The sequence below is a fragment of the Panthera pardus genome, unplaced genomic scaffold, assembly GCF_024362965.1.
Source record: "Panthera pardus isolate Hobbes unplaced genomic scaffold, ASM2436296v1 HiC_scaffold_11, whole genome shotgun sequence".
Taxonomy (NCBI): domain Eukaryota; kingdom Metazoa; phylum Chordata; class Mammalia; order Carnivora; family Felidae; genus Panthera; species Panthera pardus.
Window position 1 is genome coordinate 8727583 of NW_026526666.1, and position 60948 is coordinate 8788530.

General features: G+C 44.6%; 1 long non-coding RNA gene and 1 other non-coding gene across 2 annotated transcripts; both read right to left on the reverse strand.

The window, feature by feature from the left end:
• Positions 1-16330: 16330 nt before the first annotated feature.
• Positions 16331-55750, reverse strand: LOC109272113 (uncharacterized). Its single transcript, XR_002082291.2, has 3 exons — positions 55621-55750; positions 51568-51732; positions 16331-16984 (listed from the first exon to the last, which is right to left on the reverse strand). It is a non-coding gene; the product is annotated as an uncharacterized LOC109272113 (long non-coding RNA).
• On the reverse strand, positions 47124-47230 carry LOC128775953 (U6 spliceosomal RNA). The gene has a single exon (XR_008420931.1). It is a non-coding gene; the product is annotated as a U6 spliceosomal RNA (small nuclear RNA).
• Positions 55751-60948: the final 5198 nt, after the last annotated feature.

Genomic DNA, 60948 nt, shown 5'->3' on the forward strand with positions numbered 1-60948 from the left:
GCCCTCTCCCCATGCCCAACCCCGTCTGCTCAGCCACATAAGAAACTAAGCGACTCCAGGCTACACTTAGGAGAAGCAATTCCTTCAAAACCACACTCACCCTGATGACCTCTTAGATGAGCAAGTACAGCCTCTCGTTTTCTCTGTGAAGCTCTGAACTAATTCAAACCTGAGGTCCCAGCTTTACTGGAAGGAGCAAAGGACCAGAAGTCTGGGGAAACTCAGGATAACTGTCAATAGTTTATCGTCTGTGAACTTTCCACCAGAGTCCCAGACCTGGGCCTGGGAAATATAGCTAGGAGGTATTAGCTGGTCCAATGCTAAGAAGCTTAGGGGAAAGGGAAGACAAGGGGGACATTCACCCCAAGAATGCATTCCTAGGAAGACAGTGTGAACGTTTTAGGTGTACAGGGTGCTGCCCCATAGTGCAGAGGCTACAGGCACCTTCCTGAAGGGGCACAGTTCTGATTTGCATCCTGGCTCCTTCGCTTGCCAGCTGCGGGACCTCTGGAAAGTGATTCAATCCCTTCGTATCTCTTTGATCTTTTCTGATGTGTAAAATGGGGCTAATCACTTATCACATGAGGTCTTTGTAAGAAATGAAATAGTGCGAAGATCTCTTAGCACTATTAGATTATAACTATTATCATTTGGGCGACTCGTGGTGAGGTCTGCTGCAAAGCCAAGCTCTTTTGTTTGACAAATTCAGCCTATTGTATATAAACTTTTCTTAAATAAATCTTGAGACTCCAAGTCTCCCAGCAGAAGAAAGTTTGCTCTTTTAAAGGCATATTAGAGAGAAATTGTATCTCTATATAAAAGAAATGGGTGAAATAGAGTCCAACTGGTTCTCCCAAAGAGTTCGAAAGGGCTCGTCTCAGGAGAAGGATCTGGGGGGCAGAGACCCTGTGGGGAGAAGGGCTGAAGTTATGAGAGGGGGCGGGCACACAAGGACCGGAGATCCTTAACGGAAAGTATCTGCTCTAAGGTACCCTTCTGGCTAAAAAACATTCACTGTAACCACTCTCTGCCATTCTCACACACAGTGTCCCTTTGTCACCTGGTCCCTTTATGCTGCTCTACTCATTATGGAGGAACACTGGCCTGGACAGAGCTAGCCAGTCACTTCTCACAAGAGATAAGGGACAAAGGGACCCACACAAATTCCTCATCATACCGGAGCTGTGCTATCCCACCACCTCTGTGGTCCTCTAAGACCTTGAAGCATATTTAGGGGTGGAGAGGTGATGAACACATGGCAGTGTGGAAAGATGGGTGACAGTGGATGGTCATCACTGCCCTATAAGCTCGCCAGGAAGGTTTCCTCTTATTGCCTACCTCATCCAGAAAATATAAACTGGCAGGAAAACAGACCAAAGAAATATGCTGTGAGTCTCTGGGGAAGATGGGAACAAGGAATGATCAGGATCAAGTAAAACTTTATTCCTTCCCAAAAGAACCAATAAGAAACTAGCAGATAGAACATATTCAAAAGAAAGAGGCAATCCACCAATGAATGAATGGATTGGGATTATTCCGGCTGGTAGAGGCAGCAGTGGAGAAAAGCAGAAGGGAGCCAGTTTGAAGGTTCTAGGGATCCATATGGATTTGTCTTAGACACACACCAGCCCCAGAACAGAAGCCATAGTGTCTGAACATTTGAAAAGTCCCACAGTGGAAAACCCCCAAAGAAAAGACCCTGTGGAGCCATCTGGCTCCAGGGCAACATATACCAGAATTACTTCCTGCACGGCCCTGTGTCCAACAAACACAAAAATGTGTTTGTTCTGTGAGACTGGCTCGTATAAATGACATGAACTAATCTCACCACATCCAGAAATGTTTGGAACAAAATAAAAACCTTAATTGGCCCTAGACCAACTCCAAACACTCAGAATGTTTAATCTCAGGGTTTTCATCCACTCATGGGTAACACGGGCATTTACCAGCAAAACCCCCTCCCTGTGCTTGAACTCATCATCTTCCTTACCTCCCCTCCCCACATGGCCCTCCCTCCAGCCTCACAGACTGAAAGCTTTACGAGCATTGTTGACTCTTTTCCTTATTCCGATTCCAACATCATTAGATCCTGCTAATTTTTCTTCTGAAAAGTATTCTCATTTGCTCTTGGTTTTCTACCTATGAGACTACAACCCCCGCCCAGGCCCTCATCCCCTTTGCACCTGTTTTATGACCCTCTTGCCACCCATGTCTTCCCTCCAATACTGTCTGCAGAAGGGGTCTTTTCTCATTCCATGCCCCCATGACATGTCAGTGACTCCCATCCCCACCAAGTTTTGTCTCCCCTTAGTCACAGTCAACTCGTGAGCAGTGGGATCTGTTTGAATTCTGAAGCCCTCTGGCAGAGACTGCCCAGTCTTTATGCTTAGCTTGGGGGCCTTTCCTGACTCCCCCAAGGGCAAAAGTTCTATGTTACTTTGTTCATTCCTTTTACATAACACTTGTCATATTTTATCCTTTAAGTGGTAATTACAAAGCTAATCATTGAATACTTCTTTAGTCATCTCATTCAGCTCCCTTCCTGCCAGTTCCCTGCATAAAGCCTCACAACAGAAAACTCTGGATGAATGTGTGTTGAATTTATCTTCACTGCGGCAAGCCTGTCTACACATACCCACAGTCCATTATTTATGTTTACCCCAGTCCTCTCACCATCCCCTTCCTGATGTCCTATGCTTGTTTAAAATCTGCCCACTATTCAAGGCTCACCTGTTTCTAAACTTGTGCATGGAATCCCAAAGGACAAAGTACTTCCATCTCAATTTCCTCTCCTTCTAGGACAGTTTGATTCTAGACTGCATATCTAGAATACGGGTATATTAGGGAATCTGATTCGGTAGTGAATACGACTGCAGTAAATCATTTGACAAGCATTTCAAGATAGACTCCAAGCATGAAAACAAGGGCTGGATGCCAAGATATACTAGCTGGATAATACAATCAAGACAGTTAATAACTAATTGAATTACCATATTGGAAGGACGTGGTCCTCAGCCCTACACTTAAATTTTCCCAAAAATATTAGTTAAGTTCCATATTTTTATTAATGACTTAAATTAAGATACACAAGTTATGCTTCATACCAATTGCCCAGATACAGGAAAGAGGGTAGGAGGAGTTGGTCATGATTTATCAGCAACGGATTTGAAAAATATCTAAGTGTTTTGACTGGTATGAAACTCAATAAATCAGAATGATAGAAGAAGGAAGAAAAGAAGGAGGGGAGAAGGGAGGGAAAGAAGAGGGAAAGAGGAAGAGAGGAAGACAGATAGAGGAAAAATAAATTATTTTAGGTGGCAGGGGTGAAAATTGAGCAGTGCTCTCCAAGGCTTTGGACCAGTAGGGTGTCTACGTGTAGATAACAGCTCTGTGGTCAAATTAGTTTACGAAACAGTAGGTTAGGGAAGGATCAAGAGGACTACTCAGGTCCTTCAGTACTCTTAAGCACATTCTGAAATCTCCAAGACTTTATGGTACTCCACAGGATTTCCCAAACATATCTGACTGCAACAAACTGACCCCCCCCCCCCCCGAGCCCTGGCCCCAGGTCATGTCACAGAAGCTGGGATGAGTGGAATTCACTTCGAGAAGCAAAGGACTGCAGAGCCCATCTAGAGTATAGCATGTAGCTCCAGGCACCTCAAAGGAAGAGAAATAGAGATCAGTTGGACAAGATTAGGCAGAGCAATTAGGTTGGCAAAAATACTCAAAACCATAATATCCAAGGAATGTTGGAAAAACTGACATGCTTTGCCTGGAGAAGAGCTGACTTGGCAGGGGTGTGAGGTGATCACAGAAGGTTAAGGGCTTGATAATTGTAATGAAATATGTGAAGAGCTGGCATAGGAGGAAGGAATTAAACTTGTTCATGTGTGACCTCAAAAGATAAAACTGGGACCAATGGTTGGAATCTGAAATGAGTCATATTTTAGCTTATCTTCCACAGTTTCCTTTATACACATTACTTTTGGCTAAAATTCTGGTAAGGTGCTTACTTCCCAGCTAGGAGTATTACATTCAAGAGTTTCCAATTCCCTGGATTTTCATTCTTTTTTTTTTTTTTTTTTTTTTTTTTTTTTGCCTAGCAACAGGAGTTGAGTTATGGGGGATCAAATGGGGCACTCAAATCCTAACTGAGGCAGTGAAAAAGAGATGAGTCCACCCATGGGTCCCAGCCAAGACCTTGATGGCAAGCTAAGAGTCAAGCCAAGAAGAACAAAGAACAACCCTAAGTCCAGAGGACAGAAGACAGTGAAGAGGAGGTAGAGCCAAGAGTCGGGCCCAGGCAGAAAGAATATTGGGATGGTGCAGGTAAATAACCTGGTCTGGGATCGTTGCTGTGAACAGCAGCTTATCTGTAGGAAATAAGCATATAAGATGTCAGGCTGGCATGAAGACACAGGATGGCAAGGGGTCCCAGGCAGCCAAGTTGGGCAGGAGTGAGGAGTTTTTCTTAGGCTATTCCAGGTAGATACTCTACCATAGATCATAAGCAGTTAAGTGACACTCATACAAAACACCTATATTTGCAGAAATTCCACAAGTCTCCTTCAACGATCATCCAAAGATCAATACTTTAAGAATCTTTCCATTACTTTGAATTTCTTCTGGATTCGTGCTAATTGATCCAAACTTCTCATTTGTAAAGTGCAGAAACAGCAGCCCAGAGAAGGGCAATGATTTGTCACAGGGACAAAACTTGATAAATTACAGAAGGGCAGAGCATGAACCATCATCCTCTGGATTTCCCAGCCCATTGTTGTCCCTTTGTATTCATCATGGCACCCGATACAAGATCCACTCCCAGTCTTTGCCCCATAAACGTTGGTTGAGTTAAATTAAGTAGACAGTGGTGTGGCAATAACTAGTGTTATTGGTGTTCCATTAGTGTCAATGGAAGACTAAGGAGCAAATACAGCCTCTGCTCTGGATGTAGGTTGATGTCCCTATTTGGCACTGGCACTGACCTTGGGCATCTTCCCCATAAAAGTGCTGCCCTTCGCTCTAAGCGCTGACCCAAGGAAGGTCCTGTGAACCCAGATACACCACATCAGATTCTGAGGTGATGCTGAAGAAGAGCTCTGGGGAGCCTTTGGTCCCTGGCTGCCTATAAATAAAGTGCAATATTAAGTTGAAATATGGGCTATAAGTTTATCCCTGCCTGGCATTTGGGAACTCCCCCAGGCCCCCAGAGTCATGCTGCCAGAAGAAGCCATTAACTCCCACAGCTCAGGGGTAAATGCTGCTTCCCAGCCAAGGCTCATAAAATTTCAAACAGAAACCCTCCGAACCCAGGAAGATCAGCCTCGTTGACAAGAAACACATGGGCAGAGCCAACACATGGAATGCATTTTGCTCTGAACGGCTTCTTTTGATGATGTTTCCAAAGTCTGAGACCACAGCTCTCTGCACCTTCATGGCATGTGCTCAAGTCTTACTTCTCTAGGCCTTGGCATCTTGTTAGAGCTCCCAGTCTCTAGAGCTGTTGACTCTCAATGCGTTCATTGTGCCATAGGAGCAGCCCCTGGCCCTTTGGGCATGAACACATTGCACATTGTCAGTGTCTCAACCAGACCGTTTCCTCCGCCACAGACTCAGAGCTGTGAGCATGGGCTCTCAACCATAGGGCAGACGTCAGATATGGAATGCTCATCCTTGCTTGTACTGAGGACCATTTCCTTGCTTGTTCCACTTCCTTAAATGAGCCTCTAGGCCTATGATGCATGGCTTCTTTGTCGGATTCCCAACTACACCCTGACGGTTACCATGGTTCTTTTCTATTTTTCTAGCTTGCCCCCTGCTGTCATTACTGCCCTCATTACTGAGCACCCATTCCAGGCCCTAGGCCATGACCACCGGCCCCTTCACTCCACCTTCGAGCATTCTAGAGCCCTTCCTCCCAAACGGCATGCTTCGCCTCCTCTGCAGCCCTTCTCTTCTACCCCGAGCACTCCTCCAGAAAACCTGCTGTGTGGACCTCTCCTAGCCAGATCATTGTCCTTCCCCTTTCATTTGTAGCCCTCTGGTCTTCTAGTCACATTACAATGACTTATGTGCAAGTGGATGACAGTTTGGGAGCATGTTACCATGTTTTTCTTCTAAAATTATCTCTGTAGTTAAAATCTGTATGAGTGGATGGATGGAAAGATGGATGGATTAAAGAAATACATAATAGCTTCCACCAGGCCCTGGACCTTGTCTAACCCTAAATGACCTATATTTGGTATGAAATCTTCAGCATAGTACTCTGAAAAGTACTCAAGAGGTATTTTTCTCTGACAATGAGGCCAGTTTTTCTACCCCAGAAAACTTCCCGACCTCAAGGTCCAAATCACAAAGTCTTCTCTTTCTTTTTTTTAAGTCTTCTCTGTTCTGAGCAAAGCAATCAGTGGTCCTGGTCCTGGTCTGTGTTCAGGTCATCATTCTCAGTAAGGCTGAGGACTAATTTAAGTCTGCTCCCTGGCAATCACCAGCTGCACCAAACACCTGATAATGGCCACAAAAAGCCTCCTGTCTTAGTTAGTTCAAGCTGTTATAACAAAGTACCATACACTGGGTGGCTTATAAACAACAGAAATCTATTTCTTATAGTTCTGGAGGCTGGAAGCCCAAGATCAAGGCTTCAGCAGATTCAATGTCTGATCACAGCCTCCTTTCTGATTCATAGATGGTTACATTCTTGCTGTGTCCTCACATAGTGGAAGGGGTGAAGGAGCCCTCTTGGACCTCTTTCATAAGGACACAAATCTTATTCATGAGGACTCCACCCTCATGACCTCATAATCACCTCCCAAAGGCCCCATACCATCACGTTGGGGGCAGGATTTCTGCATACAAATTTCAGGGGGACATAGACATTCCAACCATAGCACCTCCCAAGTCTCATTTTACCCTTAAAAAAATTTTTTTATGTATATCTAACAGCAGTCAAACATGTTAAAGATTTTTCTGTTGGTTTTTTTTTTTTTTTTAAGAGTGAAGGGGAGTAGAGGTAGAACAATTCAACATCAGACATAAGCCATAACCATAAAGGAGAGCAGAGGAAAAAAAAAAAAAAAAAAAAAAAGCCCCTGCCCAGAGGGCTTGCCATGTAAATTAGACACACAGAGGGAGTGCAACAAGACAGGGCAGGCACCCATAGAGAGACAGGTGGCAGTCAAGGATAACTGTCTTTGTTCCTGGCCAGACCAGCCTGTCATCTGCCACCTTTGAGGCAGCTCAGGGGAAGGCTCAAGAGAGAGACTGAGAGAGTAGAGAATAGTGATAAATTACTTCCAGTAATAAGTGGAAATGAAGGCAGGGTTGAGAGGGGCCCAGACACGCAGCTCCTGGCTCCTGTCCTCCCTTATTGTCCTATGTGTGAGAGAGGGAGAAAGAAAGGACAGTATTAATGAAACTGTTTCCCAACCCCCACAAGACTAAGAGGACCAAATGGAGGGTGTCCAGGATTTGACACTGGGTTTGCTGTGTGTGTGTGTGTGTGTGTGTGTGTGTGTGTGTGTGTTTACTATTCCAGTGTTAGTTTATTCTTCTAACATGTGTTATTGTGCTGAACCCTGTGTGTGGGTGACATCTTCCAGTCTCGCCCATGCCATAACCCTGCAGTGTTCTCTCTTCATAAATTCCAGGGCTAGAGCCCAAAGGCATCTCAGTCGAACACATCTTGTCACACTGAAATAAAAGCAAAATTAAAGCCTAGATATCGTGGAATGCCTCATAAAGCTCCCCCAGCACACGATCCAGGCTCAGATTTCCCAACATCAAGCTGCTGCTACTGGGACGACCCTCTTAATATGCACGTGGAATATGTAGGTCAACAAGGATGGATTTTAATCCTTTTATTACAGGAAATCACATCAGGTCAAGGCACAGTATTGAAGGAGCGTGTCTTGAGCAAAGTTGACGAAAGGTGGCAAAGTCTGTTCCGTGTGGGACTCACCCTGGGTACACTGAGGACACACCAGGACTTTGCTGGAGACTCACAACATGCATGTGTGAACATCACATAAACTGCGACCCTCCCCCCACCTGGATCAACAACCTTGTAAAATAGAGAAGAAAAGTTGGAGGTCATGAGCACCCAAGTCCTGGTCCTTGAGTTCACCTGACTATTTAATTCCTTTGGAGACAGTCACCTCCATTTACGAAACGGCAACTCCCCCAATTACATAGCAGTAAATTACAACGTTGGTTGGAATTGAGTTCTTTGTATTTTTCACTGTCTTTGATGATTTCAAAACTTGTTGAAGATGAGTGTCTACAGTAAGCCAGCCAGAAGAAGGGAGGAAGAGATTCATAAGATTTGACAGTTCTGATGAATGAATAATTGGAATGTCAGAGGCTGATTCCTCAGGAACTGTGGAAATAGCTAGGAGCCAGAAAGATACAAAAGCCTTTCTTGGAGAGGAGAGACTCTCCCTGATTTGTAAGAGGGTGACAGCTTTCAGCCCCTTCCAAGGTCCCCTATGGCATCGGGGATGGGAAGTGCTAAGACTCAGGGAGAGAAAATGGCCTCCCTAGAAGTGCCTGGGCCCTGAGTGCTGGCTTCCACAGCTGAGGTGTGGCTGACCGTGACACCCAAATCCTCAGTTCCTGAACTGTTTGGGGGGAAAAGAAGATAGAGGCACCTTGAGCCTGAGGTTCATTTCTCTGCATGGAAGGTTTGGGGCAAGCCCTGATGTGTGCACTGAAAGCTGTCTTTCTGGATTTGCAAGTAGATTAATGAGGTTGAGTTTTACAGAAAACAGGTTTCCAAACACATCAGCCACAGGCCAAACATCTCGTCAGAGGAATTTTATTTTTAGAAGAGCCTTAAAAGTATTTCCTTTACAGTACCTGAGACTAAAATCAATCCCCGCCACTACCTGAAACTCCATTTACCATCGGCCTTTGGAGACAGTGGAGCCATTTGCACAATCTTGCCAGAATGGGGTTGAACACTCTGTGGGCATGAGAGGAAACCTCGCTCAGGAGAGCCGGGAGCAGACAGGGTGGGAAACCCTCCTTCAGTTATGCTCGTCCATCACCTGCTCTTAAAGTTGGTCTGACAGAAAATACCAGATGGGAAGACCAAGTTCCTCTTTGGCTTTGTCACAATTTGGGGCATGTCACACATGTCATAACTTCTCTCAGTCTCAATTTTCCTGTTTAAGTAAGAAAGACTTCAATAAGAAATCATTTCCTCCTGAACCCAGGAATTGCTTACAGACCCACAAAGAGACACCTGACTTTTCTCCAGCTTTGCTAAACGCACATATTTATCCGCACAAATTTGAGTCGAATCGTATCTGGAGGCTTTACATTTCAAGGGGAAAACGTTTTCATGATTACTGTTTCAATTCTTCCAACAAACCTATAAAGCATGTCTTATGGACGAGGAGGTTGGGACTTAGAGTATGTGTGTTCTCAGTCCCAGAGCTATTAAGTGATAAAATGGTACAATTCATTTGTTTCTACTGCCGAAATTCCTCAATAGTTTCCAGCTGAATTCTGTGACTGGTCTCAAAGACGTTATCTGTCTCGAGAGTTTAGGACTGAACCAAAGTTATAATAGCTGCTACCAACTGAGATTCTACAATGAGCCATTGTATTTGGGCAGTTAGTTACACGGGTTAACCTTCACAGCAACTCTGCACGTAGGTGATATCACCCTCATTTTATAGAAGACGAATATAAACAGAGTAAGGATTCAGATCTGTTCCATGCCACTTTCCCCTCCACCATGAGGCGACAAAGAATCCCATTGGTGACCCTTTGGAAAGTCTAACGACCTTCCCAGTGTAAGATCTTGGAGACTTACACTCGGGGTGCTGTTACCAAGGATAAATCTTTAAAACTCACCCAATTCTGTTTGCTGGTGACTGTGGAATAGCCAGAAGGTGTGATCGCTTCCTAAGTCTTCCCTGAAGGCTTTCTACCTGAGCGGGGAAGCTCACTCTTGCCTTGGAGAAATCCAGCCCTGGCTAACCTTCCCCCTCTGACCACAGCACATTATGGCATTTTTCAAAAGCCATTATTTGTATATCTGCTAAAGGTGTCACCCTGCTCATGAGATCACAACCTTTGGGGGGACACAGCCGGGAGGTTATACTTTGTGTCCTCCTTGCCCCACAGAGAAAGTAAAGCAGGTACTCCAGAAATATAACCAGCTGAGGTGGTGAATGGGCTGATGGGTCTATGGGAAAATTTAGGGGAGACTCCAGTTTACGTCTCCAGAAATTTTCAAAAGGCTGTGTCAAGTAGGGCATGGGACATGAAGCTACACTTGAAAAGAGCCCAAGTAAGCAAGGTGTAGACATTCTAATAGGCCAGGGAATTCAATGTTCTACCCAACCGGAAGGGGTAAAGGTAACATCAGAAACAAAGTCAGAACGAAAGGACTTCTCGCCTTCAGGTGTCTGGAAAATTGGAGCATGCCGTCTCAAGGGGTGTCAAAGCACGGCTCTCAAGTCAAGGCTCATAAAACATGTGCTGCTGTGAGGGAGGCGGGGGGACTTCTGCCAAAAGTCTCCCAAGTCCGCCTGTGCTTTTCCCCCTGGAAGGTTCCCCTCCCAGGAGCACATCCACAAATGAATCATTCTGATCGCCAGTCACCTCCGGGACAAGGCTCATCCTCAGGGGCTCGAGAACCGACTTCGAACATACAAGAAAGCCCGCTCAGCCCGCTCCACTCCTAGATCGCCGAGAGAGTTAAGAGGAACAGAAGCTTAACCGAGAGTTTACATCATGTGCAATTTAAAGAGAATACTCAAGGGCAGTAAACACCTCATTACACACATGTGACTTCATTATTTCACAAATGCTCCACCCCATTTGCCATTGCAGGGTGATGGCCCCCTGTGCCCACAAACGCTGCAGAGCGTTCCGACACCTGTCATTAGTCAGCGAGGACTAGGGCGTGCTTATGCATTGTAATATCAACGAAAGCAAGCACGATACAGTTAAATATGTTCTTCTTGCCCCCCCCCATACACACACACGCTCTCTCTCTCCCTCTCTCTTTCTCTCTCCAAAGCTAATTATATGTGATTTGGGGATTTTTCCAGAGCTAGGGATTATCTGCTTCACTGTTCCTCTAGAAGTCAACTGCACTGTGGCATATTCTATTATCCTGCTTAAAGAAGCAGGTCTGACATCTCACTCGGGGCTCTGTTCAAAAAGGAAAACCAGCAGGAATTTCACACAACTGGACCTGGCCTTCGGCAGCACAAATCTGGGACGTGTTAAGGATGTGAAAACAGCCCCACATTTGCATGGCGCCATCCGTTCTCCAAGCTCAGGATGCACCAGAGACTTCACGGGGGCCTCACTAGCAAAGTAGCATCCTCTCCCGCCCAGCAGCCCAGGCCTGACCACAAAAGGCCTCCCCGGGCCTCTGCAGGCAAGGTTGGACCTCGTCCCTTCAACGTTCCACTGTTCCAGGCCGAATTCCGAGCTGATAATCCAATCTCCATTTGTTTGCCTTCTGCAAAAAACTTTAAATGGGAGATAGGTTCCTCTTCACTTCCCGTCTCCCTCTGTGTTGACTTTTAAACCCTTTGCCACCTCCCACCCAGTGGGGGTGGATGCCCTCGGTGATCCCTGGTGCCACACCAAGCTGCAGTGCAAACTCCAGTCTGTGTGCCGAGAGACGGTGCGGGCGGGGACTGCAGGTGCTGTCTCCATTCAGAGTGAAGTGAGTCTAACCTGTCGAGATGGAATCTACTGGACCCAGAGGCTGACCCATTCTGACCTCGGGCTGGGGGCTCCTCTTGCCAGTGGCTCTGGTCCCCTCTCCACCCTGTACCGTCTCCCCTTCCCTGAAGACGCACAGCTTGGAGTCTCTGATGGTCTGTGCCAAGGAGGGGACAGGCATAATTTCCCTAATCGCACGTTTGCTGATCACATACTTGCGGGGGAGGTAGAGACACAGCCATCCACATTGTGCGAGATGAAGCGCACGCACGTAGTTCCATTCCCGGTTCCTGGAAGGCAGGCAGGCTTCTTTTTTGGTTTGAATTCCCAAGAGAAGCGGCTATTTTGAAACCAGCCTCGGGGATAGGAAGATAGCTGGCCATTCCCATTGTCCAAAAAGAGAGTGAGAATATCCAGAAGGTGAGAGGCCCTCTGTGGCTAGTTGGAACACATTCTTTAAGTTTTATGTTAAAGTTGATTCTTTTCCCATACTATTGCCATAATGTTCCGTTTCGTTATTTATTTTTCCATGAAAAGCTATCCTCCTATACTCTACTATGTGTGACTCTCAAGGCTTATTCAAAAATCTTGGGGAAAAAAACCAGAGAACTACCCCCTCCCCCCCGCCCCCGGACCCCGCCAAGCATGTTATGCGTGTCCAGTAACCTGAAACCCGATACAAAACTGTAGCTTTGCGTTAGTTAAGTTTGTCTCCAACACTCAACATCCCCTCCACCCACACAACAACACACACACACTTTGCCTGCCTCTCTCCCCACCTTGGTACTCCCTGAGCTTTCCTGGCAGCCTGGGAGCAGCACAACCTACGTGACCCCTTCCTGAGCAGCCCCAGTGCCCCAGTTGGCCTCTTGCCCCGTCACACAATTTCTCGAACAATTTCAGATGGATGCGTTAATGGCTGTTAACGGAAAATAACAATGACAAGGCTTTACATACGTACACAATGAAATAACTTTTCCAAGTGATGGACACTTTTCAAAACGTTTACGTTTGTTATTTCACCTGGTGATGTTTTTGATATTGGCTCCTCAGTTAGGTAGGGCTGAGATTTTCTTCTCCGTTTTGTGGATGAGGAAACTCGATGAGGTTCTTCGAGTTGAATTGTCCGGCCCAAAGTTACAGAGCTAGAAAGATGGGTGTTGGTACTTGATCAGAGTGTTCCGGAACCTAGTTCCCACACTGGCCGGACAATTGCTCTGTCAGCCTGTGTGTGCCCTTTTTGAAGAGAACAGCTGGCAATGCCTTAATTACTTCTCAAGGCAAAGACATGCTAGAACCATCGGGGTACTTCTTCATGGAGCACATTCTTAAAAAGCTCCACCCTAGACTTACTGAATCTGAATATTTGAGACTGGCCCAGAAACCTGTAATTTAACATCTTAATTTCTAGGACAATTCTTAAGCACACTAATGTCTCAGAACCTTTTCCTTGAGCCAAAGAACTAGATTTATTTTTTTAATGTTTATTATTTATTTTTGAGAGAGAGACACAGAGTGGGAGCAGGGGAGGGGCAGAGAGAGAGAGAGAGAGAGACACAGAATCCGAAGCAGGCTCCAGGCTCCGAGCTGTCAGCACAGAGCCCAACACGGAGCTCAAACTCACGAACCGTGAGATCATGACCTGAGCTGAAGTCAGAAGCTTAACCGATGGAGCCACCCAGGCACCCCAAAAGAACTAGATTTCTAATTCAGATTTCAGAGAAAGATCAAAGAACTATATGAGAAACAGAAACTCATGTTGAATGCCATTAACATTTCCTTTTTTAGAAAGAAAGTTTATCCATTTCGAGAGAGAGTGAGTGGGGGAGGCGCAGAGAGAGAGAGAGAGAGAGAGAGAATCCCAAGCAGACTTCCTGCTGTCAGCGCAGAGCCCAGCACCAGCTCGAACCCACGAGCCGTGACAACCACCAAAATCAAGAGTCAGACGCTTAACCGACAGTCACCAAGGCGCCCCACCATTAACACTTTGTGAGCACACACCTACTGTGTGGTAGTCTGCACACTACAGAATGGCAGACTCTGCTTAAGAGATGTTCTACCCCCCTACCCGCCACTTCAAGGCTGCTCTATTCCAACCAGAAGCACCCACTGCAGTCTGAAGGGAGGGGCATGTCTTAGGCTTCTTTCTGTCATGTCTCCTCTGTCTCCCTGTTCTGCTTGATATTGTTAAACTCACAAAGGAAAAGAAAATGCAAAAGAGTACTGGGAAAACACCCTTCTCCTTCCTTTCAAGAACATTCTTCTCCACCATTTTGCAAGAATAATCCATTGTTATCAAGGACCAAAGCCCCACTGTGGCTACATTCATGTAAAATGCAAAAACATCTGGATAATTGATTGACTTTTTCTCTTTTTTATTTGAATGTGCTGCATTGTGTACAACCAGCCTGTGTGTTCCCCCATGGGAACTGCTGAGGATATAAATCCATCCCTCAGCTCTTTAATTAAAGTTATGAAAACATCAAGAGGGTCTCACCCTTGTAAACACAAGGAGCCTTTCCAGGAAATAGCTCTGCCTCTTGTGTTAACAGATGTCATGGGGCAGTTGGGTGGGAGAGTGTTGTTTTAAAATTCTCAATCTGCCTCAGAAGAGTTTTTTCCTTAGATGGTTCCTGGATAGCATCACATGCTTTTCTCCTTTCTACTCTCACATCACTTCGTGGAGCTTTTCTCTTCTGTCTCACTGCCATGGTGTGAGTGTTTATGTCCCCCCGAAATTCATATGTTGATATCCTATGTTGAAACACCCAAGGCGATGGTGCTAGGAGCTGTGACCTCTGAGACATGACTAGGTCATGGGAGCTGTGAGGTCATGAATGGGATCCATGCCCTTGTAAAGGAGACTCCAGAGAGAGCCCTTGCACCTTCCACCATGTGAGGGCACAGCAAGAACTGGGCAACCTGCAGTCCGTAAGAGACATTCCCCAGAACCTGACCGTGCTGGCACCCTGATCTTGGACTTGCACCCTGCAGAACTGTGAGAAGTGGATTCCTGTGGTTTCTAAGCTTCCGAGCCTGTGGTATTTGTATTATAGCTACCAGAATGGACAGAGACAACCACCTTGAGTGTTTGTCAGGTGGACCAGAAAGAATCCAAAGGCCAGCTCCTTGGGCCCATGAAAATCATTATGGCTGATTTCCCTGGATTGAACCACATTGTTATTTGTGCCTTCTGATACTGAGATGGCGATCAGCTTTGTAGTTATACAGCATTGGATGTGTCTTCCTGACTTTAAACACCTGGATGAAAAGTCAAAAATCTTTTCAGAAAATCAGGATGCTTAGCATGATGGTGACAAGGTTCCAGATACCAGACAGATTTCATCCTTTATCCAGATCCTTTTTCAGTTATTGGTTTCAATGTCTTCTTGCAGGCTGCTTTGTCAACAGTAAGCAGCCTTCCAGTTGAGCATTCTTCTGTTCCAAGGAAGGGTGGCAAGCTCCTGGAAGGAAGTGCTGAGCACCTCCACCCTGGGGGGAAATCACCTCAGCACAGAGGAAACCTAAGAGAACATTTCACAGAAGCAGGCAAGTGAGAAGACTCGACATACAGGAGGCTGGACTCTTGAAGAAAAGCAATTCTGAGTTGAGCCATGGGGTAGCAACTATACCTAATATATGGCTGATGAGCAACTAAAGGGAACAGAGATAAAGGTCATTGGAACTGACTTCCTCAAAGAACTGACCTGGGAGGGCAGAGATGCCCCCATATGGATGCCAAAGTCCCTGGGATGAATACTTTCTAATACTGTGCTCAAGTCATCAAGAACCAGAGTATCCACAAGACATCAAATGATGAAAGCAAAAGCCAGTAAATAGAGTGGTATGAGAGGGCTGGCCTTCCAAAGAGGGGCTATGCCCAGAAGTTGAGAAATTGGGCCCTAGACCTGCCACCACTAATTTCCTGTTGACCCTAGGCAAGTCATTTAACATCTTTGAGCCTTGGCTTAACTCATTTGTAAGAGGAAGAGGGCTAGATTGGACGATCTCTATGGCTTCCTCTAGCTCTGACATCTAGTCCCATCTGGTTCAGGGAGGAGGGAGTTGAGGGAAGCACAGAGGCTCTAGATGATGGGTTATTGCTGCCAAAATCACCCTTTCCCCTCCCTCCTCCTGTTCTCTCATTGACATGCCCTTTATTATCTTGTTGTTGTTGATGTAGTGTTTTTTTCCCACAGAGCTCTGTGGGATAGGACAGCAGAGCACACACAGAGAAGATAGGAAAGGAGAACAGGAGTGGGAAAGGGGAGGAAGGGCCTCTCCAGGATTCCCAAAAGCCCTTGCTCTCCAGAGCTGCAGGCTGAGGAGGCGTGTCTTCCAGGCTGGGAATCTGAGAAGGTGAAGATCTCTCAACAGTCTCCAGCCCCTCCAAACTCTGCAACCTTTTCACTGATGTTCCCAGTTCCAGCACCAGATCACTGGTCATTGTTCTTCACAATGACCGCTTTCTTTCCAAGCTTCCTTGGGGGTCTGGCTCGTTCCCATAAAGGCCAAGATGCTGAATTGGGAAGATCTATAAAGTACAGTATACTTCTGGTAACAGGTCATTTTTGCTACATAACAGAACATGATAAAATTTAGTGATTTAAAGCAACAACAATTTTATTTGCTCCAATCCTGTTGGTCCTTCTGGTCTGGGATGGCTTGTCTGTGGCTAAACAGTCTAGAATAGAGCTATCCAATAGAAGTGTAATACAAACCACATCTGAAGTTTGAAATTTCTAGTAGCCACATTTAAAAAACCTAAAAGAAACAAGTGAAGTTAATTTTAAGTTAACACAATATGTCCAAAATACTATTATTTCAATGTCTAATTAACATAAAAATTCTTAGTGAAATATTTTACATTCTTTCATCATACAAGTGTTTAAAGTCCAGTATGTATTTTTACACTTACAATACATTTCAATTCAGGGACACCTGGGTGGCCCAGTCAGTTAAGCATCCAACTCTTGGTTTCAGTCCAGGTCATGATCTTGTAGTTCGTGGGTTCGAGCCCTGCATCGGGCTCTGTGCTGACAGTGTGGGGTCTGCTTGGGAGTCTCTCTCCCCCTCTCTCTGCTCCTCTCCGTCTTATACTCTCTCTCTCTCAAAATAAATAAATAAAAACTTAAAAAAACAACAATACATTTCAATTCATACTAGCCACATTTCACTAGTGGCTCAACAGCCACTGTCTAGAATCTCACTCATATGTCTATGGTGTCAGATGGGATGGCTGGAATGGCTAAGGGTTCTCTTCACATAGTATCTCATCCTCCAGATTTGTCTGCATGACAGAGGGAGAGTTCCTATTGGCAATAGAACGCCAATGCACAAGTGACTTTCAAACCCCCATCTGTTTCATGTTAGCTAAAGTCCCATTGGCCAGATTGAGACACATGAGCTAACCCCAGGGTCAGTGTGGGAGGGATTTATCTGAGGGTGTGGTCACCAGGAGGTAACTAAAGAGGAGGCCATTTCTCCCAAATCCCCAGGCTCAAGGGAAATATCCCACCACTGCTGCCAGCTTCTCCCTCCCTGCTTCTTAGAAAATTCAACACAGGGAAGGCACAAAAAAAAAATTAAAATAATCTGTAATCCTGCTTCTTACAAACAACCAGAGATAATCCCATCTCCCACAAACAACCAGAGATAATCCTATTTCCCACAAACAACCAGAGATAATCCTATCTCCCACAAACAACCAGAGATAATCCTATCTCCCACAGATACTGTTATTCCATTATTCCATTACTTTTTCAAAGCACATATACAGAGTCATTTTATAAATTGGCAATCAAATCAGGAAATACTAATGACTATCATTCTTAACATTTTCCCACATTATTAAAGATTCTTCTAAGAAGTGAATTTTAATGATTTCATAACATTCTGTTGTATGAATATACCACAATCTATATAATCACTTAATGCTAAAGGATTATGTTTTTTCCTATTTTTCACACTCATAAATAATGAGATGGTTCACACACTTTTCATTCATTCAAGCCAATTTGTGAAGAATGGATTCCTAGAAATAGAATTTCTAGGCCAAAAAAAATATTGTACATTTCAAAGTATCTGATTGACTAATAGATTCAACAAATAATTATTAAGCATGTATAATGTCCAGACACTCTTAAAGGCACTGGGGATAGGGAAGTATGAAAACCAGACAAAACCCCTACTGTCATAGAGGAGGCTACCTTTCACTGGAGTGGCCCTTTAATAAGGAAAGAAGTATATTACCTAGTATGTTAGAAAGTACTAAATGCTATGGAGAAAAGTAGATTGGAGATAGGGGCAGGAAGTGCCAGAGTGGGGACAAGGCTATAAATGTAAATAAGGAAGTCAACAAAGACCTCACTCATGTAATTTTGCTCCAAATATATTCTTTAGTTTCTTTCTTCAGGGTATATAAGATGAGGGGAGGGGAGGACACTGGGGGAAGTATTAAACTGGTGACCACGAAGGTCAGAGTCTAATTCATCTTCATCATAAGACTGGTCCAGACTATTCTATTTGCCTTCACCTGTGAGCAATTGTAGGATTACAACTAGACCCCAGCTAGGGGTCCATGGGGGAGAAGTCCTATGCGTCTAGTCCTGTGGGGATACATACACAGTAGTACCCACATAACTCCTGGAAACAAACACAGTGAGGGAGATATTATGGAGGCAGTGGGGTCTTGAGCTCCTGCCTCACCTCTTTGGTCAAGTGTTTCTTCTGATTGGCCAGAAACCTCCCAGAGGCTGTAATCAGTGCCTTTTTTCTCAGAAAGCTCAGATCGCAAATACATACCCTCTACCACTATCATAGCAAAGGCTTACAAATACTGAACGTTGAGTATATATATTTGATGAAAGCATGGCAAATTAAGTAATTGAGTGGATTTTTTGAGTTAAGAATAAAGAAACAGCTTTATTTGAGGATGGTGAAGAGAACTTCACTATTCACCCAGCAAGCCTGTGGCACTGAGGAGGCAGAGTGGGATTAGAAAAGTGAAAGAAGTTTTATGAAAAAAGAACTTTGGCCCAGTTGTTATTCTACCATCGGTGACTACATTCATGTCCTCGGATACAGTATTGGTTTCTAGAATTGCCATCTTTTTATCTGGACGTAGATAACACAAAGCAGTATACATCTCTGCCATTGAGGACTGGGTCATAGAGGGCATCCAGAAACTTTCCTTTGCCACTACTTACAAAAGCATTCATTCATTCAACGAACAAATGTTTATGATGTACATGTCATATCCCAGGCATTATTCTAGGTGTTGAGAACAACTGTTCTGGGTTTCAGAGATAAACAAGAAAGACCAGTTCAGATCTACATTTTTGGGGGAAGGTAAACACACAAGTATATGAATACAACCAGGTAGTAATAGGTACTACAAAGAGAAATTTCAAAAGGGTTATGTGGGGTGCCTGAAGTTGGTTGAGCAGCCGACTCGATTTTGGCTCAGGTCATGACCTCACAGTTTGTGGGACTGAGCTGTGCTGACATCATAGAGCCTGCTTGGGATTTTCTCACCCCCCTCTCTCTTCCCCTGCACACGCTCGCTCTCATGCTTTCTCTCTCTCAAAATAAATAAACATTAAAAAAAAAAAAAAAGAAAGGGTGATATACTAGATGATGGTTTCTTCAAGTTGGGTGTTCAGGAAAGAGCTCTCTGAGGAAGTGACATTTAAGTTGAGATCTGAATGACAAGCAGGAGCCAGACATGTGGAAATGAGGGGCCATGGGGAGGCTCAAGTGCCCTGACTCATGTTCAAGAAACAGAGAGGATGCCAGAGTAACTAGAGCATAGTAGGTGATGGGAAAACGGTGTGAGATGAGGGTCAGATAAGGAAGCCCTGTAGGAGTTTGGGTATTAATCTAAAAGCCATTGAAGAGCTTTAGGTAAGACACTGCATGTCTGATTTGCGTACGAGGAATGGAGAAGGAGGTTGGAAGCAAGAGACTTCCAGCAAACAGACTACTGCTATAATCTAGGTGAGAGACAGAAGAAGAATTTGGCCAGTGGCAGTGGAAAAGAAAGAAGTGGGGACTGATTTTGCTATATTTTTCAGCAAGCTTCTGACGGATAAGACGTTGGCTTGGATTAGTGGATGAATGCTGAGACCATTTACAGAAATGAACACAGCTACAGGCATAGCAGATTTTGAGGCAAAACTTAAAAGATCTCTTTTGTCCTGGTCAGGTTGGAGAGGCCTACTAGATGTCCAATGGCAATGTTGAGTCGGCAGTTGGAAATGAGCCCAGAATTTCAGGTAGAGATTGGGCTGGCAAGTCACAAGTGTAAACTGGCAGGACATGGATGTGGTTCAGGGTAATCTTTCATTAAACTCCTCTCATGAATTTATCAAGTGATAAAACGAATGAGTAGTCGTAAGGAGAGTAAAGAACACTCACTCAGCCGCACAGAACCAGAATCATCTGTCACTGACTGAGCAAGTCGCTTCTCCGTCTGTGAAGTGGAGTCACTGGTGGTGTCTACCAGGAAGGGTTGTTTTAGGACCAAAGGAACAAACATTTGCAAAAGTGCCTAGCAGAGTATCCAGTACAACATAGGCTTCTTTCAGCCAAGGGCTGTCTGCTCTACTCAACCTGAAAAGCCTTCTAGAAAAATGCAAGGGAAAATACAGGCACCACCTTCAGAAGGAGTCTGCCCTTGCCTCACAGGCCCTTTTGTTGACAGCTTTGGTGAAGGCAAAATCAACACTATGCAGAGCTCTCGCTTGAATCCGAAATCAGCTGCTTCTGGGGGAAAAAAAAAATGGTGATGAATCTCTTGACAGCCATGCTATTTGTCAGCTGATAACATATTTTTTCCCAGATTATTAGACTTGAGCCAAGGAAGCAACAGTTAAAAACGCATTCTACAAATATTATTATTGCTTCTGAGTGGAGTTTTGTTTTAGTTTTCTCTCTCTCTCTCTTTTTTTCTTTAAGAAAGTGCCTGCGCAGAGCCTATTTTGGGGGCTGACTTGAGTTGTTTTCCTGGCTGTGCTCCAGGGAGGTTCATAGCAAGGGTTGCTCAAGCTGCAGATAGTGGTTTTGTGGGCTATTTGTTGCTGCTTTTAAGTGCCCCAAAGACCTCTCATTCCCACGTCTTCCTAGTTCAAAAAGGAGGTGCAGGACTCCTGACCACTAACAACTCATCTGAAATCAAGGGGTTGGGGAAGGAAGGGGGAAGGGCTACTACTTAAGTCCCTGGTCATCGGCTCCCATCTCATGACAGTGGCAATTGTGCACTGGACCTGCTCCAGGATCCTGGTGGGAAAATCTGTAGATAAACTACCAGAGCAAACAGCACCCTTGGGGAATGTTCTTGTGGTGTTTCTGTCATAAAGGGGCCATTTGCGCTCAAGAGGTTTCCACAGAGGACACCATCCCAGTATGGTGTGTCACCAAGAGGGCACAGGGCACGGTCCTGCTGTGAACTGCCCAGGCTCTCCACACAGGAGGTGGAGGCAGGGCTGCTGCCGGAGCCACGGCAGGGCCTGGACAGCCTGTAAACAGAGACTGTTCCCTGGCCAGCTCAATGGGTGCCTACTTCTGGGTGAATAAATTAAGCCTTCACATGTCACAGATATGGCTTCTCCTAGAAGCCCTGGTACCAGCCCCCACTCTGAATTTGCTGGGAACATTATAACCTCCCCGGAGCTTCTGCCTGAATGGAGAGCATTTTCCCCCAAACTCTTTAGGAATGGGGCAGGTGAGGGGCATCTCCTGTTGGCCGCAAGTGGGGTAATAAGGAATAGGCGGGATTTCAGGAGCCTAACCAAAGCCAAGAGTCCTGGGCTCTTCTTCCTGGTAAAGCACGCCCCTCTCACGTTCCCCTGATTTCACCAACGTTTCGTCAAGAACGCAGAATTACTGCCCTGGTAATCCCATGAATGATATAGGTCCTGACCCATTCACACACAGGAAGGGAAGGAACTCCTCACCTTAGATTTCTACACCCTATGTTGCCCTGGGCAAGCCTCCCTGACCACAGGGAATGGGGGAGGTTTCCGTTCTGGGACTGGATCCGACTCTGGGTGTCTCTGAGCAAACTTCATTCAGTTATTCAACAGATATAGACTAAGCTTCTTGCAAGTGCCAGAGATTTCCTGGAGGCAGTAATCCAAAGGCAATCTGCCTCCCGGGTTCATGGGTTAATGAAACACACAAATAAATAGCACCTCCCCGAGCCTCAGTTTTCCTACTGATGAAGTGTGGATGACAACAACAACATGAAAACACTGTAAACAACCAGCAGCAGATGAGTGCAACACTAGATTATGGTGTAAGCAGTGAAAACAGATGAGCTAGAACTACATTTGTCAATAGGGATGAGTAAGTGAAGTGAAAAAAGCACATTGGAGAAGGATATATTTGCACCATCATTCATATAAAGGTTTAAAACATGCAAAACAATAATAGATTATAAATACATTCCTTTGTAATGCTTTGTAATAAAAGCAAGAAATTATGCATGGGAATGCTATGTCAAATTTAGAAAAACTATTACCCCTGGGGAGGGAGATGCACTGGAAGGTACACTCAGGACTTTGCCAGAAGGTACGCTCAGGAGTTTCCATTGAACCTGAAATGTTTTATCCTTTCAATGAGCTGGTAGGTACCTGTGTGTTTGTTATGTTACTTACGTTTTTGGTCTGCCTGAAACATACAGAAATAAATGAATTTAATACTACATTGAACTCATAAAAATAACTAAATTTTAAATCCCTATAATTAGTCAATTCTATGGTAGTATGGAGAACCCAAACAACAGATAACCCTAAGCATATCTATCTGGGTATGGAACACCCCATTTGATTTCTGAGGAAAGGAAGATAAAAGCCTTCACTTGCTGATTTGTATTGATAATTATTATTATCAACATTTATTGAGTGCTTACTATGTGCCAGGCACACAATACAGCATCACTAAGGATTTTACATGCATTATTAGCATTTTAAGAGAGAGGTCGCTGAAGCTCATTGAAGTTAAGGAACTTGCCGACCTCACGAGACCATACGTAGGGGATTAAGAATTCAAGCCCAGGTCCCTTTGCCTGAGTATGCAGCAGTTGAGACGTTGTAACTGGGAAGTAACTCCTCGGCAACTTGACACATTTCCCAATTCATTGATTGACATCAGCCAGGTCCCTCACCCACCCTCTCTATCCCAGCTTTCCCTCACTGCCTGGAATATGAGGATAGTAACAATCAGCTTCCTCCTGAATGGACCTTCCAACTGAAAGTGGCGAACAAGTAGATCATGGCTGGATGATGCACGCATGGGACATAAATGGCAAATAAATGGGTGGTTGCTAGGTGGGTGGGTAATGGGTTGTGTACTGTAGAATCGTAGATGGAAGGCAGGTGGTGGGTACACGATGGCTGGGTGATGAATGGCTGATGGTGAGATGATGGATGGCTACATCATAGAAGATGGTCATGTAAAAGGTGAATGGTACACGGTAGATGGAGGAGAGATGAAAGCTGGGTGGTAGGTAGTGAGTGGTGTATGGTTAATGGATGGGTCGGATGGTTCAATGTATACACAGAGGACAATGGGTGGATGGCAAGTGGATGGTGAAAAGATGATGAATGCAAATGGATTTTGAATGAATATGATAGTGAATAATGGATGTGGGGGAAGAAAGAAAATGTTCAGACCTCTCTGTGGGCCTCGGACTGAGCAAGGGTCATACAGGTACCTACAGTGGTGAGGTTCAGTGCAAGTCTCCTGTGTGGTCCGCTTTGGTACCCCTTCCGTTACTCTCTCTCACGGCCGTCCCTTTGCTCAGGCTGACTCTCCCTGTTGACATTTCCACAAACAGCTCTGCAAAAGTGAGGCAGGTTCAAAAATGGCTTTTTAATTAGGCTATTACATCCCAGACTTACATCCCAAAACACTGTTTTGCCTTCTATAAGTAACAAAATTTGGGTTTTGTTTACACTTAATTTCACGGATAACATACGACTACATTTTTCAGAACAATAAAGCCAAATTCTTTATCAAAAATTATATACATAGCTTCAAATGCCAGGCTGACCTCCCCAGGGATAATGGTTTCCAGTTTGGTGGATATCCTAGACTTTCTCCGGTCATTCGCACACACCTGAGTGTGCCTATAAAATATGGTGTGGTGGCATTTATAAAAATTGTATCAGGCTATATCTATCAGTCTAGAACTTGCTCTTTTTTTTTTTTTTAACTTTTTACTATTAACCAAGCTATACAAGCACATAATTTAAAAAGCCAACTAGGACAATAAGGTTTATTAAGTCAAAGAGTGGTCCCCAGACTTCCCACTCCCATTTCTTCCTTCCCATGGGCAACCACTTGCTGATTTCCTCTGTCTGGTTCTTTCGGTACTGACTTCATACCTCTTGCTACTATTTTTTTTTTTTTTAAGTTTTAGAAATTATCAATTACTTTCCCACAGTAAAAGATGAAGTTTGGCTCTCTTTCCTCCCTCCCACTGCACCATCCCACAAGCATCCTTCCCAACCCTTCGTTCTCCCAATATACTTAGAGCACAATTTTGAATAGATCAATATTCAGGATACACAATGATAACCCCTCTGCAATTCACAGCTGAGTTGTGTGCTTAGCTATAATTAAATTCCTTCCCTGCAAAAACAACTTTTTGTTTTTTCTGTATTTAATAATTCACCTTTTCCATTTTCCTTATTTTCTAAATAACTATGATTAATGTAACAAGTTCATTGGCAACTGTTTAATTTTTCTCTCAGTATATTCAGATACTTAGGTAGTCTGTCAATTACATTGTCTTGAAGAAGCCTCTCTGGGAGTCTTCCCACCTGCGCCTGTTTTCCTTGTAGCCAGTTTCTCTCTCAACTCTGTTTTGTCCCATTGATCTACATGTCTACCCTTACATAAGTATTACACTGTCTTATTTATTGTAGTTTCATAGTAAGTCTTAAAATCAAGCAGTTTAGTCCTCTCAATTTCTTCCTCTTTAAAAAAGTATTTTGGTCTAAGTCTTTTGCAATTACATAAAATATTAGAATTAGCCTGTATAATTTTTAATGATAAAACATGCTGGAATTCTTGTTAGGATCTCCCCCACAATAGTCCTGAGAATTCTTTTCGCCTTTCTCCTGTGTCCTATATTCTTTGTCTTCCTCCCGCTTAGTTTTCTCTCTCAACTTAATGAAGTACATTCTCTGGCTGCTTCCAGAGAAGGGATCTATGGAAAGCAAATTGGTTGAGAGCTTGTCTGAAATGGCTTTATTCTACACTGACCCTTGACTGATAGTTTGGTTAGGTATCAAATTCTAAGTTACAAATCACTTTGAAATGTTTGAAAGCATTACTCCACTGTCTTCGGATTTCCAATATTATTATTGAGAAATGCAAAGCCATTTTACTTCCTGATCTTGTGTATATGACCAGTTGCAAAGGGCCATCTTTTTGTTTCCAATTATTGGTATGCAAAACATTAAGTATTGCATGTGCTTCCCTAGGTTTTCCAGCTTTGTCTACAATTGGATTAGGGCCAAGTGGCTAGAGTAGAAGTGACACATGTCACTTCCAAGCTAAGAAAGTTACCAACCAATGTGCCTGGTTTGTAAAAGCCTATTTTCCCCTCCCACAACTACTTACCCGAGGAGACCCATGATCCAGGTGACATATTTATAAGGCAGAGTTGGACTACCTGAAATACTTTGCATAAATGACAAACTTTGGTTTTATTAAACCACTAAGATTTTTAAGGGCTGCCTGTTGTAGGAGCCAGCACTAATCACCCTGAAGATATACCAATATTCTGAAATTTCCCAGGGATGTGTCATAATGTGGGTCTATTTTTAATCATTGTACTAGATAGTGGCTCCTAAAGATGCACAGCCTTCAGTTCTAGGAAATTTTATTTTATTAATAATTTCCTTTCCGGGGCGCCTGGGTGGAGCAGTCGGTTAAGCGTCCGACTTCAGCCAGGTCACGATCTCGCGGTCTGTGAGTTCGAGCCCCGCGTCAGGCTCTGGGCTGATGGCTCGGAGCCTGGAGCCTGTTTCCGATTCTGTGTCTCCCTCTCTCTCTGCCCCTCCCCCGTTCATGCTCTGTCTCTCTCTGTCCCAAAAATAAATTAAAAAAAAAAACGCTGAAAAAAAAAATTTAAAAAAAAATAATAATAATAATAATTTCCTTTCCTTAGTTTTCTCTGGCTTTTTTTCTTGAACTCCTATTACTCAGTTACTGGACCTTCTAGATGAGTTGCCAACTTCGTATATTTCCATTTCTATTTTTCATCTCTGGATTTTTGCTATATTTTCCGCGAGTCTTCTTCAACTTTATTCTGAGACTTCTATTGAATTTTTAACTTCTGCTACTAGTTCTCAACTTTCAAGAGCTCTTTTATATTCTCTGAACATAGAACTCCAGAGACTCTCTTCCAAATTTGACATACCATTCCCATGCATGATTTCTTGCCTTTATTATAAAAAGATGTATCTACAATCTATTATTGTTTTGCATGTTTTAAACCTTTATATGAATGATCATTCAAATGTATCCTTCTCCAGTGTGCTTTTTTCACTTAAGTTACTTATCCCCATTGACAAATGTAGTTCTAGCTTATCTGTTTTCATTGATGTATAGAACTGTCAAGTTTATATCACAATCTAGTGATGCACTCACATGCTGCTGGTCATTTACAGTATTTTCATGTTGCTGTTACCCACACTTAATCAACAGGAAAACTGAGGCTCAGGGAGGTGTACTTACCTGTGTGCTTCATTAACCCACGAACCCAGAAGGCAGACTGCCTCTGGATTGCTGCCTCCAGGAAATTTCTGGCACATGCAAGAAGCTTAGTCTATCTCTGTTGATTAATTGAATGAAATGCAGACCTCCTGGTGCCTGATAAAACATTCCCTGTGGTCAGGGCGGATTGCCCAGGGCAACACACAGTGTAGAAATGTAAGGTGCGGAATTCTGAATGAAGACTTTAAAAACTCCATCTGTGATGTATATTTGGGTCTTCCTTTAGTTCTGTCAGTTTTTGCTTCATAGATATAAAAGCCCTGCTGTTAAGTGAGTACTCATTTATGATGATGTTTTCCTGATTAAATCATAATGAAACGTTTCACATTTATCATTGTGAAATGGCTCTTTTTTTCTATCCATTTAACTTGCTTCAAAGGGTTTTGTATATCTTCCTTTGTGAAGTGCCTATTAAAATCTTTACTAGGTTATCTTTTTATTATTCTATAAGAAGTCTTTATATATTCCAAAGAGAAGTCCTGTCAGATACATGTAAGACAGCCATTTTCTCCCAGGTCATGGCCTTCCTTTTTCATATGCTTAATGGTGACAAAGAGCAAAACTTTTTACTATTTATGAAAATTAAACAATTTTTAACAATTTTCACAGTTCCGTTTTTTTTTTCTTTGCTACATCTATAAAAGTTTTGCTTACTCCAATTTTGCGAAGATTTTCTTCTTTGCTCTCTTCAAGAAGTTTTTTAGTTTTAGCTTATACTTTTAGATCGATGATTAATTTCAAGATAATACTTGTATAAGGAGGGAGTTAAGTGCTGAGGTTCATTTTTTTCCAAATGGATTGCCAACTGTTCTGAAAAAAATGTACATTCCCATTGCATTACCTTGCACCTTGGTGGAAATCGATTGTCCATATATATGTGGGTCTTTTCTGAACTCTCTGTTTTGTCCCATTGAACCACATGTCTACCCTTACATAAGTATTACACTGTCTTATTTATTGTAGCTTCATAGTAAGTCTTAAAATCAAGCAGTTTAGTCCTCTCAATTTCTTCCTCTTTAAAAAAGTATTTTGGTCTAAGTCTTTTGCAATTACATAAAATATTAGAATTAGCCTGTATAATGTTTAATGATAAAACATGCTGGAATTCTTGTTAGGTTTCTGTTGCGTCGATGGTTCCATTTAGGGAGAATTTTAGCAATATTGAGTCTTCTGATATGGGAACATGGTTTATCTCTCAATTTTATTTAGGTCTTCTTTAATTTCACTCAACTGTGTTTTGTAGTTTTCCTTGTACAAGTCTGGCACAAAATTGTCAAGTTTATCCCTAAGTATTTCTAGTTTTTTATATTCTTATAAATTGTATTGTTTTTAAACTTAACTTTCCAATTTTTATTACTAAGGTATAGAATTAAAACTAATTTTTATATATTCTTTTTATCTTGTGTCCTGGCTAAACTCACTTTTTACTGTTATCATTTTTTTGTGAATTCTTTAGGATTTTTCATGTGCAAGATTATCATTTGTGGCCTCCAGTAAAATGTCAAAAAGAAATAGTAAGAAGTTATGGTTCAAGATGGCAACATAGGAGGCTCCCAAACTCACCTCCTCCCACAGACACACCAAATCTCATCTACATATGGAGCAACTGGCCCTGAAAGAAATCCAGAAACTAGCTGAGTAAATCCCACACATGGGGCAAATGAGAAAAAAAAAGGACAAGAGAAGCTGAGACAGAATTTCTCCATAAACCCCACCCCTGGCATGGCAACACACATTCAAGAGGGAACTTACAAATCCCTGCTTCTCCTTGAGGAGTGATGGGTTTGGACTCAGTATCTACTGCTCCAACTTTTTTCCAACCAACCTGCATCTAGGTGCTGACTGAGATCCTCCCCTTTGAGACATTGACAGGTCTTGGCACACCCTTAACTGCTGGGAGCCACCAAGAACAAAGACAGCAGCTTGGACAATCACAGAAGTTTGTGAGTCAACCAGGAGCTCTGGACAGGCTTATTGACAAGGTTCAACTCGTACATGAGACCAGTCTGTCAAGACTGGAAGAGGTAGCTGTGGTATCTAACGCACAGAAACCAACACAGAGAGCCAGGGAAAGCGAAGAACTAGGGGACTGCATTCCAAACAAAAGATAAGTCTCCAGAAATCAATCTCAATGAAATGGAAATAAGTGATTTACCCAATAGAGTTCAATATAATGTTCATAAAGATGCTCACTAAGGCCAGGAGAGCAATGCATGAATAAAGTAAAAATTTCAAGAAAGACATAAAATACTGAAAAGTAACAAACAGAAATCATAAAGCTGAAGAATACAATAATTGAAATGAAAATTCAGTAAAGTGGTTTGACAAAAGATTAGGTCAAACAGAAGAAAGAATCAGCAAACTCAAAGACAGAGCAATGGAAGCCATCCAATCAGAGAAGCGAAAGAAAAAGGAATGAAAGAGTAAAGATAGTTTAAAGGACTTATAGGACACTATCAAAAGGACCAATATATGCATTATGGAGACCTCAGAAGGAGAAGAGAGAGAAGGAAATGGGCAGAAGCTTATTCAAAGAAATAATGGCTGAAAGCTTCCCTAATCTTTCAGGGGAAAGAAATAGATACCCAGATCTAGGAAGCCCAAAGAGTACCAAATAAGGAGAACTAATGAGACTCACACCAAAACACATTACAATTAAGTTGTCAAGTTAAAGACAAAGAGAGAATCTTAAAAGCAGCAAGAGAAAAGCAATTTGTTATATACAAGGAAACACCCCTAAGACTAAGCATATTTTTCAGCAGAAACCTCGCAGGATAGAAGGGAGTGGATGATATATTCAAAGTACTGAAAGCAAAGAACTACCAACCAAGAATACTCTACCCAGCAAAGCAGTACTTTAGAAGTGAAGGAGAAATAAAGGGTTTCCCACACAAACAAAAGCTGAAGGAATACTAGACTGGCCTTACCAAAAAAAAAAAAAAGTTAAAAGGAGTTCTTCAAGCTGAAATGAAAGGATGCTAATTAGTAACATGAAACATATGAAAGTATAAAACTCACTGGTAAAGTTAAATTTAGAATACTCTAATATTGTGATGGTTGAAGGCAAATCATTTATAACTGTCATATAAAAGTTAAAACACAGAAGTATTAAAATAACTAAATTGCAATAATTTGTTAAGGTATATACGATATAAATAGATGTAAAGTGTAACATTAAAAACATAAAATGTGGGAGGAGGGGCACCTGGGTGGCTCAGTTGGTTGAGCATCCATTTTCAGTTCAGGTCATGATCTCACATTTCATGAGTTCGAGCCTCACATCTGGCTCTCTGCTATCAGCCTGTCAGTGCAAAGCCTGCTTCGGCTCCTCTGTCTCCCTCTGTCTGCCCCTCCCCCACTTGCGCTCCCCCCCAAAAATAAATAAATATTTTTTAAAAAACACAAAATGTGGGGGAGAGTATAAAAATGTAGAGTTTTTATATGCATTTGCAGTTCTTACCAGCTAAAAATAGACAGTTATAAGTATAGGAAGTTTTAAGTAAGCTTCATGTTAACCACAAAGCAAAAACCTATGGTAAATACACAAAAGAGAAAAAGAAGGAAAGCCAAGCATCCCACCACAGAAAATCATCAAAACCCAAAGGAAGATAGCAACAGAGGAAGAAAGGAACAAAAGTACTACAAAATAGCCAGAAAACAATTTTTTAAATGGCAATAATATACCTATCAATAATTAACTTTAAATGTAAAAGGACTAAATTCTAAAATCAAAAGGCGTGGTTGGATGTTTATTATAAATAAATAAATAAATAAATAAATATTTAAAAAATTAAAAAAAAACAAGATCTAACTATATGCGGACTACAAGAGATTTCAGCTTTAAGGACACACATAGACTGAAAGGGAAAAACATATTCCATGCAACTGGTAATCAAAACAAAGCAGGTTTCTGCACTACTTCCTGATATTCTGTAAGACCACTGTACTTGAAGAAGTATAGAAAACTGTCCCCACGCTCTTGGTCTGTTTCCTTAAGGATAAAACCAAACCATCCCAGCACTTTCTATCCCCAGGCAAAGGACTGCACTAACTAGAATGAGTTCTTGCAAACTACCGCATCCCTTAGACTTGAGTATTTAACATTCCTCATCTTTTATATTAGTACCAAAGTGCACTTTAAGGGAATGGCTGAGCAAGCTGCCATACCCAGCAATTTAAGCACATGCAGCCTCTATTGTCAAAGTAGAGAACATCATGAAGAGGGAATACAGACAATTTGACATAAACAGTGAATAACAATTCCTTTAAGTCTGTGGTCTACTGTGCCTACAGGATGCCAAACATCTGGATAGAAGATGCAACATTCCATTAAGAATTTCACTGTTCTTCCAGATAATTGAATAGACTTTTATTGTGAATTGTATAAATCTAGCAATTATAGCAGTTATGCTTATATTTCCATGATTTACAACTGCAGGGTACATATATGTATAAGTGTGTGTGTGTGTGTGTGTGTGTGTGTGTGTGTGTGTTTAATTTCATCTGATGACCATATCCTTAGGGAATAAGCTTAATTATCCAATTTTACAGATGAGGAAGTTGAGAGCCTTTCTTAAGCATGTTTTGATCTCATACTCTGTGACAGACACAAAGCCTACAATAGAGATATAAAACAGTTTCTGCCCTAAAGGTGCCCACAGACCAAAGGAGGAGCTCAGAACTGAAGGAGTTTGACTTGCCCAAGGTCACACAGCTATTTACTGTCAGATCTGGGACACCATCCAATTTTTCTGGCTCCAAGTTCGGTACTCTCTTCACAGCTGCCTCCAATAAAGCCCAGATGCACCAGTACAGCAGGGAGTGAAAGGGGAAGGGGTGGAGGTGCTGCTGGAGTTGGAAGAGCCTTGTTATTAACACCAAGATGAGAAATTAAGTATATGCCATTAAAGTTACAATTTTGAAGATTATGACCAGACATTAGAAAATGCTTTTGATGTAATGTTGGGTTAAAAAAAAAAAAACAGAGCACAAATAGCATGTCTGCCCATGTTCACTTGGTACACATATGGACAGTTACAGGACAAGAACATGGGCAAATTTAAACAGCTGGATTTTCTTCATGTAGCAGGATAGTTAGTGGCTAAAATTTCCTTTTCTTTCTTTCTTTCTTTCTTTCTTTCTTTCTTTCTTCCTTCCTTCCTTCCTTCCTTTTTTTTCTTTCTTTCTCCTATTACTTTTGTTGGAATTACTAATTACTAACTAGTAATTACTAATTACTAACTAGTAATTACTAATTACTATTAGTTTTGTTGATGTTAAAATATAAGTTGTAGGTACGAAAACAGAGAGAGATGGGGCGCCTGGGTGGCTCAGTCGGTTAAGCGTCCGGCTTCGGCTCAGGTCACGATCTCACGGTTCGTGGGGTCGAGCCCCGCATCGGGCTCTGTGCTGACAGCTCAGAGCCCGGAGCCTGTTTCAGATTCTGTGTCTCCCTCTCTCTATGCCCCTCCCCACTCGCACTCTATCTCCCTCTGTCTCAAAAATAAATAAACATTAAAAAAAAATGTTTTTTAAAGAGATAGATAACATGGAAAGATGAAAGGTTTTGCAGCTGGGCATACTTGGATTCAAATCACAGTTTTGCCAGTGACTAGCTATACAATGTAGGGAAATTCATTTAACTTCTCTGTACATCAGGGTTTTTTGGCAAAGAATAATACTAATTTTGCAGGGTTATGTTGAGGATTAGTGATTATGTATTAGAACACCTAATACACAAAGACCAACCACTCAAACTGTGATTATTTTTATCATTATTATTACATAATATAAGCCAAGAAGTGTGTTGGAGAACAGACAGGACTTGCAGGGCCTGCTCTAAGGCACAGGTTTGGCCAAAAGTCTGCAATGACGTCTTTAACCCAGAGAACAACAATGTGGAATCGTCCTTACCAGCAGTGAAAACACGTGTTGAGCCAGGTCCTCGGAATACAAATGTGTAAAACACCATCTGTCCTGAAGGGATTTACCATCTATCTTTTTGCCTACTCATAAACATTTATTACGTACCTGTTATAATTTGGAGGCCAAAGGAACAACTAGTAATATAAAGATACATAGGACTTAGTCCTTAGGATAATTTACTGGGAGAGAAATAATCCCGGAAACAAATACAATATAATGTAGAGAACATAATCACAAAGTTAGGCATTTGGAAACATAGATCAATAAACACTTAATCCAACCTGGTGAGGGAAAATGAGGGAAGTCTAGGAAGGATTTCTGGAAGCACTGGCCCCAGAACTGAGCCTTTAAGTATAAACAAGAGTTAGTTAGAAAAAAGGGGACTGTTTTTTCAACATGACTTTGGCTACTTAGGGTCTTTTGTGATTCCATACAAATTTTAGGATTGTTTGCTCTAGTTCTATGAAGAATGCTGGTGTTATTTTGATAGAGATTGCACTGAATGTGTAGATTGCTTTGGGTAGTATTGACATTTTAACAATATTTGTTCTTCGATCCATGAGCATGGAATGTTTTTCCATTTCTTTCTGTATTCTTCAATTTATTTCATAAGCTTTCTATAGTTTTCAGTGTACAAATCTTGTACCTCTTTGGTTAGGTTAATTCCTAGGTGTTTTATGGGTTTTGGTGCAATTATAAATGGGATTGGTTCTTTGATACCTCTTTCTGTTGCTTCATTATTGGTGTATAGAAATGCAACCAATTTCTGTATACTAACTTTATATCCTGCAACTTTGCTGAATTCAACCTAGCTTTACACCTAACAGAGTTATAAAAGGAGCAGCATATAAAGCCCAAGGCCAGCAACAGAAGGGAAATAAGAAAGATTAGAGCAGAAATGAATGATACAGAATCACAAAAAAAAAAAAAAAAGACAGCAGAAACAATCATTGAAACTAAGAGCTGTTTTTTGAAAGAATAAAGACAGTTGATAAACTCCTAGCCAGACTTCTCAAAAAGAAAAGACAGAGGACCCAAATAGATAAAGTCATGAATGAAAGAGGAGAGATCACAACCAACACCACAGAAATATAAACAATTAGAAGAGAACATTATGAAAAATTATATGCCAACAAACTGGACAATCTAGAAGAAATGGACAAATTCCTAGACACTTACACACTACCAAAACTCGAACAGGAAGAAATAGAAAATTTGAACAGACCCATAACCAGCAAAGAAATTGAATCAATTATCAAAAATCTCCCAAATTCTACTGGAAATTTAAAGCAGAGTTAATGCCTATTCTTCTCAAACTGTTCCAGAAACTAGAAATGGAAGGAAAGCTTCCAAAGTCATTCTATGAAGGCAGCATTACCTTGATTCCAAAACCAGACAAAGACTCCACTAAAAAGAAGAATTATAGGTCAATATCCCTGTTGAATCCAGATGCAAAAGTTCTCATCAAGATATTAGCAAGTCGAATTCAACAGTACATTTAAAGAATTATTCACCATGATCAAGTGGGATTCATTCCTGGGCTGCAGGGCAGTTCAATATTTGCAAATCAACCAACGTGATACACCACATTAATAGAAGAAAAGCTAAGAACCATATGATCCTGTCAATAGACGAAAAAAAGGCATTTGATAAAATACAGCATCCTTTCTTGATAAAAACCCTCAAGAAAATTAGGATAGAAGGGACATACTTTAACATCATCAAGATAAAAACCTTCTGCATAGCAAAGGAAACAATCAACAAAACTAAAAGGCAACTGACAGAATGGAAGAAGATATTTGCAAATGATATATCAGATAAAGGGTTAGTATCCAAAATCTATAAAGAACTTACCAAACTCAACACCCCCAAAACAAATAATCCAGTGAAGAAATGGGCAGAAGACATGAACAGACCATTTTCCAGAGAAAATATCCAGATGGCAAACAGATACATGAAAAAATTCTCAATATCACTCATCATCAGGGAAATACAAATCAAAACCACAATGAGATACCACCTCATATCAGTCAGAATGGTTAAAATTAACTCAGGCAACAACAGATGTTGGTGAGGATGTGGAGAAAGATGATCTCTTTTGCACTGCTGGTGGGAATGCAAACTGGTGCAGCCACTCTGGAAAACAGTATGGAGGTTCCTCAGAAAATTAAAAATAGAACTACTCTATGAGCCAGCAACTTCACTACCAAGAATCTATCCAAAGGATACAAAAATGCTGATTCAAAGGGGTGTATGCACCCCAATGTTTATGGAAGCACTATCAACAATAGCCAAATTATGGAGAGAGCGCAAATGTCCATAGACTGATGAATGGATTAAGAGGATGTGATATATATATGCAATGGAATACTACTTGGCAATGAAAAAGAATGAAGTCTCTCCATTTGCAACAACATGGATGAAACTAGAATGTATTATGCTAAGCAAAATAAATCCATCAGAGAAAGAAAACATATGATTTCACTCATATGTGGAATTTGAGAAACTCAACAAATGAACATAGGGGAAGGGAAGGAAAAATAAGATAAAAACAGGGAGAAAGGCAAACCATAAGAGACTCTTAAATACAGAGAACAAACTGAGGGCTGCTGGAGGTAGGGGGGGGATGGCCTAAATGAGTGACGGGCATCAAGGAGGGCACTTCTCAGGATGAGCATTGGGTGTCATATGTAAGAGATGAATCACTGGGTTCTACTCCTGAAGCCAAGACTATACTGTATGTTAACTAACTTGAATATAAATTTTAAAAAGGAGGGTACTGGGTGGAATGGCAGAAAAACATCCTAGGCAGAGAGGAAGATGTAAGGAATGGTGTATTAGATAATAATTAATTTGGTTTTTCCAGAGCATGGAATTTGAAGCAGGAGATGAGATTGGAGAGGAAGATGGGAACCAGCTCAAATGAGGCTTCATACACCTTCTCCAGAGGGCAGTGAAGGGTTTGAAGCAGGTGTCAAGGTGGTCAGCTTTACAGCTCAGACAGATGCTCCAGAGCCTATAAAGGAAGGGTGTAAATGGGACAGTGGGTTGCAGTTTAGGGCCACCTCTAGGGGTTCAGGAGAAAGATGAGTCTGCACTGGAACAGAGATCATGGACACAGAGATCAGGGTGATGGAAACCAGACAGCAAGACAGTCCCGAACAATCTCAAGAGCCCAGTGAAAAGTAGAAAGGAAGTACTTTCCTAAGACTTGAGAAAAAATTTTGTAACAGACAGTCTGGAAAAGCTTAGTAGAGCAGAGAGGACATGAGCAGCTCTTGAAAGAAGGAGAAGACACAGGTGGAGAAAGGGGGCAGATCCCAGGGGAAGAAAAGGAATTAACGAAGGCAAAGAAACCATAATATGTAGATTGTGTTCACAGAAGAAGTCAGTCAGTTGACAGTAAGAATGTGTAACCTTTGACAGGCACTCTACATTGTAAATTCTCATCCCCATACAGGGAATGCATTTGTGCAGGACAGATTGTTTCCTCCCCAAACCCCTGCTTTCCTAAGGCATAAAGAGGCTACCATGAGCTAAACATAGAGAAAAATTCAGGAATTCTTCTAGACTATAATCCAGAAAGGAAAAGACGGAGTCCCTCCTGATGGCATGAAAGCTCTGGTGGTCTTTTGGTGACTTTTGGTGACTTTTGGTGACTCCAGGCCAGACAAGGGGAGAACCTCCTTTCCCTGCTCTGGCTTTCTCATTCCCCACCTCCAGTCCCACTCCCTGCCATCCAGGGACTGACTGATGAGCTGTGCCAATGAACAAAGAAGAGTAAGATGGGAAGGGGTAGGGAAGAAAGTGTTAAAATGACTGAGGGGTCAAGGGCAAAGGAGAGAAAGGCAGTGTCCGGGGCAAGAGGTCCCCTTACCAATCTGAATATCATAGGAGTGGACAGGGTCAGACAGGAAATATTAGACTTTGTGGGACATTCAGTCTCCGTCTTAACCACTCACTTCTGCCCCTTGGCACTTAGCATGTTGTGCCATTTAGCACAATAGGTTAATAAAGAAGAGTAGCTATTTTTTCAGTAAAACTTTGTTTATGGAGGCTGAGATTTAGATTTCGTAAAATATTCACATGTCACAAAACATTCGCCTTTGATTGCTTCAATCAGTTAAAAATGTAAAAACCATTCTTAACTCACATACCAACAAAACCAATGGGCTGGGTTTGGTTTGTGGAGTGTGGTTTGCCATCCCTGGTTTAGAATAAAGGTCCCGTATAGATGAAGAGCTGGGACAGGTCAAGGAGCACAGAGAAGCCATTCCCAAACCTATATTCCTGTGGGTTCCAGATGGGATGGGATATAGGGCAGAAAGTGAAAAACAGAACTGTTTCTACACTTTCATGGGGGGCTTCCCTGGCTAATGATAAGTGGTTTAGGAATGGGCCATACCGCTCCTTTTCCCATAATCAAGGATATAGCGATGGGGTTTTACGTTGCTTTTATATTAATTAAATTTTGAAATCCTGCTTCCTATATTTCTATAAACCATATTATGGTATTCAAGAAAACCCATAACGAAACAACAGCCATGTGCATTTTGACTATGATATGCTCCTCTGGCTACCAAGAAAGCCAGGTAACGCCTAGGGGTGTGCCTGTGAACAACTGGGCCTCACTGTGGCCCCAACTGCCCATCTGGGTAATGGCAGCACGTCCTATACAAGTCTGAGACCTGTTCTTGCCCAATGGGCTGCTTCCACTTGTAAGGCTCTCAGATGTTCTGCGGACACACAGTATGTTATTTACTCTCCCAAGGCTCAATCTCTTCACCTATTAGATACTAAATGATCTTTTTAGATTCCAAACATTTATGCGGTCTTTCTTGGAAAATACTTAAGAATCCTCGAGCTTTGCCTTCTCTCCCAGCAGCATAGCTGAGGGGTAGCTGCACATCAACATAACGTGATTAGGAAGACTGACGTACAAGATTCTTGACAAAGAGCCCAGCCATTTTCCTTGGCCTGGGCACAAGTCTCCAGATTTCCTTAAAATTAATCATCGATATCATGTCCAATTCAGACTCTAAAACCCACTCAATCTCCCCTCCCCCTGACCCGTTGCACCCAGAATAAAAGGATTCATGTTGTTACATTTTCCTTCTTTTCTGCTCTCTGGAAGCAGGCATTGCTCCTTATTAGAGAAGATGTTTGAGATGCTCCCGCTGACCTATTGCCTTGTCTATGTTCCAAGAACTCGAACTCCCCAGGCACCACCCCAGACTCTTTCTCCTCTGACACTCGTAATCATTGAGAGGTGAAGACAAAGAGAAGGAGTCAGGGAAGAAGACAAGCCCTGGAGAAAACGAGGATGCATGTTGAGGATTCTTGTTCCTGACACTCCTGCTGCCCTCAACCAAGCCATGATGGGGGCGGGGGGGGGGGGGTGGTAATGGATCCACCCACTAAATCCACCCAGGACCCAAAAGTATGTGATCCACAGAACTTGAACCCGAAAGGACCCCCACAAAGAGATTTCATAGAACCAACGATGGAAAACTCGGTTGTGTACATTTCCAGCAAATCCAAGCTCACAGGACTTGCTTGGTTGGTAATGGAGAGCCCTCCCCTCGCTGCTAGGGTGTGGGGAAGGTGGATACACTTTTCCCAACTCCCCAGATACAGTCAAAAACCCACTTTCTGCCACAAGTCACAAGGTTGGTTCGGCTGGCTTCCCACAAATCTGGTTCTGAAGGAGGCAGACAGCTCCTCTGAAAACACATTCATTCTCTTCTCCCATTTGATCTTTCTTCCACATGCTTTTTGGATTAACACTGGCATTTTGTTTCCATCTGTTTTCAACTCTTGCTTAGAAACGTCCAAGTCAGCCTCTAGCCTCTACATGGCTGGGGGGGGGGGGTCCTCTGCAGGGCACTGCTCCCCAGCAGGGTCCGTGGAAGATCACCTGCTCATCCTGCTTCCAGTCCACAAACACCGAGTGAGCGCCCCCTGTGTGCCAGGCATGGCGCTATCTATCAGGCGCACCAAGGTGCCATGTCACGCCGCTGGGCAAAATTCAGCACAGCCTCCTGTGCACTTGAGCAAAAGCTCACATCATTACAGTGACCCGTAAGCTGTAAGATACCCTCCTTCCCCCCTCCCCACAGCCCTCTGACCTCACCTCCTGCACCTCTCCCTCTGAACCCCAAAAGCCACCCTGGCCTCTCTGCTGTGCCGTGACCACGCCTGCCCCCTTCTGGCTTGATGCCTTGCTGTTCCCTCCTTTCCCCACCCCGGAATGTCCTTTCCCCAGAGTGGCTAACTTCCTCACCTTCGAGCCTTTGTTCAAATATCACCTTTCCACAAGGCTGATACTGACAATCCTGTTGGAAGCTGCCACCCTTCACCAGCACACCTGACCCCCCTTTTTACCCGCTCTAAATGTTCTTTCTCTGCAGCACTTATCACCCTACTTCCTTAGCCCGGTTCCCTAGAAAACGTAATTTAAAGGAATACGATCCAGGGAAGTGGACATGAGGGAAAAGGGGGTAGAGCACAAAAGCAGGGAGAATAAACCTGAGGGAAAATGTTTCCAAATGCCCACAGTGTTGTAAAAAGTGAGGGCTGGGTCACACAGGACAGCTTCAGAGAGTCTGGATGAAGCAATGCATCTCCAAACAATCTGCCCAAGAGAGAACGTAGCCTTCAGTCTCTGTCTCTCATTGGTCAAAGTCCACCCTGTGGGTCTGAACACCCTCATACATCCAAGCGATGTGAAAGCAGACGAGCCCAGAGAGGGCTCCTCACCTTCATGGGAATAGGAAGCCGCAGAGTGGAAGGTGGGAGTTGAAAGATGCAGGACAGGCACCGGGCGAGTGCCTATGGGGCGTGCCTGGAAGCAACCTGAGGGACACTCCTTGCAACTGGCCCCGGAGCTGTAGGAGTGGCAGCAGTGGGTGGCCCCGGGACTGCCTCAAAATGCAGGCACCAGTGGCCCCAGGCTGGCAGGCACAGACCAAGCCATTGCCAGGCCAGTCCATGGATCCTGACTGTGCATAAGCTGAATCCTGCATAACCTTCCAATATGGCATCCATCTCCCCCAACTAGAAATTGAGTTCCACAAAGGCAAGATCTCTGTCTCCTTGTGTTCCCTGATGCACCCCAGAAGTCTAGGAAAAGGCCTGGTGCAGGATAGGTCCTCAGCATACTGTTGAAAGAATGAAAGGGCAGTGATAGTGAAGGAGGTACAGACCCTACCTTCAATGAGCTTGCAGAGCCCGGGGGACATAGACAAGCCAATGGCTCAACGCGGTGCAAAACAGGAGTGCAATTCGGGTGGCAGACCAGGCGGCTGCAGGAATACTTACCAGAGCTGTGGGCAACTGATCTCTGAGACCTGGTGATTTGACTTTAGAGGCGACAGGTTATGCCCAGCCTGGTGTATCCCATAAAACAAGGACACTGGAATAGAAAGTTGAGATCTGGGCTCTAAGCCCAACCTCGGCTGTGAATCGGCTGTAGGACCTTTCGAGAGTAATCACTATTTATCAAGTACTCACTTTCTGCCAGATCACAGTAGGAGTAATTTACTGTCTCAGTCCATTTGGGCTGCTCTAACAGAGTACCATAGACTGGCTGGCTTATAAACAACAGAAATTTATTTCTCACAGTTCCAGAGGCTGGGAAGCCCAAGGTCAAGGCGCCAGCAGATTCGGTGTCTGGTCTGTAAATGAACGTCTTTGTGCTGTGTCCTCACAAAGCAGAAGGGATGAGGGAGCTCCCTGGGTTCCCTTTATAAGAGCATTAATCAGGTACAAGAGGGCAGAGCCCTAATGGGCCTAAAGGCCCCACCCACTGACACCAACACTTTGAGGGGTAGGTTTAATAATATATGAATATGGGGGGAGAGGAGGCCCAAATATTTAGTCCATGGCATTTACAAGCATCTTTTATTTCATTCTTACAACAATTCTTTGAGAGAGATATGATGATCCTCATTTAATTAGACAGGCATCTAAACTGAACTCAGAAATGTTCAACTAACCTACCCAAGTTCTCCTGGCTAAGAAGTGGCAGAGCTAGGATTTGAACTTGCAACTTCTGCTGCCAAAGTCTAAAGCTCATAAAAACCGCCCTCTCGCCCCATACGGCTGAGTCTTGGTGCCCTCTTTTGTAAAATGGAAAGATTAGACTACCTAATCTTTAAAGTCCTTTCCTGCTGAGCTGCATCCTAAACATGTCAAGGTCAAAGAGAAGTGATCCAGCCCAGACTTGGTGGCAAGTGATTGGATACTGCCTAGGACAAACATACTCATGGTATACGGGGGGCCTGCAGCCAGGTCTGAGTCACCAGCAGCCTCCGTCCAGCCCCAGGCCAGTGAGCATGAGGCTCTCTATGCCACACACGAGGACATGCACAGGACATCAGCCTGGCCAGGGAAGAGGGACCACCTGAGAAACTTGACTCGATGTGGCATCCTGAAGGTACACATGAAGACAGAGTGTCTCCGCAGTTCCAAGTTATGGAACGTGATTGTTGAAAGCCTACCTACTCATCACGGCAGAGCCTTAACATTTGCAGGCTACCAGCGCAAGTGCAGACAAAGCCTGTGACTCGGCTAATGCATCTCAAAGTCTCCATCATCGGTCCAGATGACCACTGTCCCACAGAAATGTTACGTGAGCCACATATGTCATTTTACATGATCTCGTGGTCACACTTTAAAAAGAGGTGAAATTAATATGGATAACATATTTAGTTTAACCCAATCTATCCACGATATTATCAATGCGGTGTGTAATCCATATAAAAGCATATTGAGACATGTTACGCTTCATTTTTCATACTAAATCTTTGACATCGAGTGCGTCTTTTACTGAGAGCACCTCTCCGTTCAGAAGCCACATTTCAAGCGCTCAGTACGAATCAACATGAACCATGTGAATTACGGCCTGCTGAATTGGACAGTGCGAGCCCGGCGTCCTCTGGTGCTGATGGGGAACACACACATGCATGCACACACTCATGCCAGAGCAGCACAAATAACAAGGAACTTGACCTGGGGGCAGAGCTGGGAGCAGGGGAGGCCCAGGGGAAAGACACCGACCTGAATTCACGCACACAGAACGCACACAAATGAGAGGAAACCAGCCCTTCGTGGGGACAGAAGACATCTGGCTTGCTGCCCTTTGAAGTTCAATTCACCTTCGGATCTCAAGAGTAGCGGGCCAAGAAAAAAATACCAGAGGCCCTCAAACGACTGAGGCAAGAGGTCAGAGTTCCTTGGTCAGTTCCTTGGAAAATGAGATTCATATGAGATTCGGGAGAGGGGAGAAATTTGTCAAAAAATCATAAAGTTAACAATTTGTATATTTAAATGGTGTCAAACCACAGGAGCCTGGCGTCCTGACACATTAATGAAAGCCTCAGCTCCATACTCATTTACACGGAAAGTAATTGCTGCTCGAAACAGATCCACAGAAGCAAAGGGTAGCAGACAAAATGTGTGCTTTTCAAAACCGAAGGACTCGGAGACTGCTGGGGGGATTGTGGTTTTCCAGGAATGGGATGGAATGAAACGGATTTTTAAAAGAGAAAGAAAGAAAAGAAAACGCTTCCAACCGTCCTTTGTAGCCTCCCCCACTCCACCCCACCACGCAAAGCACTGAAGGAAGGGTCCGCCACCTCCTGTCCGCCACCAGGAGAAGGGAAAAGGCTGGTAGCTCCCAGGGCAGACGCCCCCCGGGGCCCGGCCTCCCGGCCTCTCCCCCTTCAAGAGCGAACCACATGGGCGACGCCTCAGAACTACACTTGGAGAGTGTTTACTCGCTGCATTTGTGAGGCCGAGACTGGAGCCACATGGAAGGCACATGCAGGATGTGCTGTAATCATCTTCTGTTTATAATTCTGACAGAAGGATGGCAGAGTCGAGGATGGGATTGATCCGGTTCCAAATCTATTTCCTGGAGTCAGATTTAAAAGAGAGATGTTAAGGGCAGAGTCTCTAACGATGTGGGTGCGTCGCAACAAGTTACAAGTTTATTTCTATTGGTGTTTGTACAGATTTTTTAAATCTGTTGCTTTCTTCTCACACGTTCAGCCCAGCCCCGCCAGAGCCCATGGAACTCTGCAAACTGCCTCCTCTAATACATTCTTATCAAATTCAGGAAAATCTGATTTTCTAAGAGTTCACTTACAGGACAACAGTCCCCTTTCGCTGTAATGCCTTTATTGTCTTTTTATTGTTATTGTTCAGATTTTAAGTGTTACCATCTGACAATCTTGTTCATTGTCAGTGATGTTAAACACCCATCCAATCATAGTCTGGTTTCCAAGTTTCTCCTTGAACGACCAAAGCTTACAATGGGTCTGCTCACATTCTCTGGCACACCCATGTAAGAAGACGTTTTGAGGTCTGAGGAGTCTCTTGTCTGAGCTGGCCGCTCCCCTGGAGCTGCCTCTGAGTCATTGTTCCTCTTTGTCTCTCTCGATTAGGATGGGATGTTTTACAGCTCTTGCTGGGAAGTAGATTTTCTGGGCTCCCTAGCATGGCATTTAAATTCTAGTCACATGCCCCAGGTAGGAAAGCTGCCAGGCTATGAAGAAAACAGGTGAGCTGGAAAACCAACTCTAGGGACGACTAAGGGTAATTACTACCATTGCCACAGCACTTTACAGTTTACAGAGTGATTTCATACTTGGTATCTCGTTTACCCTCACAACCATCCCAACAATATAGGGTCTTAACCTTCTTTTTACAGTGAGGAAACTGAGGCTGGGATTGCTGACACATCTCCCTAGGGTCACACACGTAGCTCACGTTGGAGCTGGGAATGGAAATAGCTCTTCAGACAAGAAACCCAACCCAGCTCCGTCCATGGATCTTCTCCTGTAGGCATCAGCAAGTAATCCAGACCGCAGCGTGTGAGACATGTTTAATCACAATGAACACTGCCCCTCTTTTGCTTAATGTATTTCGAAGTCTCTTCCCTCATTGCCTTTTGGTGGTGTGTAGGTAAAACCATTCCAGTGTTCATCCAAAATGAATACAACGAGAGGGAAAAAGTAGAACTTCAACCAACTATGTATTGAGGGTCCACTGTGTGAGAGAAAACGTGATGCTTACTGTCAAGAAATTTCTATCACATGAGCAGAAGAGCTATGGATTGTGGAGAGTTAGATAGCAACACAGAGAACCACAACCAGAGTCGTCACCAGGTCAAGGCGTTCGATGCAGCCCGGGCTGGGGGAGAACGCGGAGATTTTGTGGAGAAGGAACATGAGTAAGCCCTGGGCGGGGACTCCCCAGCTTCCCTAAAGACAAGTCACTAGGAGTGCTTATAAAAGCACTTGCATCCAGAAGGCAGGAGAAAGGCCTGATAAACCTGTGCCCCAGATGATCCCTAACATAAGGAAGGCTCTGAGCCCTGGGAAGCATGAGTCAGCTCCACAGGCTTCGCCGCGGGAAGGGCTGGGGGAAGGGCAGAAAATGTGGTGAAAGAGATGGAGACAAGGTGAGACGTACAACTTAAGACAAATACGAAAAGAAGACTTAATTCCACCGTGAGGGCAGGGATGGCAAGAAGTTGGCAGACAGAAGGGCAGATGGAGGGAGGGGAGGCTGGGCTCAAGGAAAGGACTCCTCGCACCTGGCCCTGACACCACAGCTGGGTAGGGCCCTCCCTTCAGGTGCGTCACTCAATGGACCTGTACTGGAAGCCCGTCCTGGGGACCATGGCCAGTGCTTGTCCTCTCGTTTCCAGCTGAGGAGCCAGCAGGGAAGAATGATGTAAATTGCTGAATGAACATATGATTTTGCTCAATACCTGAACTGCTTTTTCTTTTTCACTGACATGTATCCATGACCGAGCCCTAGGAGACCCCAGGAATATGGTCCCAAAGGAAGCCTCTAGCAGCCATGGTGAAGGTGGAAAGGTTCTTGGTCTAGGGAAACTCTGTGGATTCGAAGCCCAGTTCCAGGAGAACGTCACAGGGCAAAATCATGTTTTGGTCCTTGGTTTCTCCCTCAATTAAATAATAATAATAATAATACCTAACCCTTATATAGCACTTACTACATGCCTCGCATTGTTCTTTGTATTTTTACATGTTTTAGGCCTTTTAATTCTCACAACAACCATGTAAGGAAGGTTCTGCTATTGTCCCTGCTTTCCAGTTAAGAAAACTGAAGCACAGAGAATTTGTCAGGTGCCCAACAAGTAATTGACAGAGGCAAGATTCAAACTCAAGCGGTGTGGCTCCAGAGCCCAAACTTCCCCACCGTCCCCACCTCCTCTCTCAGAGGAACAAAGTCTAGCCAACACAGAGAGAACAGGTATAACTGTAAGTGAGCGTGTCAGCGTGCGTGTACGGGGGACGTATGAGAGAGGAGAGATTGGGTGGTGAGTGGTACCACAGTAGATTCTAAGACAGAAGATGACTCTGGGCTAGGGTGCATTAGGAAGGCTTCGTGAAACAAGTCTATCCACCTGCCGGAGAAAGCCCAGAGGAGTGAAGGAGGTGCCTCTGGATGGCAGATAGGGGATTTGGGGTGAAAATGCTGAGCACACAGTGGGTTCATTCATTCGATTTGGCAGCCGTTTAGTGAGTTCCTGGCATATGCCAGGCCCCGGTGCAGACACGGGAGACACAATGGTGAGGCACCCTCCCTGCCTTCGTGGGGCTTACGGTCTAGCAGAGGAGACGGCCAAAAAAGAAAGCCAACAAATGAAAAGTGATGAGTGGCATGGAGAATAAGAGTCAGGTGACTCTTTTAGCTGGGGTGGATGGGAAGGCCTGTCTGAGGATGGGTCGGCCCAGCTGTAACCTGACAGGGCCTGGTGGATGCAGGAAGTGAAAGACCAGCGTGATTAGGGAGCACTGGATGGGCAGAGGTGACGGAAGGGAGGGCGGGAGACAGACAGCACCCCGAGGTCCCCAAGAGGAGACTGGAGAGTGGCGCTGTGGGGAGACATTGAAGCCTCTAAGCAGGAAACAGACATTATCCAATTTATGTTTTAAGAAAAAATTCTCCAGCTGCCTGTGTGGAGAGTTAGCCTGCAGGGACCCAGTTAGGAGGGTACCGGGAAGGGTGGTGGCCCGCCAGGTGGCGCCTGAGGGGGGGTGGAGAGAAGGAACGTGACTGGAAGCATATTTTAGAAGTAGAACCCACAGGCGCTTTGCTCCCACCCCCATGGAAGGCAGGTTGCATAGACAGCAGCATGATTTAGACCCCGCGTGGATGCCTTATTTACCAAGCCTAAGTCCAAAGAGGAAGGCGAGAAAGACCACACGCTTGCACGGTTTGTGCGGGTGGGAAGGACAAACAAAGGTTCACCCTGTTTTGGAAGAAGTGGGTCTATGCCACTCTCCAGGTACACACCACAACTCTGAAAAGTGGACGCGAGACGACAGATCCTCTCAAGCACTTTCCAACGAACCGAATTTAGGGCAACGATCCAAACAGAAACAATGGGTGTTCTGTGCAGAGCTGAGCAAGGTCCCCATGGTTGGCGCTCAGGCAGACAGACAGCTGTGGTGACTGAGTGTGTCCCGGGCCATGGCGCCAAGCCAGGAGACCCTGGGCAGCAAGCCGACTCACAGAGCCTCGGAGAGGAGGTGGCCATCAGGGACGACACGGCCTCCTGAGAGCACGGCACAAGGGATGGGTGCTTGGGGCTCCGAGGGGAAAGGGAAGTCCAGGGGCAGCTCCGTCTGTGGCCATGGACTAACCACCAGGGACAGGGTCTTCTGAAAGTGGAGGAAAGCTGCCATCAGACTTAAAATTCTTAGTGGTATATTTCATTGTGAATAGAATTTTCCTTAAATTTTTTTTTATTCTTATTTTTTAGAGAGAGAAAGAGAGTAAATGGGGGAGAGGGGCAAGCAGGGAGAGAGAGAGTGAGGAGAGAGAGAGAGAGAGAGAGAGAGAGAGAGAGAGAGAGAGAGAACCTCAAGTAGGCTCCATGCTCAGCACAGAGCCCAACATGGGGCTCGATCCCACAACCCTACCATCATGACCTGAGCCGAAATCAAGAGTCAAGCGCTCAACTGACTGAGCCACCCAGGCGCCCCAAATGTTCCCTTTAAATAAAACCAGTAGGTCCTAGCAAATTATTTTGCTAGCTTCCTAATTCTTACTCCTTCATTTATTGACAACAGAGCTTCTCACACTTTAACGTGCACATGAATCACCTGGGCAACTGGTTAACCTTCAGACTCTGGTTCAGTAGGTCTGGGGTGTGGCCTGAGATTCTGTATTTTTTTAAATATAATTTATTGTCAAATTGGCTAACATACAGTGTATACAGTGTGCTCTTGGTTTTGGGGTGGATTCCCGTGATTCATCGCTTACATACAACACCCTGTGCTCCTCCCAACAAGTGCCCTTCTCAATGCCCATCACCCATTTTCTCCTCTTCCCCACCCCCCCCACCAACCCTCAGATTGTTCCCTGTATTTAAGAGTCTCTTATAGTTTGCCTCCCTCCCTCTCTGTAACTATTTTTCCCCCTTCCCTTCCCCCATGGTCTTCTGTTAAGTTTCTCAAGTTCCACGTATGAGTGAAAACATATATCTTTCTCTGACTGACTTCTTTCACTTGGCATAATATCCTCCAGTTCCATCCACATTGCTGCAAATGGCAAGATTTCATCCTTTCTCATTGCCAAGTAGTATTCCATTGTATATATAAACCACATCTTCTTTATCCATTCATCAGTTGATGGACATTTAGGCTCTTTCCATAACTTGGTTATTATTGAAAAAATATGGAAGCTTCACGAATTTGTGTGTCATCTTTGTGCAAGGGCCACGCTAATCTTCTCTGTATCGTTCCAGTTTTAGTATATGTGCTGCTGAAACGAGCACAAGAGATTCTGTATTTTTTAATGTTTACTTATTTATTTTGAGAGAGAGAGAGAGTGAGCAGGGAAGGGGCAGAGGGAGAGAAGGAGAGAGACAATCCCAAGCAGGCTCCGCACCGTCAACACAGAGCCCGACTCTGGGCTTGATCTCATCCACTGTGAGATCACAACCTGAGCCAAAATCAAGAGTCCTGCTGTTTAACCGACTGAGCCACCCAGGCACCCCAAGATTCTGCATTTTTATTAGTTTTCTGGTGACCCATGCACTACACTTTGAGTAGGGAGGCTCTGGCCCAGTCAGATGTCCCTTTCACTGCCCTTGAATCCCTTCCTCACACCACTTTGACTTCAAAATAAAATTAGTTCATTCACTATTTATTGGAGTAACAGTATATACAAAGCATGGGTTGAGTGTTGAGAGAGATACAGAAATAAACATAATACAGTGTTCCTTTAAGCAAACTGCAAACAGACTTGGTGGAGAGATGGTTACCAACATAGAGTATAAAGCCTGCCCTCCCCCAGGCCTCCTCCTACATTGGAATTATAATGCATTGCCCCACGTAATCCCCACTGCACCCTGAAATAGGAACTGTCTCTATTTTACATACAAGGAAAACCAGGCTAGGAAAAGTTAAGTTGATTTTTCAAGCTCACACAACCATTGAAAAGTCGGATTTGGATTTAAATTTGGATCTGTCTGGCCCCAAAGTTCAAATTCTTTCCATGAAGCCATACCAAGGACATAGATCTAAGTATAAATACCCCCAAACACTGGGCCTTATGTGATGCATGTAAAACAAGAAACACAAAGACCTTGCTGGAGGGGCTCAGCAGGTGAGGTGGTAGGTGACAGAAATTTGGAACTATAGTGTATTCACTGAATTGGACTGGGTTACGAGAAAAAAAAAAGGCAGCAATAAAGACTTCACATTGAGAATATTTTTTAATGTTGCAGAAGAGAGATCGGTTTCCTTGTTTGTTCATAAATTCTCCTTTTATGGACTGCAGTTCCAAAGTCCGGGAAGCCACTTGCCCAGCCAAGAGAAGCTGGCATCTCTGGCTCATGGTTCCAGATGCTCCCAGACGTTTTGTGTGCAAGCACCCAGAGAGAGGGCTACCCATCCCAGGAGCAATCTTCTATTTCACATCCGCCTCGGGCCCAACAGATTGCCGAGCTCAGCCTGGAAACCCAGGACGTGAACGTGCTTGGTACCCAGCCCTGTCCAGCTAAATTGGCACCCACGTCACGGTGGGGTTTCCTTCCACGGTCACAATCCCTTTTCAGGGCCTCTTGCTCCAAGTTTTGCCCTCTTACGTACACACAGATGGCTCGCTCTCCGTGCCCGCCAGCCACTGCTGGACTGACCACTAACGAGGAGCCCCCCGGGGCGGCCTGTCTGGGATTCAGAAATGACACCACCTTCTCTGCCGCTTAGTCATTGTTATTGGGACGGGGACAGGAAGACCAAAAGCCATGAAAATGCAAGTCGCTATTGCGAGAGCCTCTCTTTACACCGCCACCCTCGGGGCTCCACCTGAGCCCAGCGCTCCTGAACGGCGCCAAAATGTTCCGTGTCATCTTTGGAACAGGAAGGGCAAAGAGAAACAAGATGGTGTGTCATTAAACACTGAAATACCTGGAAGTCAGCGCCAGAATTAGGAGAAGGTTTAGTCACATTCTCTATTTCCTGGACACTAATGCAGGCTTTCTATTTCCTGCATGGGACGCAGTGAGCTGAAATGCGTTAATTAGTGAAAGTGTCCTATGGACGCTCCCAGACAGGCAATGCTTCCCAAAAGCAGAGAGCAGCTTCCTCTCTGGACCTGTCGCTATCCCTGTTCCCCATTCTGGGGACAGAAACCACAGCAGGTCAACCAGTGCAAAAAGGCAGCTTGCGTGGGGGCCTTCGCACATCCTGGATCACCCTCAGCCCCGAGGACAAGGACGGGGCCTCCCAGAGCTATTTTTGTTCAGTCACCACACGCTCCCAGGTGCCAACAGTATGTTTTGTCATTAAGTAAATGTAAGAGGGACCTGAGCACCAGCATTGCTTTTGCCAAACATTGTGGAGACACTTTCTGGAATCGCTGAAATCCCATTTCTTTCCACCAGCTGCTGACTACAGGGGCCAAGGATGACACTTTAATACAAATTGAGCCCCTTCCATAATGAAACGAGTTGGGTTTTAGGGGTGATTTGTTTAAAAGCCACATCGTAAATCAGCTGTCAGTTCTTCTTTATTCCAGGCCTGGCAGGCTCACCTTTACACTGAATTAATCGCATCTGAAACTTGACCTCCTAGCCCCAGAGCCTGCTGGAAACAACATGTGCTCAACGACTTCCAGTCAAGGCAGCAAGAACTTAAACTGTTCCACATTTTTAATAAATGGGCCAGGAACTCACGGGGTGACTCCCATTGACCTGGGTGCTCAACATATTGATCAGATGAAGGGGACAGAGACAGGTCTGCAACATCCAGCTCTGGGCGAACATTTGCTAACATTGGACAACGCCAATTCATGTTCTTAAGTACAACCAGAGTGAGAGTAAGCCTGAAGAAAGGCCCAGAAACATTACATGAATTGCCAATAACCACTCAGCTAGGTGTTGGGCGGGGGGCGAGTGGAAGTGCTGAGGAGGGAGGGAAGGTATTACAGGACCACCTGCCAGGGAGAGGGGAGGGAGCTGGAACTTTCTGTGAGGAGATGGGCCTCAGGGACCCCTTCCGGCTTCTTAGTGCTCTGATGCTAAAAGAGAAATCTGATTATCCAGGAAGAAGGAGCTTTGGAGCTCACTGCAACAGGGCCTCAGAGTCGATGCCGTAAGCCAGCCTTGATGAGGCACTCTCGTGAGCCAGGCCTGTGCTAACCACTGCAGACATGAAGATAATGAAGACAAGCTCCCTCCTCGCAATGAAAATGGATGTGATGGTTTAATCCGATGAGCAACTACTACATGCCTGGGCTGGTTCAGAGATACAATAAGGAACAAGATACATGGCCCCTTCCCCTGAGATGCGCACCGTCCAGCAGGGACGTGTGACACCGTCCAGCAGTGTGTGTGACAGGGACCATGACAAGGTGTCCTTGAAGCCCACAGGAGGGCCACCCAGACGTGGGTGCTCAGGGACATCTTTTTGGAGCAGGGGGTGTTCAACAGACTCCCAACGATGAGCAGGGGCTCACCACATGGGGGTGGGACACAGGGGAGGGGCACACAATGCTGTCACAGAACTGAGAGGAGGCCCCGCACTTTGTAAAACTATAGGGAACACAGTAAGACTCGAGTATAAAATGCGGGTACAGGTGAGACAGAAAGCAGATAGCAGGCAGGGCCTCTGTGCACAGCGCACAACAGGTGCGTCATAGCGGTGTGAGAGGAGCATTATGGGTACGCAGAGAAGAGAGCCATGGAATTCGCTGAGGATGGCCCAGAGAAGTTTGTACAAACACACACACACACACACACACACACACACACACACACAAACATACACACACACCCCTCCTAAATGATGGCTAGGCATTTACCAGAAGAGATGAGAAGACAAAAACTGTTCCAGGCAGAGGAAACAGCATGTACAAGGGTATGGGGCACTTTGAAAATAAACCCTATTCTCTCCCCCAATCCCAGGTGGGGTCCAGAATGAGCAACACACCACGGACCAAATTCTGTGCTGCAAGGTCGTATCAAGGTCAAGATTATGAATCCTCAAGCTCCAGAAAAAGTGGAGGGGACTGACAACAAGCAATGCTTGCTTACATAGGCCAGGGTCCTCACGCACAGGGACCCTCTTGCTGAGAAGAGCCTCTATTTCCGAAATCAGAAACATGGCCCAGCCAACTGGAAACATTTCAGGGGGACCTTCAAGGAATAACTTGAGGGGGAATCACTTCTTTGGGGAGGTTCCTACAAGAAGATGTTGCCTCATAAACAAAATAAAAATACCCTTGAAACAAGGACCCTCCAAAATTATGCCAATTTGATCCGCAGCATTCACTCCATACTAGGCACTGCACAAAATGCTCCAAAGGCTATCTCGTTTCATTGCTCATCACTCCGACAAAGGGTTCAGGCTTCCTGTCACTTTATAGAGGAAAAAACTGAAGATAATGTCCTGCCCAAAGTCTCAGGACCACCGGCAAATGGCATCTGGGGAAGGACCAGGGCCCTCCAGCCACACTTCCCCCCATTCTGGCCTACTTCTCCCCACAGACAGGTAACAGCACCCCCAAACTGTCTCCCACCACGTCACTGGAGAAAAACACACAGAGACCAGCAAGAGAACGATTATGTCATAAATATGTGGGTACCAAAGAGATCACTGTGGGGTTTACCTGAAGTTTAAGCCTTTTTACCTTCGCAAGCAGTGAATGGCAGCCAACTGTCCTCAATCTGTTGAAGATGAAGATGCCTCTTCCAGGGGGCATCTGGACCATCTTGCCTGTGAGATGCCTTCATTCTCCTTTCCTTGCATGTTCCTCAATATGCCCGTCTTACAGCTGAGGAAATCAAGATTCAAAGCTGTTGAGTATCTTTTCCAAAGTCTCACTGCCATTCAAGTGCTCAGGTCGGGACTCAGAGTAGGTTCAGGAACGAAGCCTGCCTGCAGCACCTGCCACCTCAAGGCAGAATGGAAGGGAACTGCGGATCTTCCCAGAAGGAGAGTCCTCAGAGCCCGTGAAAGAAAGCTAAGCACCCACTATGCAAGGCCTTTCACTAAGAGAAGCTGTAGTTTACAAGGATGCTGACAGGCCTATGCTGCCAAACACAGGTTCTTCCACAAAAGAAAAAAAAAAACAGTCATGAGTGCCAAAAGAGAGAGAAAGAGGACGTCTGCAGATGAACAGAATGCTTGCTCTTCCAGCCAAACTTATGGTTCAACTTTCCACTCTCGAATGCCATTGTTGGAAAGTAACTTACACCGAGGATCTTTACAATAAAAGACAACATAAATAAAGTGTGGGGAAGGATGGGCCCCAAGGGGACCTGGGTGGAAAGCAAGACGTCACTGGGGGAGGGGAGGTCTGAGGAAGGAGGAGGCCATCTGTGTAGACTTGCACGGATGAAAGTTACATTGTAGTTCATGCCCTACTGCACAGACTTTAGAGCTTCCTGTAAATCTTGGTCAGAGTGCTGAAAGGTGATGTCAGAGAAAGAGCACCAGACAGAAAGGAGGCCTGGGTTCAAGTCCCAGGCCTACTACCATTCCAGGAGTTATGGAATCTCCTCAGTCCTTCATTTTCTTTGTCCGATACGTGTGAGCATTGAGAGCAATGGGTTCTGGGCAAACCAGGAGTGTCTCTTCATAAGCTGTGTGATCAATGGGATTTCACCTCTCTTAGCCTAAGTTTCTTGGGATGAAAGACAATGATGATGATACTATGAACTGATGACAAATAGTCTTTCTCATAGAGTCATTGTGATTATCAAATACATGCAAAACCTTAAGGCTCAGTCAATGAAGCAAGTGCTGCTCCCAGGGCAAGACCATGGGCAGTGGCCAAGGGTCTAGGAGCAGGGCTAGGGGCTAGTGTGTGTGGGGTGGTTCTGTACACATTGTAGGCCTTTTGCCTACAAAAGAGTCCCAAATTGCTACACATTTGATGGAAGGAAGAGGAATCACTCTCTTCAGATGGCAAGAAATATGAAGTAGGTACATGGGAAAGGATTCAGCCACTTGGGCCAGACTAGAGATCCCACCAGTCACCACCCAGAAGCAAGAGCTCCATGGAGCTATGGAGACAGGGGCGTTTGAAGAGGTATCTCTTTCCTGACTGGACCAACTTCCACAGAAAGTGAGTCAGGACAACCCCCCTAAGGAGGTCATAGCTCCCTGAGGCAGGGGTCATTTCTTGTGCATGGCTGGATCCCCAGCACCCAGCATGGAGCTGGCACATCGTGGACTCTGATTAAATACTTGTTGACTGACTGAATGATGAGAAATGGAAAGGCTGAGGGAACAGAAATCCCAGTGAGCAAGTGAATGAGGGGGCTGAGGACCTGACGTGGCTGGATTGGCCTCCACACCAGGGATGCCCTAGAGGTTGGGGTGACCAGGAGAACTAAGGGTAGCACTGAGAAAAACCAGACCAGAGAGGAAAGGGTCAGTCTGTGAGTCACCTGTCCTTCAAACCCAGGCCCTGTTGGAGGAGGGAGCTGAGGAGTGTAAAACTGTGAGTCAGCAGGTTATCTGTGTTGCTACCTTCTGAGTCACCTCTTGACCCCCTGTGGACCTGCCCTCCCGTGTGAGAGGGTATGGGGGCTTGTGTACATCCGTGTGTTTATGTCTATACCAACACACTCAGCAGACAACAGCAGCCAGGATGAGTCAAGAGCTTCTCTCACGTTTTATTCAAGCTGTGTTACTGGGCTGCCCTGTCAGTGACTCACTGCTTACCTGCCCTCCCCCAGGAGAAATGCCTTCCAACAGAGGTGAAGCTTGGCAGGCCTCACAGTATGTCAGGGGCCATGAGATCTGCTTACGAGCCAGGTTCTGTCAGTCTCCGGGAGCACATGCTTCCTCCAGGCCCTCTGTGGGCGCCCCAATGAAAAGGAGGTCCAGGCCCAAGGCTGAGCACATTGCTTACCCTAAGCCCTACCAGGAACTCTCTCCCCTTCCTCAAAAAGTCCTCCCTAGTCTGCCCCTCTCTTCCCCTTACCGCAACCTGCTTCTGTATCATCTCCTAGGGTACAGTTGTAGAAAAAGCAGCTCTTCCATGGCCATTGCAATCTATTACCAGAGAATTCTTGAAGGCCCCAATGCCTTCCAATTCCCTTCCCCCATTCTGCTAGAAGAATGCCTAGTAAATCATTCTTCTCACCACTGAGATCATTCCTGACATTACTACTGGATTAACCTTCCTCACATGTAGCTTACTGCTCAAAAACTTTCATCTCATACCAAATTCAGTCAAAATGTGTCTTCCTAACACTGTGTGTAGTTTGTTGCCAGCCACATGTAGGGTGGGAAGAACGAACTTCTGGCAGCTATGTCTATGCCATGTGGCCCTGGCCACAGCCAAGTGTTCAGGGATGAGCCCCTGACCTAACCTGGGCCAGTCTGAATCTCTTCTGTGAAATTCTGAATAGGGACTCAGAAATGCCAATCTCAGTCTGGACCAAAGGCTTGAGCAAGGAAGATGTAAAGACTCAGGAGTGGTGGGGGGGACCAATTTTCCCATGATGTGACCAGTAAAGCTTAGAAAGCATCTCCACAGTGACAGCAGGATAAAGCTAACATGTGTGGTGAAGCCGAGGGGAGAGGAAAATATATTGCCCTGTCCCTTCCAGTTCCTAGCTCCCAAGTCCAGTGCTACCCAAAAGCACTTTCTCCATTTCAATGTATAAACATGGAGGGTGGTGAAGGAAATAGATAAAAGTTCACTTATAGTAGAATATTTAATTAGAAAAATATTAAAAATTACATGGTATATAAAATAATATTTTAGAAAAATGTTTCCAAGGAAGGAAGAAATTCATTCAAACTAATTTTATTGAGCACCTACTATGGGCCAAGCATTAGAATTTTTCATTAGAATTTTTCACTAGAATTTCCAAAATCAGGTAGGCATGAGCCACACATGAAGAACAAGCAAGCAAGCAAGCAAGCAAGAGGGAGAGGGGAGGAGGGGGGGGGGGGGGCAGGGAGGAAAAAAGAAAAGAAATTTATAGTGTCTGAAATGTTATTTATTCTTCTCTTTAATTTTTTTAAGTTTACTTATTTATTTTGAGAGAGAGAGAGAGAGAGCGCGAGCAGGGGAGGAGCAGAGAGAGGGAGAGAGAGAATCCCAAGCAGGCTCCGTATTGTCAGCTCGAACTCACGAACTGTGAGATCATAACCTGAGCCGAAACCAAGAGTCGGATGCTTAACCGACTGAGCCACCCAGGCGCCCCATTGTTTATCACTCTTCTTATAGGTGATGATTCTTGATCTGAAAATGATCTTCAAAGGCCTTGTTTACAATTATACCCATCACTTGCACTTCTTGCCCTGACTTCTTGTATGAAAGGCAGGATTTCGCAGGCATAGTAACCTACCAACTGGATTTAACTCTACCTGGGAATCTTTTTTTAAAATTTTTTTCAACATTTATTTATTTTGGGGAGACAGAGACAGAGCATGAGTGAGGGAGGGGCAGAAAGAGAGGGAGACACAGAATCTGAAGCAGGCTCCAGGCTCCGAGCTGTCCGCACAGAGCCCAACATGGGGCTCAAACTCATGAACTGCGAGATCATGACCTAAGCTGAAGTCGGATGCTTAACCGACTGAGTCAGCCAGGTGCCCCTCCCTGGGAATCTTAATAGTGGTTCATAATTTTTGCATTAATTAAAATTTACATATTTTTTTAAGTTGTTAATTGCCTTAGACCATAACAAAACTGGCTTACCACGGACAAAGAAGCTCCCAGCCAAGTTGAGAGGATCTCTGGAAGCATCCATCATCTGTCTGTCTCTGTCTGTGTCTCTGTCTCTGTCTCTTTCTATCTCTCTCTCTCATGTTTTTGGTTCCCAGATGTAGACTCCTATTAGGAAAGGAAAGTGGGGGGAGACGAGAGGAGGGAAAGAGAGCAAATGGATGTTCTCTGAGAAGTGCTTTTATAACAGCCACAAAAATAGCTAGCATCTATTGAGCACTTACTGTAGGTCACTCACTGAGCTAGTGCTTTCCAAATTTCTCTTATGCAATCTTCACAAACAGCCTGAAAGGTGGGCATCCTCACACTCCCACAGAGAAAGAAGCAGAGGTCTGAGTCCACTCAGCTAGTAAGTGGCAGGATCACTAAATTCACAGCCTGGGCCCTTAATCGCCAACTGCACTGACTCCTAGGACCCAAATGGATGTCTGGCCTCAGCTGAGCTATGGCCAAATCACACGGCCCGCGTCCATTAGCCAATCCAAAATCCAGGCCAGGCAGCGGAGGAGGAGGAGTCGCCGCTGTGGTTTGAGACGAAAAGAAAGCACATCACCACCCCAGGCTAAAGGCCTAGGAGCTCAGACCCAAGCAACTTTCCTGCCATCGTTTTGTCAGGCCCACTGCACTCAGGCACTGAGCACAGCAGCACCCTCAAATCAGGATCCTGGAGTCCTGAGCTCTCAGGAAAGTCCCAAATAGAAAAGGAGCTGTCAACCAGGTCATTGTCTCAAAAGCCTAGGCCTAAATGTAAATGGGTTAAATTGCTCTTGAGAAGCCAGAAACCAAAGAGACAGGGTCCCCTCATACTCCTATTCCCAGAGGCCCCTAAACGTCCCCAGGGAAGCAAAAAAGGAGCCATTGCACCCAAGCATCTTGTTTCGATTGTACTGAAAATATCCCCGTCACAGCTCAGACCCCGTGAAGACGAAAGGAGCATTCTCTACTCTGCGGGCAGAGCACAGAGCCCGCTCGCTGCACTCGAGGCTATGACAGTCAAGAATGCTTTCATACTGGCGCTTGGCTGCCTGATTCCTTCTGGAATGTACGGACTTTTTCCCTTTGATCTTTAATATGGCTGCTTGGAGGGACCAGGATCCGGGCATTTGTAGCTACTCCTGTCTTCTGATTGCGCCTCCACCCCAAGTTTTTGGACACACTTCTGCGGGTCTGCACTCGGTAGTCAGTCCCTCCGCCTTCCCTCTCATCTCCCCCCACTCCTAAGAGTGTGCCCTCCACTCCAGACCCTTGACATCCTGCCATCAGGCCACCTGTGACCTTCCTCCTCTTCTCAAGACTGCCTCCACCCCCAATACAAGGACCCAACATCTAGATGCTTGGAAACAAGCAACTGGTTAACTGGCTGGGTTTTTTGTTTGTTTGTTTCATTTGTTTTAGCTTTTCATCCAGATGTTGGTGTCACGTAAAACCAGCCTGGAAGTCCTGTGTTTTTTATTCCAATTCAGAGTATATCACAATCACTAGAAGAAATAAGGTGCTGTTTGTCCTTTTCAGCACCGTACCCAAGAACAAGACCTGGGGGCCTAACCTGCCCAAAGAAATTCAGTTGTGGACACACCAGGCTCTTTTTTAAAGGGAGAAAGGAGGAGGAAAAAGAGGTAAAGGCAAGATTTTGGAGACTGCTTAATAGTGGGATGAGTGGTGGCCCCAGAAATACCAGGTCTGCATCTCCGTAACCTAGAATGTTACCTTGATTGGAAAAGGTGTCTTTGCAGATGTAAGTTAAGTTAAGGACCTTGAGATGGAGATGCCATCCTGGATTACCTGGGTGAGCGCCAAGGGCCATCATATGTGTCCTTATAAAAGGGAGGCGGAGGGAGACCTGACACACACAGAAGCAGAAAAAGCTAGGAGAAGACGGAGGAAGAGGTTGGAGTAAGGCAGAGACAAGCCAAGAAATGAAGCAGCCACCAGAAGCTGGAACAGGCAAGGAGAGAGCCTCAGGAGAAGTACGCCCTGCTGACTTGGTGTTAGACTTTTGGCTTCCAGAACTGTGAGAGAATACATTTCTGTTGTTAATCCACCAACTTTGTGATAATTTGTTAACAGCAATCACAGGAAACTAATGCGATGCTCCTTTTTCCAAGAGCTACTGCAGACAAGCCTGGAGATGGAGGTAAAAAAAAAAAAAAAGGAATAGGGAGAATGGACAGTAAGATCGTCTACACGTGGATCTGGGTGACGTAGGGGCTCTTATTACGGTCCTGACAACGGGTCCAGTGGTTCTCAAGACCTGCTTTGGCTCAGCCAGCCCTCCTTCCTGTGTGTTCCTAAGAGAGACAGGAGCACGAGGGAAAATAGCACATACGTGGTCAACATACCTCTATCTAAACATCTAACTGGGTTTGGGCCTGAAACTCCATTGGACAACCCCTAATAAGTTGACACACTGCCCCAATTTCATGGCTGAAGGGTCTTACCACCTTCTGGCCAGCTGTAGAAGGCCAAAGAGATGAGCTCCCACAAACCTGTGCGGGTTGGTAAACACACCAGCCCATTGTCCTCAAAGTCCTACCCATGAGTAAATATTGCTCAGTGTTCTGAACTGTGACTAACCTAATTAACAACTCATCCTCCCTGTCAGACACAAGAAGGGAAGTGGAAAGAGAGCTAGGCTCATCCTCCCGTACAAATAGGAACAATTTGGGAACCACAACCTCCCCGAGACTGTTGATTGAAATCTCTATTTTGGGACACAGGTGATGGGAGTGAATCACCATTCTGTCCATTTTAGCTTCCTTCTCTCATCTCCACCAAGGGAAGGAGATACTGAGCCAACTTTCCCTGGATGCCTACCTTATGCCATGTGCTATTCTAGGCACTGGGGATACAGTATTAACAGGACAGACACAGTCCCTGCCTCCACAAAGGACCAGAAATTCCCTTCTGGGCTTACTAAGCCTTCACCACTCCAAAACACAGTCCAAGGGAATTCACCCCAAGCTTAGTCTCTCCCAACTTCCAGTACCCTGCAGACATGCTCCCCACCCAGTGCCATGCTGGTCTGCAAACCTGAGAATTATAACTCTGCAAAGAACCATGGCGGCTTAAGGGTATGAGAACCAGATAAAATAAACTTCTGTGAAGAGCACGAAACACTGTAAAATTACAAGGCATTTTTAATTGTAATCTATAACCAGTCAGGTCAGAGGATCAGAAAATTGTGCTGCTGAGGCCAAAACTTTGTGGTCTCATTAACTGCATTTATTCTCATGTCACATCCCAGACTTAAACTCCGAACAGCTGATTAAAACCAATAGAAATCAGCTGACTCCCATCCATCTTTTTTGAGGACCAGCCAATAGCCCTGGCTTCCTTTACAGAGGATGGCATGTTATTTTTGAAACATGAAAAAAGAACAAAAAAAGGACATTGTGCAAGGCCCAGGGAAATCCAAGTGTAAGAATAAGCAAGCTATATATCTAGAGGTAAAGGAGGAGGGAAGGAAGAGAGGGAAGGGGAGGGCGAGGGGAAGGGGAGGGAAAGGGGGAGGAGGCAAATATTTTTAAGTATGCAAAGGTTTGTTATGATTATTATGAATTAGAGCCGGGAGCTCTGTGAGTGACCATTAAGGGAGACTTTTTTCTCTGTTTGATCAGCCTGTCCATGAGCAAACACTAAACCTGAAGGTAGTTCAGAAACCAAAATAATTGTTCCAATTTACATTCATTGTTTTTTTGAAATTTGAAAATTAAGTCGAATGGTTCAGTGCCAGTCAAAACAAATCCGTTCTGACAAATTCCACGGGAAGTGGCACGAAGCTTTCCCGTCTAGGATCTGTGGTTACCTGGGTGGCACACATCCAGAACCGAACGTCTCTGTGCTCCTTCAGCCCAAGCTCGTCACTGACGCTCAAGAAACTTCCCACTAGACCACAACTCACTAGGAAGAACAACCATTGCTTGGGTCAAAATGAGTGGAAAGGGAACTGCGGTAGGAGAAACAACAATAGAAAAAAGAAGGGAGAGAAGAGGATGTGACGGAGATAAAAACAGAGCAGAACCTGTAATTTGAAGAAGAAAGTGGGGACATGCCACTTCGGAGGTTTGGTCGAACCGAATGAACTGAAGACAAAGGCCAGTGAAATGTTCCCATTCCCCGGGGCTTCATCTGGGTTAATTACGTCCTGACAGAACAGCCCGTCCAAGAGTTCACTTGGGTCTTTCCCAATCACACATTTGCTTGCTCGTTCATTCAACAACAATGTAGAATGTGCAGGGCCCTGGGCTCACTTCTAAAGAGGTGGAAAGGTGAGCACAAAGCTGAGGGCCGAATCTTGTGGAGACACGAGACACGAAGGTAAATGTACATAACACTAGTGTGACCTTCCTGTGGGAAGAATGGAGCTTGAGGGGGTGCGTTTTTAAAAATAAATGTTGTCTCCTTATCAACAAATGAATCTCACACAAGTCCTCCTCTTATTTTTCTTTCCAACTGTCAATATTTTTTTTCTATTAATAAACTTTTCTTTGCTGATAAAAAAATAAATAAATAAATAAAAAATAAATGTTGTAGGGGTGCCTGGGTGGCTCAGTCGGTTGAGCGTCCAGCTTCGGCTCTGGTCAGGATCTCGTGGTTTGTGAGCTCGAGCCCCGTGTCGGGCTCTGTGCTGACAGCTGGGAGCCTGGAGCCTGCTTTGGATTCTGTGTCTCCTCCTCTCTCTGCCCCTTCCCTGCTCATGCTCTGTCTCTCTCTGTCTCTCAAAAATGCATAAACGTTTAAAAAAATTTTTAAATAAATGCTGTATTTTACAATACTTTTAAGATTTACAGAAAAATGGTGAAGAGAGCACAGAGTTCGCATATATCTGACACCCAAGTACCTCACTTTATTTTTTTTTTAATTTTTTTTAACATTTATTTATTTTTGAGACAGAGAGAGACAGAGCATGAATGGGGGAGGGGCAGAGAGAGAGGGAGACACAGAATCAGAAGCAGGCTCCAGGCTCGGAGCCATCAGCCCAGAGCCCGACGCGGGGCTCGAACTCACGGACCGCGAGATCGTGACCTGAGTTGAAGTCGGACGCCCAACCGACTGAGCCACCCAGGTGCCCCAAGTACCTCGCTTTAACATCTTACAGTAGTGTGGCACATGTATCACAATTAATGAAGCAATACTGATCAATTATTGTTAACAAAAGTGCATACTTTATCGGGTTTCCTTCATTTTTAACCAAATGTCTTTTTTCTATTCCAGGGTCCTAGCTGGGACCACATTGCATTCAGTCACTATGTCTCCTTAGGGTCCTCATGACTGTGACAGGTGAGAGCATGCATTTTTAAA